This window comes from Canis lupus, chromosome 32 (genome assembly GCF_048164855.1).
Source record: "Canis lupus baileyi chromosome 32, mCanLup2.hap1, whole genome shotgun sequence".
NCBI lineage: Eukaryota > Metazoa > Chordata > Mammalia > Carnivora > Canidae > Canis > Canis lupus.
Genome location: NC_132869.1, coordinates 26624918 through 26697006, shown reverse-complemented (window position 1 = coordinate 26697006; position 72089 = coordinate 26624918). Strand labels below are relative to the sequence as shown.

Here is a 72089-nt window from a genome sequence, read left to right as displayed (position 1 = left end):
TGTCTTCCTGCTACCATTGGTTCCAAACCACACTCTAAGGCTGGCTCTTCTGCTTCTGGTCATTTCTGTGAGCTTCCCGGCATCTTGTCTATAGATTGCCTTTCTCTTTAAGTAAATCATACGGAATTTCTATTGCTTGCAATCAAGGACTCTGATGCTTCTATTCAGCAAATTAATTAGTTCAGTGATTCACTTACTCAATCAGCATTCCTTTAGCAAAACACTCGTGGGAGGTAGGCATTATTTTTCTTCATCTTATGGATGCAGAAATGGAAGCTCATGGAATTTGTTTTGAAAGTTAATATTATAATCTAGTGTTTGGTGTTTGAAGTGGTGTTTACCATTTCTTTATGATCTTCCTGCAGACGGTAGCCAATCTCAAATCCTGGAGAATTTTGAGGTCTCATCACTGGGACAATGCCCATGCTCAAGCCCCAGCAGTGATTCACCCAGTTAGAGTTATGCTCCTTATCTAAGAAGAGCCAGGGTATGATGGCCAGAAGACCCTGCATCTGTAAGAACTACAAAGGCCCCAGGATGTGGAGGCTTTTGGTAGGATCTTTTTTGAACACACTGCTGGGTAACTAAATGGAGGGGGAGGGGGATTTTTCAAATGAATTCCATTGATACCACAAAACAAAGCAAATATAGTAATATTATTAGGAATAAAAACTCTAACATAAAATAAATGAAAATAGAAAATAAAATAATTTTTTAAAAACCTTCTATATTAAATTTGAATATATGAATTCTTGAACTTATATAATATATATATTATCTATATATGTCCTAGCTTGCCCACTTTGAAAAGACTTAAAAGTGATGACACTTACCTGCAATGAGCATACTTACTGCCCGGCTCTTGATGTGAATACCATTCTCCATGAAAGCAAACAGAACTCCTTGGAGAATGGTTGAATGAACCAGGGAAGGCAAATATGAAGTGAATCAGAAATATTTTATATTGCTAGATAGCAAGGAGGAGCTCAAAAACCATGTGTTCTTATGAAAAGGATACAAGATCCATCTTAAAGCCACCACCACCACACCCTGCACCCTGCACCCCCGGCCAAATTTCGGACCATTTGGACATCCAAAAGAATAAAGAGAGTAAACTGATTACAAATTCTACATAAAGGAAATTTGTAAGACGATAGTGATATGAAGGAGAGGAAGAAGGAAAGACGGGGGAGCCAGAAGGAGACACACACATGCAGAGTGGGAGAGAGAGAGAGGGAGAGAGACAGAGAGAGAGAAAAAAAAAAGGAAAATTCATCTTTATAGAAGAATGTTAGCTAATAAATATAGAAGGGAGGATAAAATGAAGCAATCCCCACAAACCCACCATAATGATGGATTCAGGTAAGGATCTCGATGGTGCTAAAACAGTCAAGTGAGAGGCTTATTCACATGACACCAAAATGTTATCCCACAGATTACTAATGACAAAGGAGGAAAAAATGCACCTTGACTTTGGAGAGAGCTGGTTATCACCATCTTAGCCAAGGGATCAAACGTAAAATTACAAATATGAGACAGCCTGACATGAAGTAGCTCCTGATGGGATGCGACATGGCGAACACAAAGTTGCCCATGAAGCATTCTTGCTGGAGGTGTTTAACCTGAGTCTGACAAGTCACCAGACCTAACTCAGAGCATGCAGAAAACAGAGGGATAGAGGAACATGCAAAATTTCACAGCAAGAAAACAGTCATGTCCAGAATGTGTGACACATTCTTCAAAATGATTGGACTGCCCAGAAAATGAGGTAAATAAATTTCAAAAAAGAAAAAAAAAAAAAAGAGAGAAGCACTGTTCAATATCTTAAAATGTCAAAGGCTAAAGACCTAATCGAGTGCAAGAATTTGGTACAATTAGAGATATGAATTCAAGTTGGATAGTAAAGTATATGGAATTACTGTCATTTTTCTTAGACGTGATTATGATATTGTGGCTCTATGGATGGACAGATGATTGATAGATGGTAGGAGATAGATAGGCAGGCAGAAACACTAAGTTAAAGCAAACGCAGCAAAATGTTCACAATTGGTGAAACTAGATGCAGACTATATGGATGTTAGCTCTTTTTTTTTTTTCTATAGACTTCAAATTTTTCCCAATAAAATGCTGCGGGAACATGGCTGACTGTATAATATAAGATTTGGAAGAGTCTTTCGATTTTTATCTTCTAAATCTTTCATTTCAGGAATTGTAAAATTAAAACCCAAGGAGGTAAAGCAGCTTGCCCGAGGACCCAGAGTCAGCAAGCCAGAGAGCTCGGCCCCCAGTGTTATTTCCACTACTCTCTGCTGGCTCATGAAAATTAGACTCACGTTTTAATGTAAAATTCTTTTTAATCTCTTCTAGCATCGCACTGGCTTTTCCATATTAAAATGAGTGGGGGAGGGAAGGGCACATTGTCTCTCTCCCTAGGGCCCTGGTTTCCCCTGCTCACTTGACCTGCACCTCTGGACCACAGTCTCACTCAGCCCCCATCTCAGCCACTGGGGCTTCACTGTCTCCTCCTTTCATTAACTTGGTGTCATTCCCATTGACCCGGCACTGTTTCTTAATATTCTTGGGCTGGTTTTTGAACAGCTTCTTTACAGTATTGAAGCAAATTCTGATATAACCAAGTCAACCTAATCACATTTGGCATGCTCATCGGAAACCTCTGCTTTACACAAAAGATTACACTCAGGGCAGTATCTTGCCACAATCTCCAGAAAGGTAGCTTGAAAGGCACCAACCCTATAAATAAAACTATCAGGCTGAGTACATTTTGCAATTCAGTGAAATGATGGAAACTTAACTTTTCCCAATCAGCCTTTCTTCTCCCAAAGGAAGGGAGAGAGTGGTGGAGACATTCTCCGGAAATCGGGCATAAACCATAGGGCTGAAGAGTAGGAGAGTGGGAACTACTCAAGGATCTTTAATCAGTGCGGGATTGAACTTCTCTACTAGTTGACACCTCCCCCCTTTTTTTTCATTTTTATTTACTGTTACATTCTCTCTTTCCTATTCTGATGTGCCTACAATTTATTTTGTTGTTGTTGACTGGAACAAAATGATCATTATTCTGCAGGTGTACCAGAAGTTTGGTATACCATATTCCTCAGGTGCACTGGCAACATGGTATTCAAAATTCTGGATACTCAACCCCTTTCCCCTCATCTAGTTGCTGCTCACAATGAGCCTCTTTCCAATGAATATCTAATGAAGGTATCTGTTAAATAAAAATGAACGTTATGTATAAAATTGTGAGATGTTATTTTCTACCTTGTAAAGAAAAAATATGTCAGTGTGGAATGTATAATTTATAGTCAGGCTGGAAGACTCTGGCAACTCAAATGGCATCAGCCATGGAGTGGGCAGAGAATATGAAGTCCCCAAGAAAAGCTGGAGGATATTCTAGAGACTGCAAAATAATCCTCGGGGGTTCAGTGTGTTTGCTGAGTAAGGTCCTTAGAAAAACATTCCTGTGGGTTCATATTATTGGCACTCCAAATGAGAGACATAATATCTTCCTCTGCATTTATTGGGCTGAGTTTCTCAATTCTAGTGTGTTGTGTGTCTGCTGCATATGGCGCTCTAAAATTAACTTTAAATTAACAAGCTGCTGGCCTGGATTTTATTTGGCCTGTGCAATATTTTTGAAAATCAGAAATTTGCACATAAAAATCCAGGTTTTCAGTTTCTCTCAACATGTCAGAAGATCTGACAACAGTGGGCTTGAATTTCCTCCTGGTGAAGGTTGTCTCCCATGGCCATGAACTCTGTGGTTTGTCTAGGACAACAGTCCCTAGAAGTCCCTGTTGTTGTATACCCAGACAGATTTATTTAAATGGCTAGCTCCTGGAAGCATCTGAATCTGGGACCTACATTATCCATTTTCAATTCATGTAGATAAAATTCTTTTGACAAAAATGGTGTTCATATCCATTAAGGCACCTCACACGTTCAAGGCATGAAATGCCTTACAAGACATTTTATTACATTATTTTATTTGCTCCTCCCCCAAACCTTTTGCAATACGTAACCATTTAAAATATATATATATATATAATTCTGAATCCTGGAGAGGCTGTGTAACTTGCTCATGGTCACACAGTTAGTATGGAGCAGAGCCAGGATTTGAACCCAGAGGCTATGCTGTCAGATAAGTCAGGCAAATGAGAACACTGAAGCTGTAGTTAGTAGCTGATTTCCTTGAAGAGCAAGAAAGCAATATGGTAGCCTGAGGAGGACTGCGAATCAAAGACCCAGGAACCAGGACTTGCTTCTCTTAGAACCTTACTTGGTAACCTTGGGAAGTCCCCTCTCCTTCACTGGCCTGTTTCACAATCTATAAAATGAGGGTGGGGAGGGTGAATAAAGCCCCTTCTCTTAAAGTCCCTGATCTGTCTTGTTGTTGGCACCTCATCTAAGAAAGGGTTTGTTCCTTTTCTTTGGCTCCCTCTGCTGACATGGAGCAAGAGAACACATTTGTTGCCCAAACCATTTCAGATTGAATTCTATTATTAACCAAGGGTTTGCCCTTTACAAGCGTGTGGTGGGCACCCGGTTACCTGGTGAGAACACTTAGACCAGTAATTATGAGTCACTTCCCGATCGCTGCTCAGCAGAGCAAAAGGAGTGAAGGTCTAATGTAATTCAAGATTTTATTGTATATGTGGAAATCATAGAATCATCACCCCCGTCATCACCATCATCATGATGGAGCTAACAAGAGCTAATATTTATTAAGCACTATTAAGACAATAGGCCACTCACTATCTCAAGTACTTTATCTACTTTCATTCCTACTGCATTCTCAAAGTAACTCAATCCATGTTGCTGTTTATCATCCTCACTTTGCCCTAGGAGGGAAGTTACAACCCAAACCCCTCCTTTTCTAGTTGGAGAAATTGAGGCCCAGAGACATTAACCGATTTACCCAAAGTCATACAGCAGCTGACTGCTGGTAGAGTTAATGCTAGAAGCTAGTCCAGAAATATTTTTATTTATTTAATTCTTGTCCAGCTTCTTCAATTTAAAATCTGTCCAAGGAGCTAGAACTAATATACCAAGAAATAATGAACAGGAGGAAGCCTGTAATTAGCAGCTTAGCGTTTGAGGCTGAAGCGGGCCTTGGAGGCTCTCTAGTGTGACTTCCTGCTTCAACAGAAGCTTCTCTCCATTCCCCTGATGACTGGATACTTAGCAGTTGAGTTGAAACCTACCTGCAGTTCTAATCCCGTTCCCTGGAGCTATACAGGATATCTAAGCCATCTTCTGTACGCAGTCCTCCCAAAATTTGGAAACAACTCTTGTGCACTTATAAAACATCATGTCTGTGCTAAAATCTCCAAACGCATTTGTCTCTCACATTATATATAAATTTTAAAATAAAATTCCTTGCAAACCTCATTGTCCTCCTCCAGTGGACTCCAATGATGGCCTCCAGTAAATGACGCCTCCTGGTGTTTAAGTTCTTGTGTGGTCCCTGTCATCTTGAATTTTGGGCTGTCCTTTGACCTACATTGGATGCGCAGAAGTGACTGTGCCACAGTTTTGGTCCTAAGCCTTGAGAAAGCCTGACACCTAGCGTCTTTGTGCTCTCGGAAGCTAGACAATGTGTTAAGAAGTCTGGCTGCCCTGCTGGGGAGGAAAGGCCCAGGAGGATAAGATGCCGCATGGAAAACAGAGGAGTCAGCTCTGGAAGTGATGAGGCCATCTTGAATGTTCCTGCCCAACGGCCTCCAGAGTACTTCAGCCCCAGCTGCCAACTGACTGCAACTGCAAGAGTTACTGAGCAAAATCAAGAGAAGAACCACAGGACTGAGACCAATCAACACACAGAATCCTGAGAGATAAGGATAACATTTATTAAGCTACTACGTTCGAATGGTTTCTTTTATGCCAACAGATAACTGAAACAACCCATTCAAAAAATATTTCTAGAACCCAAATTGCTTGTCCAATGCCAAGGGTAGAAGGAATAGTGCCTGTTTAACCTGACACTATTAACACTGTCCTGGACTTATTTTACATTTAACAATCGTATCATCAGATTGAATATGTAGCTAACTATACATCTCTAGCATTTGTCACAGGAAGGCTGTTTGGCTGCTTCTCTCTAAGGTAGTCCTAAAAGGTGTTAGTGACCTAAATAAAAGATTTTATATCTTTTTCCTTGATAATTTTCATCTTGTCTATTGTGACTCATCATTCCAGCTCGATGTGATTTTTGGGAAAGAATTTTTGCACTGTTATCTAAGATAATAATTGTGTCCTCTGCAATTTGACAAACATACCATACATATCTTATTCAAATAATTGTGATAAGATTGTTAAATGGGACCAGGCAAATTCGGAGTCCTTCAGCAGGGCACTGTAACCTCCTCGGGAGTAGGTTTGTTTTACTGACTAAGCAGCACTTTTAGGAAACGATCATTCCAGCTACAAGTCTGTTTGGTCTGTTGTTCACCACGCTGCTTTTCTTCTTCTTCATAATGACAAAGCAGAGCATTTGCCTCCCTTGAACTTTGTGGGTATAATTTTCCAATAAAATGGTTCAAATTTAGTCTGCCATGATTGGCCGTTAATCAAGTCATGTAGGCTCCTAACAAACACCGCTTTATTTTCTACACAGTCAGAAACAATTTGTTTTAGAATTTGGACAGCACAGGTTTAGTGTTAAACACACCTGGGCTGAAAGCCTGGCTATTTTTAATGGTGAACTAAGCCAAGTTATTCAGCTTCTCCGAGCCTCAGTCTCATCTGTAAAATGAGGATAATAACATGTTCTTTAGGGGGTTGATGTGATGATTAAAATGAGATACTCTATGGAAAACTGTTAGTACCATGCTCCTCTTGTAATGCCTCAATGCATGTTGGGTTTCATTATTGTTACCGTTTTATTATTGTAACAGTAAGTTGTTACTCAATCTGTAGTTTCTAAAATTGACCTCTTTTATTTTTCACTTTTCTGAAAATTTGAATAATATATGCCTATCCCTAGTTTTATGGTACCGTGTTGAAGAATATAGCAAAAGTAAAAATAGTGCTTCTATCTGCCATGTGTTAACATTAACCATCTGCCCGAAGCTGTGGGCCTATCCCTTTTCTCTTCCTGCTCAAAACACTAATTAAAGTGTGTCCCTTACCCCTATGCCCAACTCATACCTTTTGTGTTCCTAGCATGTTTCACATGGCTCAACTCACTTGGGGCTCCAACCTCCATCAGACAGAGACCCATTGGGGCCACACTTGCTCCTTCCATCTTTTGTATAGGTCTGTCATCCTGTTATAGGTCTGTGAACCCAGGAGTGGGTTGAACCAGACCTGAAAGTTATTCAGCTCTGCGAGGGTGGGGTAGAAAGCCAGTCAGCACTAAGAAGTCATGAGACCTAGGGTTAGGGAGCAGGACTTGCAGAAGCAAGGGGAACTGGAGTACCAGAGGGAGAAATGAAATAGAATTGTAGTAGCAAGAACCTGGGTACCAAGTCATAGAACTGGGCACGAAGCTGACATAATGAGATACTAGAAAGCACAAAATCCAGGGTTCCTTATCTGGAGCCCCCTAAAACTGATGGTATCGGATCTTCGATCTGAGTTGAATCTGTGAGTAGTGATCGGTGGACCCCAGCAGAGAGCTAAGCGAGCTACTAAGATGTGCTCCAAGAGAATTTCTGCCATTCCTGACACTTGTTTATCCCATCCAGTTCTGCCAGCAGGTTTTGAATTAGGTCCTGGAGAGCCCCCTCTCAGCGACTTCTGAGACGTTTGAAACATGGCCTTATTGTAAGACTAGACATAAACCTATCGAATGCCTTTCTTTCCACAGGATGACAATGTTTGACTACCGCTGAGTACGATCCAGGTCACTGGTGACTCTCTGAGTGCTCAAAATGTCAATTTTATGTTAGAACAGAGCTGATAAGAGTGGAGAGAGGCAGTGATGGGTTACACTTCACAGGGCAGTCATTTTTAATACATTTTAACGACGTAAGGGAATGGTACTGGTTATAATCCTTTGGCTGTTTGTAGCATCAAGGTGCCCTTCAATGTCACTCAAAAGCCATCTAAGACTTTTACCATTTCTTAACCTTATAAAAGAAAAAAAAATACCCCCTTCCTTTTTTTTTTAAGAGTAGAGAAATGATGTCACCTCCCAGAGATAACATGTCTTAATATTTGGAGTGTATTTGAGCTAGCTTCTCTCTGCCCTCCTCTACCCACTTCATCCTTCCTTCTTGTCCTCCTCTTCTCTTTCTCTCCTTAGACCTCAAGGGCAGAGAGTTGTTATTTATGCTTCTCATTCATGGCACATCATCAACATTTGCATGTCCTTGGCTCTGCTTCTATTTTATTTTATTATTTTCCTCCTTCATCTTGAGTCTTTATTCCCAGTTCTCACTCTTGCCACTGGCAGCCATTCTAAGATGCTGTATTTTTGCATTTGCATGCATCATTGAAGAATATATTGTATTTATGTATTTTTATTTGACATAAATGGCACTTGCTATGGGTCTTGTTCTGTTTTTTACTTTTTATTTTTGAACTCAACACTATTTCTATGATTTATTTAGAGTGTGAGATGTCCATCTGGCTCATTGCTGCAAACTGCTGCATGGTGGTTGATAACATACATCCACCACATTTCATTTATCTATTTCCCTAGTCGTACACTTTTAGATTATTTCAAGTAATTATTTAGATTATTTGACATCCTGCTGTCAAAAACACAGTGAACATCCCCATGCATATGTCCCTATGAATCTGATTATCAGAGGTATATGCACAGGAATGAGGCTGTGGGTCATAGGCATACAAATATCTATTTAAAAACTAAATGCTCCCAAGTTGTTCTTAAATGGTCGTGGCAGGGGTGTCTGGCTGGCTCAGTCCATAGAATATGTGACTCTTGATCTTGGGGTTGTGATTTCAAGTCTCATGTTGGGTGTAGAGCTTACTAAAAAAATTTAAAAAATAAATAAAAATAAAATAATCTAAATGGTCTTAACATTCTTTTTATTTGAGAAATGACTTGCATGCTATAAAGTTCACTATTAAGGTGTATGATTCAGTGGTTTTAGACTATTCACAGAGTTGTGCATCAAATCCCAGAAGATTTTCAGCGCCTTCCAAAAGGAGTCTGGTAACTACCAGCAGTCACTCCCTAATTCCTCTTCCTATGTATGGACCATTGCAACCAGGGACTGAAAATCTACTGCCTGACTCTGTAGATTTGCCTGTTCTGAACATTTTGTATACAAAGAACCATACTATATGTGGCCTTTTGTGTCTGGTTTCTCTCACTTAGCAAACTGTCTTCAAGATTTATCCACGTTGTAGCATGTATCAGTACTTCATTCCTTTTAAATTTTTTAACTTAAATTTATGTTAGTTAACATAAGGTATAGTATTGGTTTCAGGAGCAGACTTTAGGGATTCATCACTTACATATAAAACCCAATGCTCATCCCAACAGGTGCCCTCCTTAATGCCTGTCACTCATTTAGCCCAGACCCCCACCCACCCCACTCCAGTAACCTCGTTTGTTCTGTTAACTATAGAATCTCTTATGGTTTGCCCCTCTCTGTTTTTATCTTATTTGATTTTTCCTTCCCTTCTGCTATACTTATCTGTTTTATTTGTTAAGTTCCACATATGGGTGAAATCATATGATATTTGTCTTTCTCTGACTGACTTATTTTGTTAATTTTCTCTAGTATTTTTCTATTTCCTATTTCATTAATTTTTACTCTAATCCTTATTATTTCATTCCTTTTGCTTACTCTTAGGATTTTTTTTTATTCCGATGTAGTTAACATTGCTCTGAGTTCAGCTTTTCTTTTTCGGTGTCTTAAGGTAGAAGATTAGGTTGTTGATTGGAGATATTTCTCTTTTTTTTTTAAGATTTTATTTATTTATTCATGAGAGACTCAGAGAGAGAGAGAGAGAGAGAGTCAGAGACACAGGCATGGGGAGAAGCAGGCTCTATGCAGGGAGCCCGATATGGAACTCGATCCCAGGACTCCAGGATCACACCCTGAGCCGAAGGAAGGCGCTTTAACGGCTGAGCCACCCAGGCATTCCAGATCTTTCTCTTTTAATGTACACATTTATAGCTATAAATCTTCCTCTGAGCACTGCTTTCACTGCATCCCGTAAATTTCCAAATGTTGTGTTTTCATTTTCATTCATCTCAACGTATTTTCTAATTTCCTTTATGATTTCTTCTTTGACCTGTTGATTATTTAATAGTGTGCTGTTTAATTTACATGTATTAGTGAGTTTCTCAAATTTCCTAGTTATTGATTTTTAATTTCATTTTATTATGATCAGAGAACATATTTTGTGTGACTTCAATCCCTTAAATTTATTGCAACTTACTGGCTTACCTATGGTCTGTCCTGAAGAATGTTTCATGTGCACTTGAGGAGAATGCATATTCTGTTGTTTGAAGGAGTGTCTATAGACAGATATCTGTTAGGTCTATCTGGTTTATAGTGTTGTTCCAGATTTTTATTTCGGTGTTGATCTGTCTAGTTGTTCCTCCCATTATTAAATGTGAGGTATTGGTATATGCAACAATTATTGTTGAATTGTCTATTTCTCTCTTCAATTCCCTAAGTTTTTGCTTCATGTATTTTGGAGCTCTATATTTAAGACCATGTATGTTTATACTTCTTATGTCTTCTTGATAGATGGAAACTTTTATCATTTTTAAACGTTCTGTCTCTAGTAACGCTTTTTAATTAAAACCTATTTTCTGATATTAGTATAGACATTCTCTTGATTACTGTTGGCATGGTGTGTATCTTTTTCCATTGTTTTACTTTCAACCTATCTTTGGCTTTCAATCTAAAGTGTGCCTTTGGTAGACAGTATATGACTGGATGATGTTTTCTAATTCATTCTGCCAATCTTCATCTTCTCACATCTCACTCACTCACTCCATTTACATTTAGTGTACTCACTCTATTCACACTAGTGTAATTACTAATAAGGTAGAATTTACATCTGCTATTTTGTTATTTGTTTTCTATATGTCTAATGTCATTTATGTTCTTTTATTCCTCCATTGCTGCCTTCTTATGTGTTAAACATATTTTCTAGTTCACCATTTTAATTATCTCGTTTCTTTTACTATTTTTTGAGTTATTTTCTTAGTGTTTGCCTTCGAAATTACAATAAATTTATTAATTTGTAACAACCTACTTCTGATAAATACCCACTTGACTTCAATATTGTAAAAAACTTAGCTCCTATATAGCTTCGTTCCCTTCCCATTTCATACTACTATCATCATACAAATTACATACTTATACATTATAAAGCTGTCAACAGAGCCTTATAACTATTGTGTTACATAGTTATGTTTTAAAATAGACAATGGGAGGGGCATCTGGGTGGCTCAGTCGGTTAAGTGGCCAACTCTTGATTTTGGCTCAGGTCATGGTCTCAGGATTGTAAGATCGAGCCCCACATTGGGCTCCCTGATCAGTGAAGAGTCTACTGGAGATTCTTTCTCTCCTTCTGCCCTCCCCCTGCCTGTGCTCGCTCTCTCTCTCTCTCTCTAAAAAAATGGATTAATATTTAAAAGAATAAAATAAAATAGATCACAGGGAAAAAATTTACAAACAATAACACATGTATACTGCCTTTTATATTTACCTACATTGTCACCTTTACCAGTCTATTTCTTCATGTCGATTTGGTTACTGTCTAATGTTCTTTAATTTCACCCTGAAAGATTTCCTTTAGCATTTCAAGTAGTGCAGATCTTCTAGTGGCAAACTCTCTCAGTTTTTGTTTATCTGGGTAAGCCTTTACTTTTCCTTCATTCTAAAAATAGTTGCTGGACATAGAATTCTTGGTTGACTGTCTTTTTCTTTTATTACTTTGAATTTACTATCCCACTGATTTATGGCCTCTATAGTTTCTAATGATAAATCAGTTGTTAATATTTTTGAAGATTTCTTGTATTATTTACACACAGTTAACTACACAGATTTTTAAGTGTAAGGTTTGATGAGTTTTGACCTCTCACCCAATCAAAAAATTTAAAGCTTCCATATTTTCAGGAAACTTCCTCTGGCACTTTTATAACCAATATTGCTGTCCACCTCTGAGCCGCTACTACTCTGATTTCTTTTTCCTGTCCTTAAGCTCTATAAAAATGGAAGCAAATGTATTTTTTATGTCTGATTTTTTTTACTTTGCATGTTTTAATGATTTATCCAAGATGTAGCATGTATTAATAGCCTGTAATTTTTTTATTGCTGATTAATGTTTGATTGTAAGAATATAGCACAAATTATATATCCATTTTCCTGTTGATGGACATTAGGATTTTTCCCAGATTAGGGCTATAATGAACAAAGATGCTATGAACATTCTTAACATTCTTATATAAGGTATTTTGGTGAACATATTTTCTGTTTCACTTGGGTAAGTATTAGAGTGAAATGCAGTTATGGGATATATATATGTTTAACTTAATAAAAAACACTTTTATAAAGTAGTACCACTTAGCACTTCCCCTGATAATATATGAGTTCAGCTACTGTTATTTACTGTTGTCCAGTGCATTTTGGAATTAACCATTCTAGTGCCTGTAACTTTATATAATGGTTTTAATTTGAACTTCACTGATATTCTTATTGGCCATTCATATATATTCCTTAATAAAGTGTCTACTTAAGTCCTTGGCTCATTTAAAAAATTGATCTGTTTGTCTTCTTTATTGGGTTGAAGATATTTAGATATTCTGTTAGTTAATAGGTGTTACAAGTATATTTTCCCCAGTCTGTGGCATGCACATTCATTTCCTTTTTTTTTTTTAAGACTTTTATTTATTTGACAGAGAGAAAGAGAGAGAGAGAAAGAACAAGCAAGAGGAGAAGGGAGCTCAGCAGGGAGCCCGATGCAGGGTTCAATCCCAGGACTCTGGCATTATGACCTGAGCCAAAGGCAGACATTTAACTGACTGAGCCACCCAGGTGCCCTGCACATTCATTTTCCTAACGGTGTCTTTTAATGGGTGGAAGTTTTAAATTTTGTAGAAGTCCAATTAATCTATTTTTATTGTTTTATATTCTTTTACTAGATCTTTCCCAATCCTAGTTGTGAATATATCTTCCCATGTTTTTCTCCAGAAGCTTTATAGTTTTAGCTTTTATGCTGAAGCCAATGATCCATCTTGAATTAATTTTTGTGTATTATGTTACTATGAAGTAGGAGTCAAGGTTTCCTCTTTTCTAGTTATTCATTACTATTTTTTGAAACCTGTGTCCTTTCTCTGTAGGATTACACGGGTTCCTTTATTGAAAATCAATTTTCTGCATGAATGTGGATCAAAGTCTGTATTTTCTATTTTGTTTCATTAATCTATTTGCCCCTCCTTATGTTAATGGCATACCATCCATGGCTTTTATAGAAAGGGCTGAAATTAGATAGTGTAAGTCCTCCCACTTTGTTCCTTTTTTCATTTGTTTTGGCTCTTCAAGTTTCTTTTCATTCATGTATACATTTTAGGCTATAAACATTCCTTTTAGAATTGCTTTTGTTGCATCCCACAACTTTTGGTCTATTTCCATTTTCATTTACCTCAGGTATTTTTTGATTTCTGTTTTGATTTCTTCTTTGTCCCACTGGTTGTTAATATGTTGTTTAATCTTCACATAATTTACATTTTCCAGTTTTCTTCATGTAATTAATTTCTAGTTTCATACCATTGGGATCAGAAGATGCTTGACATGATTTCAAACCTCCTAAATTTAAGACTTATTTTGTGGCCTACTATATGATCTATCCTGGAAAATCTTCCATATGCCCTTGAGAAGAATGTATATTCATTGCTTTTGGTTGGAATGGTCTGTGTCTATCTTTTAACTACATCTGGTAGAATGTGTTGTTTAAGGCCAAAGTTTCATTATTGATTTTCTGTCTAGATGATATATCCATTGGTGAAAGTGGGGTATTAAAATTGCCTGTTATTGTATTGGTGTCTATTTCTCCCTTAAAGTCTGTTAATATTTGCTTTAAAAAATATTTGCTTTATATATTTAGGTGCTCCAAAATTGGGTGCATAAATATTTATAAATATTATATCATTTTGTTGGGTTGACATTTTTATTATTATGTAACATCCATCCTTGTCTAATATCAAAGTTTTTGTTTTACTGTCTATTTTGTCTGACATGAGTATGTTTACTCTAGCTTTCTCTTGGTTTCCACTTGCATGCAATATCTTTTTCCATCCTTCACTTTCTGTCTCTGTGTGTTCCTACATCTAAAGTGAGTCACTTATAGGCAGCATATGGATGGGTCCTGTTTTCCTTTTTTGTTTTTAATCCATTCAGCCACTCTATATCATTTAGTGGAGAATTTAGTCCTTTTATACTTAAAGTAATTATTGATAGGTATGTACTTGTTGCCATATTGTTAATTGTTTATTAGCTGTTTTATAGTTCCTTTCTTCTTCTCTTCTTCCTTTGTGGTTTGATGGGTTTTTTTCTTTCCTTCTTATATTCTTTTTATCATTTGTTTTTTTACTATAGGTTTTTTTTTCTTTGTGGTTACCATGAGGCTTACACATAACAGATTATCTGGAACAATATATTTTAAGTTGATAACAACTTATATTTGATTCCATTCTAAAGCTCCAGAAGATACACGTGACCAAGAATTATTACATTATAGAATGTAAGAGAAGAGTTTCTAACCAAATTCTGATTTCCTTACTCCATATTTTCAAACTACAATATATTGTAATAACATTCCTAAAAATGGCTGCTGCTATAGCAGCACCAGTTCATATTTATTGAATACATACCACGGCATGGAATTGTTCTATAAGCTTTACATTGGTTATCTCACTATTATTATACCTACTTAATAGATAAGTAAACTAAGTAACCCGGCTACTGTACTAGAAACTAAAATTCTGAGGAGCCAGGATTTGAACCTAGGGAGTTTGATTCCATAATCCATTCTTTCATTCATCCAATTAATATTTCTCGAGCAGCTACCATGTTCCAGGCACTAGGACAGTAGTGGTGAATAAAACAGCAGTGGTCACTCTACTGAGGCATGGGATTTGCATTCCACTTCTGCCACTCTTTCACTCTGGAACTTGGTGCAAATCATTTAGGCTTCTGAGCCTCAGTTTCCTCACCTTTAAATGAGTATAATAATCTACTCATCCAGCTGTTCTGAGAATTTTATCAGGATACTGAATGTGAACATGCTTTGCAAGACTATACACTAGAATTACATGTTAATAACATATTATAGCATCTCTGGAGCTTATGGTGTCTAGGCCTTCACTGCTTCCTTCTTGGGTCGAGAAGCCCCTTTTTTACTTAGTGTTTGTGATGGAGAAGGAAGGATCAAGATGTGTCTGATTCCCATGGCTGTAGGACTGGCCTCTGGAGTATCCCTCACAACCTCTAGCACTCTCAAGGCTCTCTCAGTCTCCATCCCTTTATTCTTGGGTTCAGTCTGCCCTTCTACCTATTATCTGAGAACCTATGAGCAGGCAGCTGAGAGCCACAGGAAGAGGCTGCATTGTAACTGGGTGCTTGGACACCAGAGGAGGGTGCTAGAGGGAGAAAGTAGGAGGCAGGGCCTATTTATTCATTGAGCATGATGCCTAGAACCCATGAAAATGTTTTAATGTTCTCTAGCATCATATGAGAAAAACAACATATGAACCACTGGTGTCTCAGTGATGTCTCAGTCAGTTAAGCATCTGCCTTTGGCTTAGGTCATGATCTCAGGGTCCTGGGATTGAGTCCTGCACTGGGCTCCCTGCTCAGTGGGGAGCCTGCTTCTCCCTCTATCCCTACCCCCTGCTCTCTTTCAAATAAGTAAATTTTAAAAACAAAACCAAAACAAAACAGAAAAATATGTATGTAATCTATAACCAGCCTGATAACATTAAATAATGTTTAATCATAAAACATTATTTATTTTTAAAGATTCTGCAAAGGAAGGGGCCCACAAAGGCATACATGTCTAAAGTCCACAAATAACACATCTGGAGGGAGACAGAGTCAAACTGTACTTGGGCAGCATCTCTATCCACACACACTTCCCTGGCTTTTCTCTCAGCTCATTCAGCTCATTTATTCATGTTCAGTTCATGTGGAGGCCGTTCTTTCCTCAATACAGAGAGGCTTCTCTAGGTAAGAGCTAGTCCGTTTCTAGCAGCAAGTAAGAGGTTGGAGCTTGGTGGATCAGTCCATCCACCTACCTACCTATCTACCTATTTATCATCTATCTATCTATCTATCTATCTATCTATCTATCTATCTATTTTTATAGAGACTTAGTTAACCCAGTAACTAACCCAGGACTAACATTGTTTCTCTCCATTTGCTGCGATTAGTTAAACATGTCATCTTAGAGAACTTAAATTCGCAGTTTGCAAGTTGATATACAACATCTCTTTGTGGATGATGTTTGGTGGGTTAAGTAGTTCTGCTTCAACCTATCTAATTAATTTATTAAGAAGTCTTTGGAAAATTACCTGAGATTGGAGTACTATGACCTTAGGTAGGTTTTGCCTTTGTATCTCATGCTTTTACAAAAATGTTCATCAACAACTTGTCCCAAGTCCTTTATCAACGATTTTCAAATTGTGTTCTGAAGATCTCCCTCCCAACACATACACACATACAGTTTCTTTGCAGAGACCCCTTAGCATTGGGCTGGGGGCAGATGAGGGTATCACAGGCAGGGTGACTCCTACCCCCTTCCCCACTCTCTTTCTATTAATAGCAGCTTTGGTTTACTAGTGGTTACCACATAAGATCTTATTTGAACAATAGGTTCCATGGCTAAATAAAACTTGTAAACCATTCTTTTTAACTGGAAGTTGTAAATCCTTTTCCATGATGATATTTTTGAGCACTGATGTGTTTTTATATAAGACGTGTGTGTGTATGTTTGTGTGTATGTGTGTAAACAATTTAAAGGAAACAATAATTTATATTTCAAGGATCAGACTTTTAAATGTGACATTTCTACTTCACTTAACCTCTTCAATAGCTGAGTATTAACTCTGGTTTCTACTGGTTAGAAAAGTTCTACAACATTTGACAGGCTTTGAGATCTTTTTTTTTTTTTTTTTTTTTTTTTTTTTTAGGCTTTGAGATCTTAACAGAGTGCAGGAATCATAGGGAAATTCTGTTTTGGGCATTAAAATAAATGCTTCTATTAAGTTTTCTGATTGACAAGGAAGAGAGGAGGGGAGGATGTTACAATTCCAGCTTCTAAAGGATCTATTTTAAAAAATAGGTTATTTGACTCTAATTGACTTCCAATACAGATCATTCAACCACAAAGACATTCTCTGGCAAAAGAACCAGCCACAGGTAAGACCCACTTATAAACTGGGTGAGAGGAAGAATTTGAATGTGAGCACCTCAAACAAGAGTACCTTTTTTTCCATTTAAAAAAAGCCTTCCTGTGGTTGATTTCCATAAGTGTGCATTTCCTCTTCATGATCCCAGTCATTAATCACCAGTTAGTGTTTAATGCACACCTGCATGGATCATGGATTCCACAATCCAACCTGAAAACTCAAATTTTAGGTTGCCTCTTCCTCTAATAATTATAATTGTCTGGCATTTCTGTTTTTGCAGAACTTGATTCAAGACACGGGGTTTCGGTGTCTTCTCTTATTCCTCCCCCTACCTGTTCTCAAATTCAGAATCTTTCAACTTCTGCCTAATTGCCATTTTGGGCTGAATAATTCTTTATTGTGAGGCTGGCATCGAAGGCTGTCCTGTTCTTTGTAGGATGTTCAGCAGCGTCCTGACTTCTCCCTGGATGCTAACAACTGTTCTGTCCCAATTGTGACAACCAGAAATCTCTCCAGACACTGCCAAATATCCCTTTGCGGGAGCAGCAGAATGGAGTGAAAAGGGGGTAAAGTTGCCCCCTATTGGGAATCCTCCCAGAAATCACTTGGGCACCACCAGATGTGGTTCTCAAAGAAATCTTAGATATATTATAATTTAACCAAGTCAATGTTCTCAACCCCAGTCGCACATTTGAATCACTGCAGTATTTACAAATGATTAACGGGGCATGAGTATTTTTTAAAAGCTCCCCAGGAAATCTCAATTTGTAGACAGGGTAAACATGCATATTTAGCGGTCATAATACTCATAAAAACTTAAAAAAAAACTTTAAAAAAGAGCCACCGATTTTATTTCAAATAGGAAATATCCAGGTAGTTTCAGAGCAAGAAAAAAAAATTCCAAGTTGTTAGCTTATAGAACATAGGCCACTGGAGACATTTCACATTTACTTTCTGTTCTGTTATGATCACAAAGCAATTGGGAACCTCGATACCTCTGGGAATGCTGGGCTTTTAAATGCTTTGACTGAAGGTGCATCGCTTGATGTAGAGCAATTTCTCTGGTGCTTGTAACTCTCAGAGACTTGTCACCAAAGTGACATCAATTAGGGAACTTCACAGGGAAGAGCCTGACCAGGGGGAAATCCCCCAAACGTAATGTTTGTGATTCGCAGGGAAGGAGGGGTGAGTGAGACTTAGAAAGAGCAAGGGTGGACTAGGAAGAGAGGCCTTCTGATAATGTTTTCCAACACATGAAAAATATGACCAAATTGCTACCTCTTCCTTTTGTTAGTGTTTCAGTAACAGAGGGAATAAAACCATATGATGAAGGTCTTTATATTTTAGGATCCCAGGACCATTACATCCAGAAGGAGTACACATTCTGGCAGCTGCCAATCCCATGTCTTCTGGACAGCCAAAGAGGGCTAGGTGATATTCTTGGCCAGTTATTGATCTTCTGAAAGGTGTGGGATGCATTAGATGAAGTTCAACTTTCCATGTGACCTTAAGCAACTCACTTAACTTCCTTGAGATTTTGTTTCCATATCTGAAAAAATGGGCAGCATGGCATTTACTTCAGAAAGTCACTACGAGGATTAAATTAGATAATAACCTTGAAAGCGTTTTGTGAATTGTAAGCCCGAAAGGTAACATTATCTTTCCGAGGACCATCTATCCTGAAGATTCCACTAGACCAGGATCCAATGGCTTCCAGTTTTGGTTTCGGGGCATGTGTAGAATAATGGATGAGTGCAGCCATTGGCTCAACTTGTCAAATGTCTCTCCTCAAGTGGACAATTAGGAAAATACATTGGAGTTAAAAATATAGGGTGATGTAATTTTCATGACTGAGGTTACAGTTGTATTTTAGGTTATTATATGCTAAAGACAAGAAAATTAATTGGTGCCCTCTAAAATGCAAAGAGCAAGAGATTTATCTGATAAATGGTTTCCATTAAAAAATTCCATTTGGTTTCCCAAATTTATCTTGTCTCCTGAGGCTTCTGAATGGCACAATGTCCTTCCCCTGTGCTTTCCAGATGTATTCTACTGTTTCCTATATCCCTAGGTTTGAAGAATATCGGTATTTATACAAATATAGTGGCACAACATAACTACAGAGTAAACTCATTAGCTCCCTAATTCATGGACATATTAACTGAAATCACTGTGTTGCCTTCCAATTTAGTCTTGGTTGATACTCAAAACATAATCTTTGTGGAAAAACAAAGCTTTTGTAATGCTATTCTGTACAGGTAATGCAGCTAAGATCATGCAAATAAGTCCATGGTCAAGGTTCTAAGTTACCAGTGCTTGCTTAGTAACAAGGATTCCCATCAAAGGATGAAACAAACAGAGCAGGAGATAAGGCCATTTCAGGGGACAGTCAGTGGTGTCCTGTGGGAAACTGGTGAAGAGGTCAGCATTTGCAAACTTTCACTTGAATGCTTTTACAATTAGGTGCCTCACAACGGCTAGCAGAGAAGATTGGGTGGATTCCATTCTAGTCTTATGAAAACACAGACCCCTGGATGCCATCTTTTCTGAAGAGAACACTAGTTCAGCCGATTGTAAACCCAAACTAAGCACACTACTACATTATCACACTAAGCTCATATTTATCTGGTTTGTCCTCAGATTGTTCCGTCTCGAAGTCTGGATCAGGATTTGGGTGGTGGATTTCAATGACAAGAACATAGATGAGGCCTCCAATGACAGCGCCAACCAAAGGGCCCACTACAGGAATCCACCAGAAGTTATTTCCAGCTCTGAAATCAAACAAGAAATTAGTGATACACCATTTGGATCTTCCTCCTGGCCTTACTAGTTATTCACTAACAAGCCAGTCTTTCTCCTGCTCATGGTTTCCATTTAACTCAGCAAGAGCTAAGTATAAGGACACTCACTGCAGTTTGGCAATCATCATCCTAGATTTTCCATATACCTGATTTCAAATGATTGATTCCATTGTCCTATTAGTACCCGTGAGACAATATGTCCCATTTATTTTTCTTTCAGGAAAGACAGTCCCTGAACCCACTGTCAGAATTGGAGGCATCTAGGGACAGTGCTGGTTGATTATTCAGGAACCGTCTTTCCTCCATTCTTAAATGATGAATCCTGGGGATTACTAATGGAAGGATGTGGAGAGGTTCCTGGGCAGGGCTGGTCTATGAGGGCAATCACACACACAAAACACAAAAAACAGAACAAACCAATCAGGAAATGTTTGTCAATGAATGAATTTAAAAAATGGAAGGTTGATATATGAATTACCTACTAAATATAATTTAATTTCATGCTGATTTTCTAAGGTCACAGCTTAAAGCTACTTTCTGATAAAGGGCTTCCTGCCATGATTCTCTGTCCTTTGCAGAAGTCCTCAATGACAATACATTATACTAAAAGTATAGCTCTGAGAGAAAGCAGGCACCTTCATAAATTGTCACCATCTTCTTTGAAGATAGGAAATCCATTAAAATAACTCCATAGGAAGGAACACAAGGTTCAGAAACAAGCCAAACTATACAATAATCCTATAACATTATTCATGGATTTATACATTTCAGATAAAACTGTTTTAAAGCAGAGGAATGAGAAACACCAATGTTGAGGATAATGGGGAGGAGGCGGTGGGGAAAGGGCAGGAGCTCTCACATACACTTGAGGACTTCACAGTTGGGGATAGGCTCATGGTTGTTCCTTTTTTCATTCTGCTTAATAACACACATATGTTCCAGGTGGCCTTTTGTTTGTATTACAGTATTACGTTTGGATTAGAAAGGATATTAAAGGAAATAAGCCCTGCCCTTGACCTCCATTCTTCCTTCTGCTTGGTGATCCCTTCTACCTGGATCGTCCCTAGGACCCAGAAATCTTGGATCAGGAATGCAGGCTGGAGGGAAGAGCCCTGAGGTTGAGCACAGTAGCCACCAGATGTCGCTCTTACTGCACAGGAGAGAGGACTTGTGCACTTCTCTGCTCTCCCAGGGCCCTTTCCCAAGCCCCCAGGAATCCAGGAGGACTTTCCTATGAGAGGTACATGGACTTTAAAGAGCTAGGAGCCTTCTCTTTGGTAAACACATGAAGCAAGTATAAGCTGTCTCACTTGTCATTTCCTTTCTTTCATCATGATTTCCTGGCGAATCCCACTGTCCTTTAACAGATTAGGGTCCCAGGTATCTGCCAAGACACATGTCCTCCATTAACTGGCCGGACTTTCTTCTGTCTGGGCTGAGCATGTTGTACCAGGGTCACAAGTCATAAGTGGAGGCCCTCACACATGATTTCCTGCCTGGTCAGTCTTCCATGTCCACAGTGTCATATGCATGTGGTGATGTGGGGTGCGCCAGGGAAATGTCCGTGTTACTCACTTATGTACCACCATCATTTATTCCTTTGGGTAAACTATTTAAAATATTAACGATACCCCTGAGATCTTTCATCCATGAAGTCATTAAAACCTTAATGTGAATTACTGGGGAGAGAGTAGATGGAAAACATCCTAATATTTATGGGAAAAGCAAGGGTTAGCCATGGTCTGTTGACTTGTCCTTGTCAGACAGACCCTCTGGTGCCCCCTGCCCCAGTCCCCAGTCATCCTCATTGCCTGCCAGACAGAAGCAAGTGAGGACCAGAGAATTAGGCAGTCTTGGTTTTATCAGAGGCCTTGGGTATAGATCCAAGCTAGGATATCTCCTGAGATGCTTACCAGGGATAGGAGACCTTGAAAGGGAGGGAGATTGGAACTCTCTGGAGATCGCTATCCCTCAAAGGTTTTCTTGGGAATTTTTGAAGATTACCAGCCAGCTAGCTCTTTTCTAACTGGCTTTTGCTCCTCTACTCTCTCCTTTTTTTTTTTTTTTTAAAGATTTTATTTATTTATTCTTAGGGACACAGCTAGAGAGAGAGGCAGAGACACAGGCAGAGGGAGAAGCAGGCACCATGCAAAGAACCCGACGTGGGACTCTATCCCAGGTCTCCAGGATCACGCCCTGGGCTGCAGGCGGCGCTAAACAGCTGCGCCACCGGGGCTGCCCTACTCTCTCCTTTTTAATCTATTGTATGTAGTGATGTAGTTTTAATTTAACTAAATTGGAGTTCTAAGTATGTCAAACTTCTGCTCTACATCCTTTGCTGCTTCCCATAATCTCCAGAATAAGGAGTGGCCCAAATCCAAATTTTTCATTCTGGGAGTCTAGATCCTCCGTGACCTGACAAGATTTGTCCTTTCCAGCCTTCCTCACGTACCCTTCCAGCTAGATTAGATCACTTAGTTATTTTAACATTCTGTCTTTGTATACAGTATCCTCTCTACCTGAAATATCCTCACTGTCCCCCATTCAAGATGTCCAAATACTATAAAATGCCTCTATTTCTACCTCCATAATTCCTAAATTTGGAGCTGTAAACCTCTCAAGTCCTAGAGTCAACAAGTCAAATCTCTTTAATGGCACTTGACAGCTTCAACTTGTGTAAGCGCTTATGCTGACCCCTCTGAAACAGAACGCAAAGGAAGCAGAAGGGCAGCAGGGTTTCATCTCTAGCACAGGGCCTTGAATAGGAGATCAGGTTGCTGCAGGGATGAATAAACCAATGCATGAAAAGAAAAGACCCTGACATGGAGGGACATGGAGCTCATTTGGCAGTGGATGATTCTAGCATTTTTGCCACAGACATGATCTCCTACCATATACTTGACAAAGCCAAGAGAGAATAGGCAAGACTTCTACCTATTTTAGAACATCCCCACTCTTAGAGCTTTGGGTGAGTCATGAAACAGGGCTCAAAGGGTGGCCTTCAAGGCCTCTTTGTTCCAGGGGTCTGTGTGAAGCCAACAGAGGTGACTTGGTCATGGGGGCAGTGGTCTTCTAAAGTGAGGCTCAGGAAGGTGGGATTAATGAAACTCAGATTAATTCTGGGCTCTGGGTTCTGGGAATCTTTCTGACATATGTTTTTCATTTTCCATTGGAAGAATATAAAAGAACCTTCCTAGTTAGGGACATTTTGTTCAACCTTTTCATGTTCTAGTGGCAATCATTCTTGAACTAGAGCTCCTCACCTGTGGCACTCTTAATATTTTTTGGCTGAATAATTCTTTGTTGTGGGGATCTGTACGGGTACTGTAGGACGGTTGGCACTATCCCAGGCCTGTAACTCACTAGATGCCGGTGACAACTTTCATCTCCACCTTCCCCAGTTGTGATAGCCAAAAATGTCTCTAGGCGTTGCCCAATATTTTGAGTGGAAAAAAATCACCTCTGGTTGAGAACCACTGCTCTAGAAAATTCATTGCATTATTAGCTTCTTAAAGACAGGGGATGTTGCTTGGTTTTCTTTGTATCCCTCATCTCTTAGGACATGTTTAACATGTAGTATTTGCCCATCCTTCCATTCTTTTTACTGACTTCTCTTGAGACTCTGTATATGCCAGGCCCTAATCTTGTCACTATGAGTGCAGAGGTGAGGAAGCTGCTAGGTCTCTGACCTCAGGATGCTTACATTGTGGTAGCTCTCAGACCTATCTGTGTTGGTGACCTGACTGGTGTCAGTTATTTCAACAGTTAATTTTTTACACTGGTGAAGGCAACCCAAACTTTCACTGAAATGAGCCATCACATGTGTATGATTACATGTACAGGTAAGCATTTAGGGACACTCAAGTCTTTCCTCACAGCAAATATCAAACTAAAATTTCCTCACACATGTCTTTCCTACTTCTCTTTCTCCATGTTAGCGCCCTGTTCCTTGATGAACCAAAGTGAGTTCCTTTCCCATCGAGAGATGTGATAAGTAGATGAGGACAGACCACTGTGGTTGTATGGGGCAAAAGTGGGAAGGAATTAAATGGGCACAGTTTGTTTTGGAACAGTTGCCAACAGTTGACGTATTTCCTCAACTTGCCTCAACCCCAAGGAGTTGGGCTCCTTACTGACCCAGCACATTCTGAGGTAGAAAGCATGAGGTCTTGCCATTTCCTGTGCAAGAGCTCTCTTTTATGTCTTTTCTGCCGGGGATTTCCTACTCATGACCCAACTCAGCTCTCATTTCTTTGGTGGTGCCTTTCCCAATTTCCCAGGCATAGTTAGTCATCCTCTGATCTATGTTCACTCAGCACTTTGTTTTTGGGGTTGCCAAGGCACTTATTATTGCTCAAGGCTAGTGTTTTAGCTGATTTTGAAATCTCCTTACATAGCACAGTGACCACAGCACAGACAGTGTTTGGTAAAGACTTGCTGAATGAGGGAAGCATAGCATAGTTCACTATCAAGAGCCTTGTAGTAGTATCACAAGATGTAAATTCTAGGCCCAATTTTATCACAAAGTGAATCTGCAGATGAGTTATATGACCAAAATACTCACATAAAACCATCTACCACCTGAGGACTTAGTATTATTATTATACAGGGTAAGCCTGTTGCATTTGAATTTACCCAGAGACTCTCTCTGTCTCTCTCCCTGTGTCCATGTGTGTCTTCCCTACTCCCCTCCCCCACCACACCCCATATCACAAACTGCCAGTGAAACAATCCACACTGATGACCAGAGCATGCACCTGATCTCCAAGCTCCCAAGAGAACTCTCCTGGACCTCTCTAGTTTAATCCCAGCCCTTTCCCATGAGGCGCAGCAGGGATCTTTCTTCCCCCAACACCACTGTTACTTACGTGAAGACCTCAAACCCCCATCCTGCCAAAGCAGTGAAAAGTCTAGGGCTCAGGTCTCGAGCTGGGTTCATGGCACAGCCACTGTTCAGTCCCAAGGAAGAAGAAATGACAATAATCAGGAGACCGATGGCAATGGGCTCTAGGCCTCTGGGGACTCCCAAGTTTCTGGAGTCAAAAATGGCAAAGACAATCATGAGGAGGAACATGGTGGCCACTACCTGGGGAGGGAGAAAATGCATAAGGGGTTTAACCTGTATCCTGCTCCTTTGCCCACCTCAGAATTCACTGCCTCTCGTTAAGAACAAACCTAGTGATAACTAACAGTCACTGGTGAGCACACCGTGCCAGGCTCTCTTCTCATCATGGCAATCCTAGATGTGGGTGCTAGCATTACTCTCATTTACACATTAGCCACTTGTGAGCCACTTGTACTCGCTCAAGGATGTGGACCCAGAGACTTCAGCTCCGGAGACTGTTATCTTCTCTACAACTATCCCAACAAGCTACTATCCTGCTAAATAGAAAGGCAAGCTGCTGGCTGGAAACCTGGTTGAAGACAGTCAGACTGGTGAGAAAAACAAGGTGAGACATCCATGGATAAACGGGCAAAGGAAATGAACAGAAAATTTGTAAGAGGAAAGTAAAATGAAGAAACAAATAAGTGGGGAACATGGATTTGTAATGAAAAAAATGCAAATAGTACTAAAGATTAGGGAAATGATACCTGTTCACTCAAGCTCTTCTAGTAGAATGAAACATGCCACTTTCAAAAGGAATGAAGACACTGTCCTTTTCTTTCTTTCTTTTCTTTCTTTCTTTCTTTCTTTCTTTCTTTCTTTCTTTCTTTCTTTCTTTCTTTCTTTCTTTCTTTCGACTAATTATTTATTTATTCATGAGAGAGGCAGAGACACAGGCAGAGGGAGAAGCAGGCTTCTTGAGAAGAGCCTGATGTGGGACTCGATCCCAGGACCCCAGGATCATGACCTAAGCCAAAGGCAGATGCTTAACCACTGAGCCACCCAGGTGCCCCAACACTGTCCTTTTTGATGCAAGCCAAGGTTTGAGAGAGAAAGCATTCTTTCTCTCTTACCTCTAATGGAAAGGACCTGAACTCACATGAGAAACCTCTAAATGTCCTCCAACAGCTCCTGACTCTGATGCCTCCTTCTTCATTATAAGATAAACTGTGCCTGAATTTATTTTTTTAATAATAAATTTATTTTTTATTGGTGTTCAATTTACCAACATACAGAATAACACCCAGTGCTCATCCCATCAAGTGCCCCCCTCAGTGCCCGTCACCCATTCACCGCCACCCCTGGCCCTCCTCCCCTTCCACCACCCCTAGTTCGTTTCCCAGAGTTGGGGTCTTTATGTTCTATCTCCCTTTCTGATATTTCCCACTCATTTCTTCTCCCTTCCCTTCACAATTAAAAGACCATGAGGATAGATTAAGGGAAATAAATGACAATCTGAGGGAAAAACCTACGTTTAATTGGGGTTCCTGAGGGCGCCGAAAGGGACAGAGGACCGGAATATGTATTTGAACAAATCATAGCTGAAAACTTTCCCAATCAGGGAAGGGAAACAGGCATTCAGATCCAGGAAATAGAGAGATTCCCCCCCCCCCCAAATCAATAAAAACCGTTCAACACCTTGACATTTAATAGTTAAGCTTGCAAATTCCAAAGATAAAGAGAAGATCCTTAAAGCAGCTAGAGACAAGAAATCCCTGACTTTTATGGGGAGGAGTATTAGGGTAACAGCAGACCTCTCCACAGAGACCTGGCAGGCCAGAAAGGGCTGGCAGGATATATTCAGGGTCCTAAATGAGAAGAACATGCAACCAAGAATACTTTATCCAGCAACGCTCTCATTCAAAATGGAAGGAGAGATAAAGAGCTTCCAAGACAGGCAGCAACTGAAAGAATATGTGACCTCCAAACCAGCTCTGCAAGAAATTTTAAGGGGGACTCTTAAAATTCCCCTTTAAGAAGAAGTCCAGTGGAACAATCCACAAAAACAAGGACTGAATAGATATCATGATGACACTAAACTCATATCTTTCAATAGTAACTCTGAACGTGAACGGGCTTAATGACCCCATCAAAAGGCGCGGGGTTTCAGACTGTGCCTGAATTTAATGGAAAGTAGGATCCCTGAGAAATCCCACCCTTCCACATCCCGAAAGTCCATTCTGAGGCGGCTCTGGGATCCTTACTGACCCAGCAAATGCAGAGCTCACCACTGCAGCCCATGTGCATGCAAAGCACCAACAGGTCCCACCCTCTTTATCCTCCTGGCACTTTGAAGCTTTTGTCACCTGGCCAATCTCTCTCACAGAATAGAGACTGATGCCCAGAGAGATAAAGGACCCCTACCATCCTCCTTTCAGCAATCTCCTCCCCTACCCTCCATCTTTTCCCTCTCACACTTTTTTCTGTGTTGCTCTCCAAAGTTTATGCGACAACTACCCCCAGCCCCCTTCCTTCAGATGGCACCAGTTTTCCCTAGTTTCCAACTGGCTAATTTAGTCTCCAAGTCAGAAAGGATCTTAAAGGTGACACACTCCACAATGCCCATCATCTGATGTTTGAGTTTTCTTGAGAAATGCCCCACCCCCACTTTCCAGCCCTGGAGGTCACCCAGACAAGCCTCTAACACCTCTAGTGACTGTTGTCCTGTGGGAAATGGTCTATATTTAGCCCAGCCCCAATTGCTAGGAAAGTCTAACTTTTGTTGAATGTAACTTTATCTCACCATAATTTCATGAACTAAATATTTTATAATTAGCATATAAATACTAGTGTGTAAATATTACATAATTAATATGTAAGTACATTAATAAATATTTATTGAGCATCTGTTAGGTACTAACTTCTACCAAATCTCCTCGGAGGGTATACATACCAAGTCTAAGTTCTTTTGCATTTGACATTCCTTCAGCTCTTTGAAAGCTACTAGTAAATCCCATCCATCCCCCCAGCTCCTGCACACGCACCTTCCCTAGAGTAAACATCCCCATTCTCTACTCATTTCTGTGCAATATCATTAGCTTTTTGCTTCTTCTCTTTCAGCGATATACCCTCTTGAAGTGGACATTTGGAAATGAGTCTACTACTCCAGTATGGAATGGAGTATAAGACCCTAAACTACTTTATTTGAATACTATCCTTCTATTTTTTTCAGCTCATTTAGGAGAACATTCCTTTTTCTGGCAGTTACAGTTCTCTGTTATCTTTTCTACTGACACTTTTCTCACCACCCCAGCTCATTTAGACTCTGTATTCCAAATTACTAATGTGACTCCTACAGTCCAGTTTCCCGTCTAATTGTCTTCACTTTTGTATTGTTCCTTTTGTCCTTAGGTGATCATTTAGTTCTTCACTAGATTCTAAATTCCTGGGCAGACACGGTTTACAATGCATTTTCCTGATATTATTCACTTTATCTTGGCAAGGAATCTGGTAAGTGCTAATATTATCCCCACTTACAAATCTGAGACCCTCAAAGTTCAATAATTTAGCTAAAGTTGCTCAGGGAGTGGGAACAGAACTGCTATGTTAATTCGGGCATGCAAGTTCCAAATCTCAGACCTTTACAACTCATGTGTACCTGTCAGTCCCTCAAGCTCTGGACACAGGGCCGAGCACACAGAGAGTGCTCAAGAAGGGCTTTTTGCCTGTCTGGTTTATTGAGCAAAGTGGAAAGGAAAAAGACTAAGGACATGAGGGCATAGTTTTTTTCATCTATCCATTAAATGGAAGTGGACAGAGTTAGCAAACTGGTAGATCCATTTTATACACATGCCCACTCTACTCTGCCCCATCGTGCAATCCTAATCACAAGAAAACAACTTAGATGTCCTTTCATCCTCCCTTGTTTCCTTCCTTCTTCCCTCCCTTCTCCTTCCTTCCTTCCTTCCTTCCTTCCTTCCTCCCCTCCTTCCCTCCTTTCTTCTTTCCTTCCAGGCTGACCAGCGGTCTTTCTGGGATACATTAAGGGAGGAAGAAGCTATCAGGCTGACAACGTTGATCAGCCACAAACTGACCAGAATAGCTGTGCTATTGGCTAGCTACATCACAGATGTTTAGGTGCAGCTTGTTTATATAACAATAAGGCAGAGATACTTCTAGCTATCTTAAGAGGTTAGATAAACCTATGCATATGAGGAGACACAGAGGATCAATGATACTCTAGGTTCAACTGCCACATTTCACAGTCCTTGATTTGAGATGGAAATGTCTTTTCTTGTTCATGTTCAGATCACAGAAGAGAAGGTAATCATAAAGCAAACCCTATTTGCCCCTTTAGGGGTTGAAATGTCCAGTTGTCCACTCTTTTCTGGACCTCAACCAATGCGAAACAAGTGCATGTATTTAATCAAGATAAGAAGTTTTTGCACAGCAAAAGATACCGTCAACAAAACTCAAAGACAACCTACAGAATGGAAGAAGATATTTGCAAATGACCAATCAGATAAAGGGCTAGTTTCCAAGATCTATAAAGAACTTATTAAACTCAACAGCAAAGAAACAAACAATCCAATCATGAAATGGGCAAAAGACATGAACAGAAATCTCACAGAGGAAGACATAGACATGGCCAACAAGCACATGAGAAAATGCTCCGCATCACTTGCCCTCAGGGAAATACAAATCAAAACCACAATGAGATACCACCTCACACCAGTGAGAATGGGGGAAATTAACAAAGCAGGAAACCACAAATGTTGGAGAGGATGTGGAGAAAGGGGAACCCTCTTGCACTGTTGGTGGGGATGTGAACTGGTGCAGCCACTCTGGAAAACTGTGTGGAGGTTCCTCAAAGAGTTAAAAATAGACCTGCCCTACGACCCAGCAATTGCACTGCTGGGGATTTACCCCAGAGATACAGATGCAGTGAAACGCCGGGACACCTGCATCCCGATGTTTATAGCAGCAATGTCCACAATAGCCAAACTGTGGAAGGAGCCTCGGTGTCCATCAAAAGATGAGTGGATAAAGAAGATGTGGTTTATGTATACAATGGGATATTCCTCAGCCATTAGAAACGACAAATACCCACCATTTGCTTCGACATGGATGGAACTGGAGGGTATTATGCTGAGTGAAATAAGTCAATCAGAGAAGGACAAACATTATATGGTCTCATTCATTTGGGGAATATAAAAAATAGTGAAAGGGAATAAAGGGGAAAGGAGAAAAACTGAGTGGGAAATATCAGAAAAGGAGACAGAACATGAAAGACTCCTAACTCTGGGAAACGAACTAGGGGTGGTGGAGGGAGAGGTGGGGGTGGGGATGGGGGTGACTGGGTGACGAGCACTGAGGTGGGCACTTGATGGGATGAACACTAGGTGTTGTGCTATATGTTGGCAAATTGAACACCAATAAAAAATAAATTTATAAAAAAAAGAAAAAACTTAAATATTTTATTTATTTTGAGAGAGAGTGAGTAAAGGGGCAGAGGGAGAGGGAGAGAGAGAATTTCAAGCAGATTCCCCACCATGTGGGGAGCCTATTGTTGGGCTCAGTCCTATGACTCTGAGGTCATGACCTGAGCCAAAATTGAGAGTTGGCTGCTCAACCGACTGAGCCACCCAGGTACCCTCCAATCTACCTATTAAAAAGAAAGCAGAAAACTTTTTTAGTGGTATCAACTTTGGTAAAGGAAAAACTTGTCAAAAAGGCTTGGGTTATGCCTAGTGACCTCTGATTTTGCATGCTCCTGTGTGTCCCTCTTATTAGCTCATATCTTTTCACCAAAGTTCGATCTTTGTTAAGTATACACTTACTTGGTCTGCGAATGCATTCGTCAGAGACAGATATGGAGCTGGGTATGTCGCAAAAATGTGTGCTGTTGCATTTTCTCCCACGATGAGCAATTTTCCACCAGCAAAGGACATAAGTCCATCTATGGAAGACAGAACTCTGGCACATAAGTGTTCTCTGGGCAAAACCTAGGGAGACCTATGCCTGGTCTTGTGCTAAACAACTACAAACACTCAGGTTCAGCTAGACAGATCCATACCATTTGCCTCTCCTCACTTCATATCATGGTAGTTTTAGAGATACCCAGAGAAATTCTAGGATGTCAAGTCAAAAATAGAAAGTCCTGACTGCCCTCCAGAGTTCACTCCACACTTCATCCAAATCCTTAGCTGGTGGGTCCAGGGAACTAATATTCTTTGGGGGGAATTCTTGGAATTTTTGAGATCAACCGAATGCCAAAATGGAGCTGTGATCTACTGTGGGCAGAATTCATAATTCCCAGGAGGTTCTCAAGTAACACATACTACCAGGCCAGAAGTTGAGGGTGTTATGGTCCAGTGAAGATGCCCTTGAAGCAAGAGAGACAACAGTCCTTGACACAGCCAGGGCCGACCCCAGGTCTCTCCTGCCACAGCAGCTGGCTCTCTGAGTTTCTCTCTTCTGATCTGGTATCAAATTCTCCACCAGTCCTCTTAAGCTCTTTTTCTCAGAAAGACACTCTGTGGGATGAAGTCTCCTTCCACAATGTATTTTTCTAAGGCATGGTTCATAAATTCTAGTTCTGAAGGACTTCATTTTGAGAATCATAATGTACTGAGACTTACACTGGGAACTACTTTGACAGTTAATTTCATGCAATCCCAAGATCTTTTACTTTGAATGGTCTTAGAAGTCAAGTCTCTTACATTCCAGAGGAGGAAACAGATGGATAAAGTCAGAAGATTTACTTAAGTCACACAGCTACTTACTGACATAGCATAGAATTAAAGTCTGTGTCTTCAATCGCCAGGACTGTTTCTGCCCCCAGGACTGTTGCAGAACAGAATGGGGAGGAGATCCCCACCTAGCCTATTCTCAACTGCACCCCTTCCTTCAAAGGAAGGAATCCAGATTCCTTCTCTGAATACTTAATCATCATACCCTCTGCTACCAGTGAACACGCTTTCTCCCAGCCAAGCCAGAGGAAGCTTGTGGAGAAGCCACTGGCCTGTTGCTTATCTCGTGCATGTTCATGCTGTAGTACTGATTGGACCTAAAGATAGACTTCCAGTTCTGCCCTCCATTTAAATTGTGACCATTTTCTTAAAAAGACTTCATGAATTTGTCCTAATGATAATGTTGGCCTCACTCTTCAGAACTTAGAATTCTTAGAACTGCCTGTTGATTGTGGAACACTTCCCTCTTCTTGCCTAATCTCATCTCTTCCTAGCAAGTAATTATGACTCTCAAATCTTGGCCAACTCTCCCTAAGGTCTGGGCTCAGGGGCTTTACTCACCATAGTAAATGCCAAAGAGGGTCGCAGCTCCTGCAAAGGCTCCCAAAAACTGGGCTCCCACGTAAAAAGGAAATTTGAACCATTTCATCCGTCCAAAGAGACACATTGCAAGAGACACAGCTGGGTTGATGTGGCCACCTGCAAGAAAGATAAGATGATTAGGGATGTCAGCAGCAGGCCAGGGAGGATTATTACACAGAAGACCTTATGTAGAGACCTCAGGAAGACTCAGTCTTCTAGGTAGAGAGCTGTATATGGAGAGACAGAGGCTTAGATGTGTGTTTGTACTGTATGGGGGCAGGGAGAAAAGGGGGACTAATAACCACACTCGACACTGTCTAAGAAGGTTAGCTTTCTGAAAAGGGAGTCAGATATGGAAAAAAAGTTGTGCTCAAGAGGTTCATCTTCTATCTCTATGACATCGATCTATCATCTACTTAGCTATCATCTATCCAATGGTCTTTATGAAACAATAACCTCAAAGAGATTGATATAAACTATTAACTTCAATATATTTTTAAAGTCAATATATTGACACCATATATTGTTTAAGGATTACATCTGCATCTAGAAATTCCTTGGTCTATGTCCAGAAGATATAAAACTACCTTAAGATGGAAAAGAGATGTCTAAGGGCAAAGAACCTAGGTCGGTGGGCTGTGCCTCTCACTGGGGTGAGGGGCTCAATTTACTCTGAGGTGACCACAGTGTCTGGTTTCACTGTTCACAGAGGAACAGCTCAGTTTCTCCCTCACACACAAATGTAGCACCACTTCTATTACCCTGACCTAAACTCTCCTAGAGAAATCAGCTTCCTAGTTCCTCGTCTAGCTGCCAGATCCAAGAGAAGGTTTGCTCAGCGGTTGGTCACCGACACCCCAATCAGCTTTGCTACTAACAACAGCATTTACTAAACATTTGCCATACGTTATTATTGGGGTATTACCCACATTTGACCCTTTTTAGAACCCAGTGAGCTGGGTATTACTCTAATTAACTGGTGAGGAAACTGAGGCACAGAAATGAAGCAACTTTTTAAAGCCTACATGATTAGTTAAGTGGTAGAAATGGGATTCAAATGCAGGTTCATACAAACTCTAGAATCTATGTTCTATGTTATACCACTTCCAGACCTCCTTCACCATGTTTATAAGTCTTCCCTGCCTTAGCGGGCAGAAAAAAAAATTTCAAATATCATCTTTGAGCATTTAGGCTTAGTTCCTAGAAATGAAACATGTTCATTTGAAGAGTACACTTTGTGTGCAGGGGGAAGTAGAGTCACTGTCAATGTGTCCACATTTCAATGGACATAGTTGTGGCCATAGTTGTGAACAAAAGGTAATAAAGAAGAGGGAGAAGAGGAGGAGAAGGAAGAAAAGAAGAAATTTCATCCTTTGACTCCTTATAGAACCTACAGGTGAGCTTGTTTCTGGAAGGCCTCCCCCTGTGAAGAAAGCAATGCTCTTCCTGAGTCTGTAAGCCAAAGTGGGCTTGTGGAAAGTTGTTCTCCCTGCTGCCTAAACCACATGGGCTCTTTCTTCACCTGCCCCTGTCACTTAGGGGCTAATCTGAGCAAGAAAATGCCAATATGGCAAAGCATGAGTGACTTCCTGAAGCCTTACGAACATATCCAAAGTTTTGTTTTACTTTTAAGTCTAAGAGAGCCACAATTCTGGAGACCAGCAGGATCACCACTTAGTAAGCTTGCCACTAGGCAAGCTGGGAACAGGGGTTAGGACAGAGGAACACATAGGCAGTGGAAAGTTCCCGAAGCCAGGCCTGTTTCCCTTTTCCCAGTGGCTGTTTGGAGAGGAGCCACCACCCAGCCAGCCCAGAGGGATCCATTGTGAAAGCACAAGAGCCCTTAAGAAATCACCTCCAATCAGCAACACCTTCCCTCAGAATCCACCGATGCTCTAGAGAGCTCTGTGTTTGGCACGCTCCCCTTCCAAAAGAAAACTTCCCACAGGTAGGTTTCTGCTTTTTAGCCCCTCGCAGACATTCTGAGACAGGGTGCTCATTCTTCATCTCCGACTTTACACAATGCAAGGCACACAGTAGGTGTTCAAAATATGAACGTTGAGCAAATAAATAGTCAGAAACCTTTATTCGGGCAGTTCAGACTACAAAGGCCCAGTGAGAGGGAATGTTGTTTGGGAATCAGAGAGGGGGTGTGTCCCGGAGGGTGCCTTGCCAAGCAATGGAAAGATTTCTCCTCGCAGAGGCCAGTGCTCAGCTCCTGGCTCACTGCTGGACAAAGCAGAGCAGTGTAGTGGAGTGAACACGAATGCTAGACCCAGGGAGCGCCACCCTCCAGTCTTGGCTCTGCCAAGGTTGTTGTGACGATCAGATGACTCATATGAAGAGCCCAGGGTGGAGCTGGAGCCCACCAGGCCCATGAGATGAAAGTCTTATGTGAGCAGAATGAACTCTTTCAAGGTGCTGCTCTAGGCACGTCGCTTCCTTTCCCACACGCACAGGCCATTCTGTGATAGAGACAACCTTAATATTTTATCTATCATTATGCAAAGCTCTTTTGCTTTTTGAAGAATTTTTATTGCTCATAAAACTCTACATCAGGCAGCCCGGGTGGCTCAGTGGTTTAATTTTTTTTTTTTTTTTTTTTTTTTTTTTTGTGGCTCAGTGGTTTAGCGCTGCCTTCAGCCCAGGGCGTGATCCTGGAGACCTGGGATCGAGTCCCACGTTGGGCTTCCTGTGTGGAGCCTGCTTCTCCCTCTGCCTGTCTCTCTCTCTCTCTCTCTCTCTCTGTCTCTCATGAATACATAAATGAAATCTTAAAAAAAAAAAAACCCTCTACATCAAAAACAACCACCATACAAGCAGGCGGCATAAACACTTAATGGGGGGGGTGCATTGCATAATTAATGGGGGAGTTGTTAGTTCTGATGATTGGCCAGATTGGAGTGGCGGACCACTGGCTTGTTCATGTGGGAACAGAGGGCATGGTAACTTCCTTCCAGTAAGGTAGTGTTTTCTATTGCAAAACCAGATGTCAGTTGACTTCACCAGTCAGTGACCACAAAATAGAATCTTGTTCATGTTTATGTCCACTCTCCACTGGTTATTTTTATAATCCTCAAAGAGAGTCTTGCATGTGCTCGCAAACCAGTATGTTAGCTGCAGCCACAGGAGAAAGTCACCTTCCACACACAGTCTTCCTGTCCTATTCTTGTGCCTGCTAAAAGGCAATACTGATGCCTGTGGGGATGTCAACGGTGGGCTGGTATGTTGTCTCTGCATGTCTCCAAAGCCACCAGGCCTCAAGGAACCTGAAGAGCGCTAGGTCCCAGAGATGGGGAGATAAGCTTCCTTCCCAACCCAATGCTACCTGTATCAGCCAGGCTCAGAAACTGCTCTACTTGTATTTTGGGTCTCCTGGACTCTCGTGAACAATTTGGTAGCCAGTTACCCCTCACCTGGAAAGAGCCCCACAGGCTCTAGCTCTCACTCTTCTGAGCACAGGAGCTTAACCCCAGTCCAGGGACCTGATGGGAAGACCTCACACCATCCCTCACTCTCTCTTCCTCCTGTTGGTCTCTGCCTTTTTTTCTCTATGGTGACTGTCCAAATCCCCGAGTATATCAGTAGATGCAAATAGACATGGGCCACATTGGTGATGAAAGCTATTACCTACATTGGTAAAGTTTGGGACTAATTTCCTCTAAGTAAATATGTGATGATGTTCAATTCGGGGTGTTGTGCAGGTGAAATATTCCAAATCTGTGTCTCTACCAAAAAAAATACACCTGCATTTATATTCCACAGTGTGGAAACCAGCCTTGTGTGAATGTAATGGGAACACAGAGAGGGCAGCAGCAGAGCATCTTGCCTACTCCTTTTAGGCCGCAACTATGATCTGTGTCAGCTGCCAAGGCCTTGGCACAGTCAGGACTGTCCCCTGTCTACCCCTGTGTTTAGGGAGGCACTACAGCGCTGGGATCACAGCAAAGACTTGACAAGAGTGTGAACATAAACATCACTCATGCCAAACAATCACTCACAGGAATCTCTAACCCAGACGGCCCCAGGAGCTGAGTCTATGTGCTATGGAAAGGGTGGCAGCCTGCAGATGACGGTTCTAGATGCCCAGCTCCACGAGGCTCCCAGGGGGTCTGGGCAACCAATTCTTCAGCATTCCTGTGGCAGCATCTGTCACCAGGCCGGCCGGCTTGACCACAGGACCCTCTGCCAGGACTGTTCTGCCCAAAGGCCCTGCTTGTAATGTCATGCCCTTCCCATAATAGGCCATCATGCAAACTGTATAACGGTGGGGACAGGAGGCTTTTCTGTCACAGAGACCTGGGTCAGATCTTTTCTCTGCATCTTTATCAGCTGTAGGACTCCAGCAATTTTCTTGTTATCTTGGAGCTCCAGTTTTTTGTTTTGTTTTGTTTTGGTTTTTTTTGTTTTTGTTTTTGTTTTTTTTTTTTTTGGTGGAATGGAGACTGGAAAGCCTGCTGCAGAGTGCTGCTGGAGAGAAAGGGGATGGGGTATGTACAGCAGCCAGCACAGTGCCCACTACGCTTTGCTGTCCTTTCTGCCCTTATCCTTAGCAGACTTGCCTTGGTGTTCGGACCAGGCTGCTGAAAGATTTTGAGTGTCTCTGTGGACTGCATCACTTCCACAGGCTTCTCTTGGGTTCCCAGACTGCATTAAGTATTATTATTTCATTTTGTTTCTCAGAACTTTGTGAATGGCTTCGAACCAGTCCACCTCTCAGAGCAGAAATCAACCAACAGCTGCTCAGTGAGACCACGTCCATGAAAGCACCAGCCATTTTGCAAGTGGCCTAGACTTTTCCGATTGCTGTAGGGAAAGGTCCAGGGACTTGTCTCAGTTGGAACGATCTTTGGGTCTCTGGGAATGGCTTCCAAGCATGGGGTAGAAACCAGAAAAAGATCATACTGACAGATGAAGAATAGAATGTAATGGCTCAGTATAGGAATCAGCCAGTTCTTAGTCCTAAGCCCCATCTCTTGTGTCTTACTAAATTGCTGCTCTTGCATAAGTCACTTACCATTTGCTGGCCATTTTGATTCTGACATCTATAAAAACAGGATCAAATACATATTCTTGCAGGGCTGTTGGGATCCAAATAAACTGTAAAACCTCCAACACTGTGCTAGCACACTGGAATGGCTCAATTAATGGCAGCTATTATTTCTATTACTTACCAGAGACACCCCCAGTCACATAAATGGCCATTACAACTGCCATTGCAAATCCAACATTGATAGTGATAATTCCTCCAAAGTGTCCTCGACTGAGGATAGCTTGGGCAACGGAGCCACATCCAAGGACCTGGAATGAGAGGAAGCTCAATAACTAAGTGGAAAAGGCCACTGTTGAAGACAATGGAAAGTCCCAGGAACAAGAAATATGTTTTAAGCAAATGCGTGGATTGGGCTGCCTCAGGCTTCAGGCAACTCAAATTATAATGATCCAGCTATGCACAGATAGCAAAATGGTGGTCTTGAAGCTGTATCTGGCTTACAGATGAGTTTTGCTGGGCCTGTAGTGTTAACATTCCTCCCCTGCTTGTAAATCGGGTAATTTCACACACTGATCCAGGGTGCTGGCTATGAGTTTAAATCGAACTTTTTATTCTGAGGCAGTTGTAGTTTCCCTTGAGGTTGTAAGAAATAACACAGAAAGATCCCATGTATTTTTTACCAGCTGCTTCCTTTTAATCAATCAGAAGATCTAGCAGCCTCTGGGAAATGATTTCCTGGAGCAGAGCAGCAGCCCACAGCTCCCTTTAAACAGAGCTCTTGCACTCCCAATTGGGTTACTCATTTCACTGCACTCACGTAAATCTCCTTGCTGGCCCCTGTAGGGGAGCTGGCAATCCCTGCTCTAGAAGGTCCCAGTGTAAGCTGTCTCAGGTTCACAGTCAGATGCCCATCCCACAAATGGAAAGGCCACATGTACCATGTACAAGGCCATGGGAAAGAGCATCTGATGTGCAAGAAAACAAAGGTGGATGGGGGCGGAGGGGGGTCGGGAGAACTGGCAAACAGGCTCTCATCTGCATGTCTTTTCTCCCTGCAGAGGGCTGTGATTTCCTAGGGAGCAGAGGCTGCCCAACTCGCTGCTGCTTGCATTCCCTTAGGCACCAAGCACAGAGCTGTGCTCATAGGAAGCACTGTGCAAATCGGTGAACAGTGAAAATGAAGTTCAACAGTGAACTTTCACAGTCTTCAGCTGTAGAGGATACTTTGGAGAATGGGATCAATATCCAGAAATGTCTGGAATAAATATATTATGGTACATCCTCTCAGCAGAGTGCTATGCCACTGTTATCATCGAATGAGGGAGATCTGTGTGTACCAAAGGGAAAGATCCCCAATATGTATCTATTATTTTTTAAGGAAAGATGCAGAACACTGTTAAGGCACACTGCCAACTGTATTCAAAACACACAAAAGAGCAGGAGGTGCGATTGGACTCCTTGGTTTGGAGCTAGATGGCTGCGGCAGATACTGGAAAAAAACTTTTCATTACGTATGGGTTTTTTTTTTCTTTTTTATCATATGTTTTAGTCTGTACTGCTAGAAAATGCTACAGACTGGGTGGCTTATACACAACAGACATTTATTTCTCACAGTTCTGGGGGCTGGAGGTCCAAGACCAGGGTACCAGCATGGTCAGGTGAGGGCCCTCAACTAGGCTGCAGACTTCCTTGTTGCATCCTCACATAGCAGAAAGGGTGAGCTCTCTTGAAAGCCTTTTAAAAAGGTACTAATCCCATTCATGAGGGCTCCATCTTTATGACCTAATCACCCCCAAAGGCCTCACCTCTAATACAATTGCTGGGGGCATTAGGTTTTCAGCAAATGAAGTTGGGGGGTGAGGTGGGACACAAGCATTCTGGCTGTAGCACCATGTATTTCCTAATGTTTAAAAAATGGGTCCTACATACTCACTGAACAATGAATCAAAACCATTTAATCATGGCCCGTTAAGGAAACATTTGGTGAGGGAGTGTTATTGGGAAAGAGAAGAATCACATGCAAGTCTGGTAGGAAAGTAACAAGACAATAAATGGCCATCGGCCATCCTCATACTGTGGTTTAAAGAGCTAGTGTGGTCCTGGAAGAATAAGCTCTGGACTGTAGGATCATTAAATCATAGCTCTTTCTACGTTGAATTGACCAAAGTTTTTCTAGAATACACAGCCCAGCTTGGGTTTCATAACGAAAGAGCAACCGACTTCAAGGGGTGCATCAAGCCATGAATATTTAAGGGCATATGAAGAAAGATTTCAGAAGCAAATATATGTAAGGAGAAAGAGATTAAGAATGTGGATGCTTCTTATCAGGAAGGTAATAACCAGCTACTGCCTGTCTCTTTGCAAAAGGGTGAGAAGGGAAGTCTGAGCTCACAGTATGAGAGATCGCACGTGGGCAATTTGCTGACAGTGATGAATTAATTCTAAATAGCTTCCCCCGGGGTGCATCTATGAGGTCTTTCATAGGAATATAACTTACAAACAATAATTTAATACACGTAGAATGATTTTGGTTTACTCTTCCCTGAAGGCAGAGAAATTCTCTTGATCAACAGCTTCTGTAATCCCTAAGTCTAAGACATATCAGGTCATCTTAGCTCTAACTGCTAGACAGTAGGGTTAAGTAGGTGGGCCTGACATCTTGAGAGAAGCCCTTGGGCTACACATCACACATGCACAGGCTGGGCTCCAGACCCTACAATGAATCTTTTTTTTTTTTTTTTCCTACAATGAATCTTAAATAAGGTTGTAGTAGGAACGCATTTCCTTTTTCCTATTCAAAAACACCCCTGAGTCCATCTCATAGCTTATCAATTAGCCTATCAATTCCACTTAGACTTGACCTATTTTTTTCTAGAATTCCTATCTATTATAATAACTCTCCAAACTAAAACCACCACCGCATTGGCATATTTCTTTTTAACTTAAAGCCAATTAACTGCCCTGTGCACAACTTCCAAACTAACTGGCATTTTGACAGCATCTTCTGAAAAGAGGAATGAAATGTTACTGACAGCTGACATGACCTGATTTAGACAACGGGGGGTAAGACGAGACACGTCCAGACACAGGCCAGTCTGAACATACTACTGCTTTCCGCATAAGCATCTTCCCCCTCCTGCGGTCTGATGCGCCTATGCTTGTGTTAGTCAGTCCAGAGGGGGCAGAAAGGCTTTAAATGGTCCGAGCAGATTCAGGGAGGTCTCTGTCCTGTCAAATTTCACTATGATTAATACCCTCCTCTTCCACTTTAGATTCTGAAATTGCTTTTTTGTTCTTTCTTCAGGAGGGTAATCGATGCTGTGTGCTGCAGGAAAGGAAGGAGGAGAAGTGAACGGTGTGGGGACTTCAGTGACCTTCAGAAATCACACTCGAAGATTTCAGTCCATATTTACATCATTGCTTTTTAATTTTAAAATATGTTGATTATAGCCTGAAAGGCAATGAGGAAGTCAGGTAACTACCTTCTAGTGGCGTCCCATGCCTGCCTCCTCCCGCCTGCATCCACAGCACCAGGAAAGCTGACTTTGGATACCCTAAAGTACCACGGCCTGACTGCTGGGGGAACTGGTCACCCACTCTGGTTCCCTTCTTCGTGTGCCCAGCGTAACTTTTTCGCTTCCAAAATGAGAGAACTGTCCTCCATGAGAGAATTTCCGACATGGTTCCCTGCCCTAACTTTTAGAGGAACTGTCATACCATTCCCCTTCTTAGATACAGAGCCTTTTATTTTTATTTTTTTAAAAAGATTTTATTTATTCATTTATGAGAGACACAGAAAGAGAGAGAGAGAGGCAGACACAGGCAGAGGGAGAAGCAGGCTCCATGCAGGGAGCCCGATGTGGGACTCGATCCTGGGTCTCCAGGATCACGCCCTGGGCTGAAGGTGGTGCTAAACTGCTGAGCCACCGGGCTGCCCAATACAGAGTCTTTTATCATATCCACCTTGTCTCAGTTTTCTGGTCCCCCCTCATCTGGAAAGCTGTTTTGAACCCATCACCCATCCATACCCTCACCACACCTAACCTTTGTTCTCTGAAATTCAATTGTACTGTCTGTACTATACAATTAGTGTTTAGTCGTTTCCTACGTGCCAGATCTCGGTCTCCTTATCTAGAACACAATCTCTACGATTCCTTTCCGTACCAACAGCAAACAATATGTTGGCCTATTTTGTTTCATTCTGTTTCCTCAGGTGTTGAGTTTCTAAGTCCACCACTCCCTTCTCCATCTACACACCTCAAAATTCTCTTCCACCTTCTTGTCAGGATCTGCAGGATCTCGTCTTTGCAGATCTGCTCAATATAGCTTCTTTCTCAAGGAGAGTTAGAAAACTCATAAAACCCGGTCGAGAAGGGAGGGTGTGATGAATCATGGGTCAAGTCCTCGTTCATCTCTCATTCATATCCACCCAATAGCTTCACCAAGCTTTCTCTTCTCTCATGAGCCCAAGCACACAGCCCCCTTTCTGCAAATAACACCACCTTCTACTTGACCCAACACCTGTAAGTTGCCTTGAAGATGGGTGGCAATTTAGAATATGACATAACCATTGTGTCCCTGTTATCCAGCACTATGTAACTACCCCTAAACTTAATGGCTCAAAATGATAACATTTATTTTGCTTGTGAATCTGGAATTTGGGCCATGTTGGGCAGGGCATCTCATCTCTGCTCCATTTGATATTAAGTGTGATGGTTCAAAGTGGGAAGGTTAGAATTACCTGAAGGCTAACACATTCACGTGTTTAGTGAATACTGGCGGTCAGCTAATGCCTTAGCTGGAGTGGTGGCCAAATCACCTACACATGGCCTCTCCATGTGGCCTGGCTTCTTCACAACATAGTGAACACCATGTAGTCTCCAAAGCCTGGGGTCCCAACCTGGCATGATGCTCTCTCCTCAGCCTTAACACTACGCTGGTTCTGATCTCAATGGCACACATACTGGATCTGATAGAGGCATTTTCCCCTACAACATCCTAAATAGGTGTTCATCTGTCCTGTATAGGATTACTGTGAGATATGGCGGGGGGGGGGGGGCTCATTACCACATCAGGCAGCTTGTTCTATATATTTATTATTGTTCCAGTGGCTAGGGAGTCCTTCCTTATACAAAGTTGGAATCCTCTCTTTTGTAATTTCTGTCCGTTAGCTCTAGGCCCATTCTCAGGACTATGAAAAATAAGCACGTTCCACATATCAAGCTTTCCAATAAATGCAGGGAGCATAAGGTCCTCTCTGAGTTCTCTTTCCTGGATGCCTGCCCCTTCATCTTTGATTGCTGGTGAGTCTCACCTGGTTGAGCTTTGGGTTTTCAGGGTCCCTCTTAAAACACAGAGCCCAGAAATGGGCACAATTCTCCCTTACTTGTGCATTCTATTAGGACAGGGTAATTCATCCTCTACCTTCTGCTTATTGGTTCTATTGCCATCTAGTGGGGCACTCAGGCACAGGATGTACTCTAACCATTGACGTATCTATGCTTGTTTTCCCCAAATTTATAAGGTACTCAAGATCACATATTAAATGTCTTTGTCTCTGTAAGAGCATCTAGTATATGGCAGGTAACGAAATAACTGGATTCTAGGTGCTATTTCCAGGTATGACACTTGGTGTCTGTGTAAGTGGTCATGTCACTTTTCAGTCTCCACGTGATCATCTATTAAAGGATGGTGATGACCGGCTTGTCTCATAAGATAGTTCAGGAAGGTTCAAATGGGATAACAATAATGAAAGCACTATTTAAATAACAAGGAGCGATGGCAAGTGCAGGATACTGTTGCTTTTAGTATAAACTCAAAAGGAAAACCCCAATTTAGGCTGAATAAGTTAAGACAAAGGGACTCATGAACTTAACCACTGACTCACTGACTGGCAATGAAAATAGGGAGAAAAACACATCTCTGACAGATATTAGAAATAGTTGCTGTTTCATTCCTAGTCATAGGATCAAAATTTGCAAAAGGTGGAAGTGTGAAGCTGACAAGAGCTTCACGTTGTTGTGCCTATTTGTGTTTCCTCTCCTTTCATAGCTGGCGAGGTTTTAGCATCTTTGGTGGGAAAGCAACACTAGAAAAGAGGAGAGGCTCAATACCGTTGTTATTCAATGTATTGAATATTGAACATATTGTTATTCAACAGGTGCCACACGTGGCAGGAGCTAGAGAAAGAATTTCAGTGGAAAGGCAAGGAGGACTTTTGAAAGGCAGAAATACTTTTTTAAAGATTTTATTTATTTATTCATGATAGACATAGAGAGAGGGGCAGAGACACAGGCAGAGGGAGAAGCAGGCTCCATACAGGGAACCTGACGTGGGACTCGACCTCGGGTCTCCAGGATCACACCCCCGGCCAAAGGCAGGCACTAAACCGCTGAGCCACCCAGGGATCCCATCAGAAATCCTTTGAAGGATTGATTAGTGACTAGTCTTTCTCAATCACCCAGGCCAAACATTCTGGAATCATTTGGTATTCCTTCCTCTTCTCTCCCTTTGCCACCCATAGCCAATCATTCCTACGTCTTCTGAGATTTTTTCTGCAGCCTCCAACCAGTGTCCTGATCCCCAGTGGATCCCCACTCAGTAACCATGACAAGATGAAGCAGGACTCAACGCGCCACTACCCCCGACCATGACTCAGGAAATGGCAGCACAAACCCCTTCTCCTGGTACCCAGGGCCTTGCCTCATGACCCCACCCAGTTTCTGCCCAGTATTCCTCAGCATAAACCTACATCAGCCAGGCTGGCATCCCAGTCACTTGATTTCATGACACTCATTCCCACTCTGCACACCTGCTCACACTATACCTTCCCGCAGAATGTCCCTTTTCCATCTGTCCCTTTCCCCAACCAATCTCTGTGTGCTCTTGACACTGAGCTAAAATCCTACCTTTTCTGTGGGGCTTTCCTTTGACAGCTTAAGCCCTTAGAGGCCTCTTCTGCTTCTCCTACTGTGTCTTTAGTGTCATTTCATTGTCATTTCCACCTTGCCTTGTGTCACCCCACTAAGACTGTGATATCCCCCACAGCAGCTCATGCTTCTTCACATTCCATGCTCAGATATTGATCTCATGGGGTATAATAAAATATCTAAACATAAGCAGGGGTAAAAACTCTGTGTAAATCTCTTCAATAGAAACAGGGGGTAGGATGTGAGAAGTGGGAGGTGTAATTTCTAAGAAATCTCAGCTGAGTTGCTGGGAAGTTCCCAGTTGAGCCATGACCCCTATGACAAGCTGATTACTGGACATAATACAAAGCCCAAAGTGATAAAGTAATTATCACAAACAAATGCTGGGATGGGGAGAATAATAAGCCCTCAGATTTTATTTCATTTGGCCACTCTCAAACCTCTTGGGTATCTATTACCTCTCCTCAAAGGGCAAACCAAAATGTTCCTAACATGGTACACAGTATATAATAGACACTCCACAAATATTTGTCTAGTCACAATGTAAAAACTGAGCCCTTTCATAAAAACAATAGTTAATAAAGGCCAAGGATTCTTTAGAAAACGTTTGCAAATACATGCGATGTGATGCCAGGGATCATTGGGGGACCCTGTGATTATTGCAAGGGATCTCAGATTCTCTGTGTGCATCAAGCATCATCCAAAGAAGGAAAAGATAACAGGTCTTGTATCTACCTTTTGTAGTTCAGTGTTTTCGGAACTCATGGATACTGAAAGAATAGTTGGAAAGGCTTCCTAAAAAGCAAGTATTGTCACAGGTTTTGGAGCAAAGGCTGCATGAAACGTTTGCTGTCTCTACCCATCTGTTTAGCATAGTATGGATAAGGAAATACAAACACCAGCTACCGGCTACTTGGTTTGCTCTCTGTGCTCTGTTCCATATTAAGTGCCTTACCTGTATTACGTCATCACTACCAATATATGCTCACTCTGGGAGAAGAGGACAGTATTACTACCTCCATTTTATGGATAAACAAATGGAGGCTGAGAGAGGCCAAGCAAGTGTTCCAATATTACATAATAAAAACAAAGGAGACAGAACCTGGATTTGATCCCAGGTCTGTCTTATTCAGAGGCCTGTGCTTTTAACCATTACACATTGGAGGGAGTGAGAGGACATCAGAGGCAACCAACACCCCCTAGGACTCATGGAAAGATTCCGAAAGACCACTAAGGTCCCACAGAATGTGGAATCGGGGCACCAGCTTCCCTACATGCACACTGCAGTGAAGGGCTGTCCAGGAGGGCTGAAGGACTTGGGGACACAAGCAGCCATCGATTATCCATCTACCCATCTACCCAGTGTAAAAAGCCACACTGTAAACCACATGCACCAGTCCCGAGAGAAAGGACTGAGGATGAAGCTTATTGGGAATCTTCTTGTAGTTCTGGGTTTTTGTGCCAGGACAAGTGGCTATCCTGATGAGAACAAATGTGGTCGCTCTGGTTCAGAAAAATACCCAACACTTGTGCTTTTTCACCAAAGCTTTCAATGACCTAGGGAAAAATCCTTTTCAGCCCCATTTCCCCACCTTTCTCAGAGATCGGTGAGATAGGCTGGTGATTAAGTGCAGCTTTTTGGTTTATGCAAAACTGGTTTCACTGATTATTATTTGCTTGTTTTCTAGCTCCCCCTGCACAGGCATCTTCCAGTAGATGACTGAGCACTCAGCAGAACACTAGACCAGAAAGCCCATCAAACCCTTTCCTCTTGTTCTTTTTGGCTAGTTCCTTTTCCCATAGCATCTCACAACTTTGTGACCATCAGCAGAAGGCACACTCATGTCCCTAATGCTGACCAAACCTGCCTGGCACCGGAAGTGAGTGGGCTGAGAAATGGGAGGGCAGTCCTTTTCTGCACTGATGAATCACACCCACGAGCCACACAGATTTCTTGCGGCGCTAGCCAGTATCTGGGGACTTACTAGCACTCACATCTATTCTTTTTTTTATGATAGTCACAGAGAGAGAGAGAGAGAGAGAGAGAGAGAGAGAGGCAGAGACACAGGCAGAGGGAGAAGCAGGCTCCATGCACCGGGAGCCCGACGTGGGATTCGATCCCGGGTCTCCAGGATCGTGCCCTGGGCCAAAGGCAGGTGCCAAACCGCTGCGCCACCCAGGGATCCCCACATCTATTCTTAATACCAAGGCCTGAGAAGCCAAGCAATTCCCCCACTCCCACCTGCCCCTTTAGCCAGAGCCAAAGAAGTAAGTAACCCAGGTGGCCATCAATAATAAAATGCCCTAGGAGCTTCCAAGCTCACCTGGCTAGTATTTACTCATTAGCATTCTCTTGAAAACTTTTCTAGGAAGTTAGTACCCTTTGATCCAGTGGTGCCAGTCTGGGGGATGTTTGCTATGTGTCACGTGGGCAGCAACAATGGGACCCAAGAATGTGAGTCATGTATGGCTGTTTACCTGGTGTGTTGCTGCAGGTCTTCTTGGAACTAGGTAAGGTATATTTTTTATTTTTTTAAAAGATTTTATTTATTTATTCATAGATACACACAGAGAGAGAGAGAGAGAGAGGCAGAGACACAGGCAGAGGGAGAAGCAAGCTCCATGCAGGGAGCCCGACGCTGGACTCGATCCTGGGTCCCCAGGATCACGCCCCGGGCTGAAGGCGGCGCTAAACCGCTGCGCCACCGGGGCTGCCCAAGGCATATATTTTAAATGAAAAATAACCTTCGGTAGAAAATTTATCATGTAATGTAAATGTTCATAAGACAGAAGTCATCATTAAAAGAGTATATCTGTGGCAACATTTGTATTTTATTTATTTTTTTAAATGATTTTATTTATTTGAGAGAGACAGAAAGAGCACAAGCAGGGGGAGGGGCGGAGGGAGAGGGAGAAGCAGACTCCACTGAGCAGGGATCCCTACATGGGGCTCGATCCCAGGACCCTGAGATCATGACATGAGCTGAAGGCAGACCCTTAACCGACTGAGCCACCCAGGTGCCCCAACATTTGTATTTTAAAGAAACTGATTTGCTTACACACACACACACACACACACACACAGTTACAAATATTCTCTTTTAGTTCCCATAATAACTTAAGAGGGAGGAAAATCTGCTGTTTTCATCTAAAGAAACATTGGGACAAAGAAATTAAGTAATTTGCCTCAGGACATACCGCTAGTGAAAAGATCTTTTGGAACCTAAAATTAACATTTGTGTCCAAAGGTTGTGTTTCTTCACTTAAATTAAACTGCCCTCAACTGTACCTGAGCCAAGTAAGTAGTTTGTCCAGTCTGTCTTTCAAAAAGCACAATAGCAATAACGTGATGCCTGGGTGGATCAGTGGTTGAGCATTTGCCTTTTCAGGGCGTGATCCCGGAGTTCTGGGATCGAGTCCCACATCCGGCTCCCTGCATGGAGCCTGCTTCTCCCTCTGCCTGTGTCTCTGCCTCTGTGTGTGTGTGTCTCTCATGAATAAATAAATAAAAATCTTTTTTTAAAAAAGCACAATTGTAGGAAACTAAGATCCTCAAAACTACAAGTAGCCCTAATTGGAATTTGACATTCACTCAAGCTGTTCCTTCCTCTCTTCCTTTAATTCTCTGTATATAGGTACATTCGAAAATTCTAAGTGCCATGCATAATGCCTGTTGGTACCGGGGATGCAACCCCCCCCCCCCCAAACAGACACAGTTCCTCTGTGAGCTCACAGACTGGTGGGAAAGGTAACAGCTAAGAACTGGCAAGAAAAGTATGGATGAAGTGTGGTTCTGTTATTTAATATTGTAGGCTTGTTATTAAAAAATACCTTCAGCATTTATGCCTAGGGAAAGTGTCCATGGAGACACAGCTTCATAATTTTCTCTTACTAACTAGGTGATAGCCATTTCAACATTTAGGTCTCCCCAAATTCTTGAATCGTTGATTAATACCCCAAATTATTGAATCATCTGACATAAAACTATTAAATCTGAGATATATTAATATATGCACATGACAGATTGGCCTCATGATACATTTGATTAAAATTATATGAGATCGAGATTTCTCTTTTGATACTGCCTGAAATAAAAATGTTTTTCACATGGGACGCCTGGGTGGCTCAGTCGGTTAAGTGTCTGCCTTCAGCTCAGGTCATGATCCCAGGGTCCTGGGACTGAGCTCTGTGCAGGGGTCCCTGTTCAGTGGGGAGTCTGCCTCTCTCTCTGCCTCTCCCTTTGTACCCCACCTCTTGCTCTCTCTCAAAAAATAAATTAAAAAAATCTTTAAAAAAATGGTTTTCACGCTAATGCTTCAGTCAGTTTTGCCAGGTGTGAGGATGGGAAAAGAAAAGGACAACAATCTCACATGTAGGAATTAGATTTCCCATAGAGAGGCCCCTTATAAACAGATGATATTTAACAGAAGGCTTTTAGACTCTCACAATCTCTCCATTTGCTCTTTACTGGTGACAGTATTTTGTCTGTAGAACGCGGTTAAGGACACCTTTAGAGCAGAGTCATAAACTGGTGGCCATGGCTAAAGACAGCCATGAATGGATTGGCTCAGAGAAATGTTTGTTTGGCCTACATGGTGCCTTTTTTTTTTTTTTAATTTTAAAAATTGCTGCCAGTATCTAAAAAGAGAAAAATTGCACCTAGAACTTTTGATTTCTGACCATTCTTGAAAAACTTGAAAATCGGATAAAAACCTACCTCTTTCCTACTTGGCCACAGTGGAGAGAGTCTGGGTGGCAGATGCCTCCTAAGACAGAAAATGCACATCTTCCTTAATCCCACCAGGTCCACTTCACTCATATATGTGACCTGCCTCATCTCAAATAAGCATGACTCCCATCTGAAGCCCTGGAAGGAGAAACCCATTCAGCTTTGGTTCCAGGGACTTCTTGGTCCCACAGATAAGCATGGTGATAACATCCCTGAGATGTAGCACAACTTCTCAGTTCTTGGAGGGAGAATCTGTGGCTACCTTCAAACAAAGGATCGACTATAGGCATGACTTATCTATGGTGGTGGTAAGAAGAAGACCAAAAACACCATCCCCATTCTTGAGACAGGAGTCGCTTTGGGGCTTTGCCTGAGATTTCCCTCCTCCTATAAACATTTTGCTTTTTGTGACTGGGGAGGAGAGAGAACAAATGCCAATTTGCCAGTATATTCTCTGCAAACCTTGTCCCTCCAGCCTGTGCTGTAGGTATATGTTACCAGAAGTCCCACATCCTGCCTATCATATATCTATTTAATTTATGTGACTATATCCATTGGAACACATAATGATAACAGGAACAACAAAAAACTAATATTTATTGAGTGCTTTGATGAGCTAAGCACTTTCCATACATTAGCCCATTGGTCCTCACTTGACCCTATGAGTCAAGTCCTCTCATCTCCTCCCTTTCACAAATAAGGGAATGAAGTTTTTAGAGAGGTTAGGAGAATTTCTCACATTCGTATGGGTAGTAAACGATGGTGCCCAGGTTTGACTACACATGATTTTTGACCACTGGCTAGGTGAACAAACATTTATAGCGTGAACACCACACTGTCACATACATTACCTGCCAACATTTAATCTGCAATTTTAAAAGTGGAAGACTGGAGAGAGACAATGAATAAACAGATTCTTAACTCTAGAGAGCAGACTGATGGTTACCAGAGGAGGGGGGGATGGAGGGAAACACGTGATGGGGTTGAAGGAGGGCACTTGCTGTGATCAACACCTGATGTTGTATGGAAGTGTTCGATCATCATATTGTATACCTGAAACCAACGTTGCACTGTATGTTAACTCTACTGGAATTAAAATAAAGACTTAGAAAGTGGAAGACTGGACAATTCGGCAATATTTGCACAGCTAATAAATGGCAGAATCTGAACTTGGAGCCAAGTTTTCTGACCCCTAGTGGTGTGCTCCTCTTCGGACAACTGCTGTTTTGGTGGGTCTGCTTGTCCCCTTCATTTGGGCAGAATGCATATTTATGTATGGTTTTCCAGTCAGTTAGTTTTAGTGAGTTAGTTTCAATTGAAAAATAAAATTTTCTCAGTCATAACAAAATAGTCACAAAAAACCAAGACTGCAACCTGGACATTCTGGTTAAAAATATTTGGTGGCACGTAGCCTGAGAGAATGTCAGGATAAGATCAATCACCACTCAAGAACCAGCTGTACTTGAAAAGAGATGATATTAGGGCAGGCTCATAAAAACAGAGGAATCTGAGATTTGAGAACCAGGTGAATGGGCAGATGGCCAACCTCAGAGCTCTCTGAGTACCAATAATAAAATTGGGCCTCAGAAATATAAGGTGATTAAACACCATTATTTCTCACAAGCTTTAAAGAACAGTGCTCTCCTTTTCTGACCTACATCAGGCATTCACATCCCTCAACTCACCCAAATAATGCTAGGTTGGACAAGAACTTGATCGTGATCCCAGGGCCAGAATAAGGAACTAATTAAGCATTTATTTATTAAGGTGTGAGTGTTCATATTAGGATAACCGTGGTCTGATTTTGTGCATGCGGATGGAGAGTTGCTGAGAAAGCTTTCCCTTTATTCAGAGTGGCCTAACAACATTAAGTACATCCTGGGTCATTTTTGGTCTGAAAGATTGCTAAAGAGAGAGGAATTCTGGGGCTGATTTGTTTTTTAAATTCATTCCAGGCCCTGCAATTCCTAAAGTACATTCCACAGATCATCAGTTCCATGAGATGCTCCTCAAAAAAAGAGATTTGTGCAGAGGCCATGCCAATCTTCTCTGTCATTCCAATTTTTCTCCAAAGAAGACATACAGATGGCCAACAGATGCATGAAAAGATGCTCAGCATCACTCATCATCATGGAAATAAAAATCAAAACTACAATGAGATATCACTTCACATCTTTCAGAATGGCTAAAATAAAAAACACAAGAAGCAACAAGTGTTGGTGAGGATGTAGAGAAGTAGGAACCCTTGTGCCCTGTTGGTAGGAATGCAAGCTAGTGCAGCCACTGTGGAAAATAGTATGGGTATCCCTCAACAAACTAATTATAGAATTACTATATAAGCTAGCAATTGCACTACTGGGTATTTACTCAAAGAATATGAAAATACTAATTCGAAAGGATACATGCACCCCTCTGTGCATAAATTACACAGCATAATTGCAGCATAATTTATAATAGTCAAATTATGGAAGCATCCCAGTGTCCAATGATAGATAAATGAATAAAGAAGATATGACATACAATGGAATATTATTCAGCCATAAAAAAGAATGAATCTTGCCATTTGCAACAATGTGGGTGGATCTAAAGAGTATAATGTTAAGCAAAATAAATCAGAGAAAGACAAATGCCGTATGATTTCACTCATATGTAGAATTTAAGAAACAAAGAACAAATAAACAAAGGAAAAATAGAGACAAACCAAGAAACAGACTCTTAACTCTAGAGCACAGACTGGTGGTTACCAGAGGGGAGATGGATGGGGAGGTGAGAGAAATAGGTGAGGGGGATTAAGAGTACACTCATCTTGATGAGCACTGAGTAATATATAGAATTGTTGAATCACTATCTTGTACCCCTGCAATCAATATAACACTGTATGTTAACTATACTGGAATTAAAATTTTAAAAAGGGATTGTGGCGAAGTGAGTCTGGGAAGATCTATATATTCTATTCCCCACTTAGAGTTTATAGTGAACATTAAAAGCTCTGATAAGTCCTATTTGGACATATTTGGGAAAGTCAGTATATTTTCTTTCATACACCTTTATTTGTAATTCATGGAACTAGTGTTCTTTAGAACACATTTTGGGCAGCTCCCTAAAACACTTGGAAGGGAGAAATTCTGCTGAGTGAGCTCTTTTAGGGGGAGCAGGGGAGTGAAGAAAATATACATAAATTTGTAAGATTTTTTCAATTACAAAAAGGTATGCAATAAGATCTAAGAAATTTGTCTCTTTTGTATCCCATGTTTTGTATTTTTTTCTTCATGATAACGAGTATCAATACTTTCTGGTATATTCTGTCAAAGATTGTGTGTGTATATTTATATAAGTAGGAGTATTTTATACATACCATTTTCCTCCTGCTTTTTTAATTTAATAGATTAGTGAATTTTTTTCACTATATAGAAAATATAAAATATAAAAAATTGGCCTCATCATCTTTCATGGCTACATAGGTGTCCACTGTAAAGAAGCACCTCAGTATCTTTAACTACTTACCTGTTGATAGAGGCATAGGTGTTTTGGGAGATTTCCTCCAAAGAAAATCAAAACTTCTAAATAGAGACTAAGGCACATGGGCTGATTCTAGGCTGAGCAGGACTAGGCCCTCAGGTCTTTTGTGATGTTGGCTGGCCATGCCAGGACTGTGTATCTTAGCATGATCAGTTAATCTATCAAGAAGGGGGCATATTTTGCTGGTGTGTTTTCTTTTAAAGCATTTGCTTTGCTTTGTGGATTCTGTGGGCTTAGCAGTCCTACCACAGACATGAAATAAGGTGCCCACTAGATGTACGGGGTAGCCTTCATTGTTGGGCTGTTTTAGCATTTTGATCCGTTCTATCAGTTACCTCACTTTTGTGAGGCTTCTCTTTCTTATGATCCCTCACTTTATGTTGTATCTTTATCATAAGGCTGATGAGTAAAGAGGAACCAACTTCTGCTCTCATTTCTATGTTCTCCTTTCTTGTCAAGTAATGGGAACATGTTGCAATGGGCTTTGTGACTAAAGGAAAACCAACCAAGCCCACTCTGCAAAGTAGAAAACAAAAATACTTCCTCTTTGAAAGTCAATGAAAGTGGCAAGTTTTCTTAGTCAAAATTTAAATGCAGGGATCAAAAGCAGCGTTCTGTTTGGCAGAACTGTTTGGCTTTAGGAATCTGTAGCCTTTAGATCAGTGACCCAGAATTGACTTTTCTCCCCAAGTCCTTTGGAACTCTGAAATTTTCCGGGCTAGTCTGGCCCTTCATGTTCACTGCTGATAAGGGGAAGTCTACAGGAAAGTCCTCCTTCAGCTGATCCTGACTCAGGCTCTAAGGACTTGAAGAGAACCAGCTTCATTTTGAAGAAAGTATGGGATTTCCTAATCATTCGTGGTCACACATCCCACACTTTTGGGAGAGTGCTCTTCAACAGGGCATGCACATTCATCAATCTTCCCTTTCCAATTTTCCACTTCACAATAATCATTTCTGGTTGGTGATATACCTGGGCAACCTAGCAGAAGCAAATGCAAACCTACTGTGGAAGAATAACCCTACAGTTCAGGCCATATAGAATTCCCACAGAGAGAAACAAACCTTCTTGAAGAGTTTATAATACAAATTTATGAAACACTAAAGGAAAGGATACTTTGTCAATGAGAGTTAATAGATAAAATAAGCAGGATCATTAGTTCCCTCCAAACTTGAGATGATACAATAATCGTAAAATGCCATAAATATATTAGGCTTTAGTGAGTTAAACAGATGAAAGAAATGAACATATAAGACAGGCAATTTTTGAAAAGAATCGAATAGAACTTCTAGAAATAAAAATATATGAATGAAACTAAAGACTTAAAACAGGAGTGTGTTAAACAAAAGTTTAGATACAACTGAGTAAGGAATTAGTGAACTGGAAGATAGGTTTGAGACAACTACATAAAATGCATCGTGGAGAGATTAAGAGATACAGATAGAATGATGAAGAAAAAAGTGAGTCAGGCATATATGCACACATAATAGAAGTTCTAAAAGGAGAAAAGAGGGGGATCCCTGGGTGGCTCAGCAGTTTAGCGCCTGCCTTTGGCCCAGGGTGCGATCCTGGAGTCCCTGGATCGAGTCCCACATCGGGCTCGCGGTGTGGAGCTTCCTTCTCCCTCCTCCTGTGTCTCTGCCTCTCTCTCTCTCTCTCTGTCTAAGTCTATCATGAATAAATAAATACATATTTTAAAAAATAAAATAAAAGGAGAAAATAGAGAGACTAGGGGAAAGGCAAAGTAATAAAGTTGAGAATTTTCCAGAATGGTAAAAAATCGTGACTCTTTAAATTCTGATAAACCATGAATCCTGAGTACTACAAATAAAATAAAATAACCCTTAGTCATATTGTAGTGAAATTTCAGGGGAAAAAAAAGAGAGACTCTTTTTGTTGTTGTTATTTTTATAATTGTAAAAGTTTCAGTATAGTTGACATGCAATTAGTTTCAGGTGTATGACATAGTGATTCAACTTCTCTATAGGTTGTGCTATGCTCACTGCAAGTGTGGCTACCATGTGTCACCATACAACACTATTGCAGTACCACTGACTATATTCCCTGTGCTGTACTTTCAGCCTCGTGACTTATTCATTCCCTAACTGGAAGCCTGTATCTCCCACTCCCCTTCACTCATTTTGTCCATCCCCTTCCCTCCCCTTTGGCAACCATCAGTTTGTCCTCTGTATCTATAGGTCTGATTCTGCTTTCTATTTATTCATTCGTTATGTTTTTTTAGATTCCACATTTGAGTGAAATTATATGGTATTTGTCTTTCTCAGTCTGATTTATTTCATTTAGCATAACTTCTAAGTCTGTTCCATGTTGTTAAAAAAGGCAAAATATCATTCTTTTTTAAGGCTGAGTATTTCTCTGTGTGTGTACTACATAAAAAAGAGAGCCTCTTAATAGTAACCTGAGAAATTTAGATTAAGAACAAAAGTTAGATGAACAACAGACTTGTCAACAGCAACAAGAGACGTGGAAATGAGATTTATGAAATGTCAAGCAAAACCAATCATCAACCTAAAATTTATCAGCTAATCATTGAAACATGAGAGTGTAATAAAAACAAACTTAGGCAAACAAAGACAAAGTTTATCTGTCACACACCCTTCCTGAAAAATTTCTAAAAAAAGTTTTTTTAGGGTTGCCTGGATGGCTCAGCAGTTGAGCATCTGCCTTTGACCCAGGGCATGATTCCAGAGTTCTGGGATCGAGTCCCACATCGGGGTCCCTGAAAGGAGCCTGCCTATGTCTCTACCTTCTCTCTGTGTCTCTCATGAATAAATAAATAAAATCTTTTTTAAAAAAAGTGTTTTTACTGCACAAAGAAGGAAATTGCAACTAAAACAGATGCATGTATGTAGGAATAGTTAGCAAATAAGCTGATAAATGATACTAAATTTAAATAAGTGATCCCTATTAAAAACACCAATAATAAAAATTATGAGGATAAGATTTAAATATCAGACAAAAATGATGTGTAAGATGGAGTGGTTGATTACAATCAGGATTTTAAAAAAATTTCCTGTTGTTCAGAAGTAAAGAAATATTGACTCACTTTAAACTTTGTTAATTCAAAAGCGTATTCAAGAATACATTTTTTAAAATGTAAAGGTAAATACTTATAAATGGAAAGAACATAGGAAAAAAGGGAGAAATAAAGCTGATCAACTCAATGAAACAATGTAAGAAAGGTCAAAGCAGAAACTACTGGGTGAAAACAAAGAGACCATATTAAATTTAGAAATAAAACAACACCACAGTTACAGTAGAGATATTAAAAGCCATATGCAAATACCATAAAAAATTTCAGAATTATTGAAATTGAAATTATAAATAATTTCATTATTATTATTATGGTGAAACCATATTGATTTTGAAAATATTAGCAAGTTTGAAAAACTACATTTGAAAATACAAATGAAGTACAGTTTCCTAGGAAAAAATATAAATTGCTAAAATGTAAGAATAGAGAATCTAAATTAGACATAACTTTTAGAGAAATCTTGCATACACTTCTCTCTCTCTCTTACTCTCTTCCTTTTTTCTCTCCCTCCCTTTTTTCCAGTGCATATGGTAAGTAATCTTCAAAAAATAGCTAATACTTATTTTATGCAAAGTGTTTTAGAAAATATAAAAAGAGAAAGAACATTTCATTGATGTTAATATAATCTCAGTGATAAAACTAGACAAAAGACAACATAATAAAACGAAATTATAGGGATCCCTGGGTGGCGCAGCGGTTTGGCGCCTGCCTTTGGCCCAGGGCGCGATCCTGGAGACCCGGGATCGAATCCCACGTCGGGCTCCCGGTGCATGGAGCCTGATTCTCCCTCTGCCTGTGTCTCTGCCTCTCTCTCTCTGTGACTATCATAAATAAATAAAAATTAAAAAAAAATTATAGTTTAAATCCTTAATAAAACATTGCAAACTAAATGCTGCATGTTTAGTGGGAATTCATCTCTGGAATGTAAGGATGATTAAATGCTAAAAATATTTGTCAGTGTAATTTTCTTTGTCAGCAGATAAAAGAAAAACCCATATGCTTATCTCAATAAATATAGAAGAGATATTTTTAAAAAATTCAATAATCATCTGTGGTGAAAGTTTTAGTAAATGAAGAATAGACAGGAATTTCCTTACTCCAATCAAGAATGTCTCCAAAAGCCTACAGGAGCTATCACACTTAATAGTAAAATATGAGAAGCAGGTTCTTTAGAGTTGGGAATAAACCAAGAATGCTACAATTATAGCTTCTAATAACCTCGTGCTAGAGAGGTTTGTAATAAGAAATTAAATATTTAAGGTTAAGGAAGAAAGAAAATAAAAGTTCTCATACTCTCAGGGAAAAAATTGTCTATACTAGGTACAGTCCAGTAGAATATTTTGCAGTGAGAGGAAAGTTCCATATCCACACTGTCCGATGTAGCCAGAAGCCATATATGGATCTTAAGCACTCAGACTGGGACTAGTAAAACTGAAGAAAAAAATGTCATTTTATTTAAGTTTAATTTTCATTTAAGTGTCCATGTATGGTTCGTGGCTATCATATTTGACAGTCCTGATCTATATAGACTATCCAAAATAATCTATCAATTTGCTTGCATAATTAGAGAGTTACCAAGTTTGCTGAATACAAGATCAACACACACAAATCTATGCTGCTCCTAAACCCTGGCAATCACCAAAATGTAATTTGTTTTAGAAAATATAATTTCAAAATGTACTGTTCACAATAGTAATAACAATCACAAAGTACCTAGAAATATATCAAACAAATGATACATATTACTTATATCAAGTAAATTATAAAACCTAAAAATAAGTTTGAAAAGCAGACCTATTAAGAAAGAGCTACATCATGTTCATGGATGGAAGATTCAATATTTTAAAGGTATCAGTTCTATCTAGAATAATATAGCAATTTAGTGCAATTCCAGTCAAAATGTCTACAGGGTATTTATGGAACTTGATAAACTGATCCCAAAATTCATGTGAAAGAATAGAGGGCTAAAAATAGCTATGACAATACTGAAAACATAAGGAAGAAAAATATCAGATAACAAAAATAATTTTAAAGTAATTATAACAAAAATATATGGCATTGGTGCTGGTTTGGACAGAGAAATCAATAGAACTCAATCAAGTCTAGGCATACAACCACATTTATATATGAACTGATGTATGATCTCTATCTAACTGTAAATGATGTCATCACAATTAATAGAAGTAGAACAGACTGTCAAAAATGTTACTGGAACAACTGGCTCTCCTACCAGATGAAGAGCACCTACTCTACATCATACACCACAATAAATTCTAACGACTTAAAGACTTAAATATCAAAAGTAGGACATTAAACTATACAATAAGGAAACACGAAATATCTCTACTGTCTGGATTTTGAAAAATACCAGTAATCCTATTACAACTAATATGAAAAAATTTTAAATGCAGAGGATATGAACAGGCCATTTTCAGAAGAGGAAATCTAAAGGTTCAGTAAACATGAAAAGATGGTCAACTGCATGAAGAATTCATTAAAATTACTAGTGAAATTCTATTTGTTACATGTCAAGTGGGCAAACTCTGAAAGCCGGATAATATCAAGAGTCGGAGAGTACATGGAAAATGGGAACTCACAGGTTGCTGATGGTACTGGGTATAGTGTATGCTCAATAAATGTTAACCCCTTTTGTTGTGTAAATTTAAAACCACTTCAGAGAGCAATTTTGCAATATACATGAGATTGAAAATGCCCATGCCCTTGGGCCACCAAACTCACTCCTAAGTGTATATTCAGAAGAAACTGGAAAACACATGTGCAAGAAGACATGTACTAAGACGTTCATTGCAGCAGTGTTGGTCAGAGTGACAAACTGCAAACCACCTAACAGTTGACAAGGGGAATGGATCCATAAACTCGCGGCACTATGGAACTAAAATGAATTATCCACATTTACATGTCTCCAAACAGATAAATCTCAGGAGTGTATTTGGAGAAAAATTTCCAGATGTAGAAGGTATACAAACTAGGAACCCGTGTATGTACATTTTTAAAGCATACAAAACAGTAATATATATATTGTTTCAGGCAACAGTAGTAAAAGCTCAAAAGCATACGTGAGAATGATAATTCCAGCATGGTGAAGGAGAAGCAGGGATCTATTTGGCTCTAATCCCAGCTCTGCCACACACTTAACTGTTGGCAAGTTGCTTGATTGTACTAAGCCTTCATTTCATCATTGTAAAACGAGAACAATTGCCTTACCTCCTGAGATTTTTCCAGAATTAAAGAGTATCTGGGTATAGTGTATGCTCAGTATAACCCCTTTTGTTGTCTTTTGCCCTCATCACATCACCACACTGGAAGGGAAAGAACCTCCTGCTTCGGGCCCTCCCACCCCCGAGGAAGGCACAGGGCAAGAGCGCACACAGAACCCTCTGTGTTTAGCTCTTCCACATGTTCCTATTTAGAAGCTGGGACTTTCTTAAAGTAATGAAACACCCCAGGACAGAAGCACAAATCCACCAGAAGCTGAGAAGTAAACATAAATCATAAGTAAATAATAAGAATCAGGTGGGATTGACTGTGCAAGTTCTCTCTGATGTCCTACTGCGGTGGAAAAAGCATGTGACAAAATTCTGTGAGCTTGTGGATCTGTTTCCTCATCTGAAAGACACAGGGCTGAGACTACAGAGACCACTTCATTCAAAGCCAGTGCATGAGAGCCTGAGGACACAGATTCCTCCACTGCTCCCGTAGATGTGCCATTTGTGGCCAGAATCTATCAGGCACTGCTGCCAGCAGAGGCTTCGTCCAATCACCTGTTGGCAGACAGACAGCTCTCGCTCAGTGGGACCCTCATCCTGGACATCCTGTGGTGGAGTGAGGCAGTGAGCCAGACCAAGCAGAGAGGAATCAGAGAAAGGGCAAGTGACTGCTGAGTCAGAAAGCAAGAGAAGTTACAGTGTCTTCTTATGACCACTTGCTTGTGGGTCCTTTGCTCTGAGCCACAGGGTGGTCTCAAGGAGAATCCAGAAAATAGAAGCCCTAAAAGAAACACAATGCAATGCATGGTCCGTGTATTCATTAGGAACCTGAAGATATGACTGAACCATCTCAGAACCCTAGCGTCACAACAGGTTTGAGTGTGTTTGTTGGTACTGAAGTGGTCCCTAAACTCTATGCTGATAGACCTTCTATAAAATTTCCCTGCCATGATCATGTCCCTTCTATATAATCATCTTTTGACACTTTTAGTGTCTAACACATTTTATTTTAGACTATAAAATTAGTAAGTTTCTCTTGGGCTTTCCCATGAAAGGAGCTAATTTTCATCAAACAGTGGTGCATTAGGAATAAATGAAATCAAATATCAAGCCCATCTCTTGCATCTTGCATTCATAGTCTGGGTGACCTTGGGTAAACCCCTTAGTTATGTTATACCTGTTTCTCCATCTGGCAAAATGGAGTTGATCTCTCTCTCTCTCTCTCTCTCTCTCTCTCTCTCTCTCCCTCTCTCTCCCAGGAAAGATATAAATATAAAAATAAACAAGAACCTATATGAGACTTGCAACAACACAGAGGGATCTACAGAGTATAATGCTAAGCAAAATAAGTCCATTACAGAAGGACAAACACCTCATTATTTCACTCATATGTGGAATTTAAGAAACAAAACAAACAAAGAAAAAAAGAGACGAACTAAAAAACAGACTCCTAACCCTAATTCTAGAGAACAGACTGGTGGTTACCAGAGGAGAAGTGGGTGGGGGCATGGGGGAAATAGGTGAAGTTGAAGATTAAGATCACATTTATCATGATGAGGTCTGAGTAATGTATAGAACAGTTGAATCACTATATGGTACACCTGAAACAAATATAACTGTATATTAACTATACTGGAATCTAGAAAAAAGAATCAATATGAGAAAGCACTCTATGCCTTTTGGAGGAAAAGGACAGTGGAGACCAAGGACAAGTGCATGCTTAAGGCAGGACACCTGGGTTCCACACAGATTCAAAGGACACACAATTGCATCAACCTATGCCTCAGCTTCCCCACCAATAAGAAGGGCCAGCAGCATCTCAGAGCCCTCCCACTAGTACCTGGAAATTCTAAATATGTAGCAATACAAAACATACTGAATTATGCCCTGCAAAGCACTTTTTTTTTCTAAAAAGAGAGAGAGAGAGAGAGAGAGAACTAGCTTATTTTAAGATTTTTCCTATTTTAATCTAAATGCTAATGATATATTCTTTTGTTTCAAAAGCTATCCAGTCTGGAATAGACCCACTCCAAGATCTGAGCAGACTTTGTAGTAATAATTTTAAAGCCCCAGAATTTCTATAGTCAGCGTATCTGAGACCGCTCCAAGAACAGAATGACAAACTCGGTACCTTGGCAAGGTGGGAAGTTTGGTCATGAAGTCATGGAGGAAGGCAAGAGCAAATATGGAAAACACTGTAGGGGCTGACATTTCTCATGTACCACCCATCCCACTTCCTCCTTCCCTCCTGCACTGCCCACTGCCCTGTGCCCTCCATATCCTGTGTCCAGGTCTCTGCTCATTTTATCTCCCTTCAGGGCAAAGATCTAAGCTTTTATAGCAAAGGTGAAAAGGCCTACCCATCCCATATCTACAAGCTCAAATTGGAACTAGTTCATAGGCTTATAACTCAATTATTACTGTTTTTAGTTGTAGTTTACAGAGAATTTTTCATGAACTTTAATGCGACCAATGGGCCTTATCAGTCATTTACATCATGGTGTAAATGAGGTGAAGATGCTTCTCCAGGGGGGCCTCGGTGGCTCAGCTGGTTAACTGTCTGCTGCCTTCAGCTCAAGTCATGATCCCTGGGTCTTGGGATTGAGCCCTGTGTGGGGCTTCCTGCTTAGCAGGGAGCTTGCTTCTCCCTCTCCCTCTGCTGCTTCCCCTGCTTGTGCACTCTCGCTTTCTCTGTCAAGTAAATAAATACAATCTTAAAAAAAAAAAAAAAAAAAGATGCTTCTCCTAAGAGCAAGTTTTGAGAGAAGGGAAAATGGCTCCAGACTCCCAACATCTGGGGGAGAAGCCAATTTTGAAGGACTGATGAGTCCTATTATATCCTGTGTCATCTTCTTTATGTTCCTTTTTGCCTGTGCCTTATCAACATGCAAAGCTTTTTACAACACAAAGCAATGCAAAATGCACATTTTCTAATAAAGCAGAAACAATTGCTTTGGCTAATAGTTGAGCAAAACCATGAAGATTAATTGGTTAAAAAATATTATGTTTGTGCAAAAACGTCCTTTCTATATCCCCCAAGCCTCAATAAAAAGATTATAGCCACAATTATGGAGTCTATCAGAGTTGGCTTTAAAAAAATAAATGTACAGTGTAGATGGGAATGAAACACTTAGGCAATTATTGGCTTTCACCAGAAGATACAAAGTTTAATTTTCAACATACAGTATGAAGATATTTCTTTAGCTCTCATCTTAAATACTAGAGGAAATAGACATGCTACTGGTTGGATGAGTGGAATGGTGAATGGCTGAGAGCAACTTTTTTTTACTCAAGACAGAGGGGATGGCATTATGAAACAGCTTCACATTAAGAAATAAAGGAGGTTTTAACCTTTTCAATTGCAAAATGATGTTTAGTTCACTTCCTCCTCTGTGTTTTCTGCAGGACACTGTGGATTATAATTGAATTTGCTTTACTTCTCTGCACCATAGGTCACTGTATTGCTGAATTGAGTCTGTGAGGACATCCACTCTCCTCACTGGGACCGAATTGTCAAGTAACATGACCCCAGAGTTCTTGTCTCACTGAAGGTGATTTTTCAGTTAAGCACGGACTAAGATCAGAAAAATCATGGGCTTTTATTCTCTCTCTTTTCCTTCAAATTACCCATCTCATCTGCGTTTTTACTCAAGTGAGTGAGGATGGTCAAGAAAGGGTTGTCCATATGCCTTGAAAATACTGGAGTGAATCCAGTAAAAAGAGGCTCTCAGAGACCAGAAAACTTATGGCTCTCTCTCAATTTACACTAATTCAAATTTTTGAGTTTACATTTGTTTCTTGATCTTGGCTTATTCCCCTAAATTATTATGTATTTATAAAAAGCAGAGAATTTTTTTGAGATAGAGCTGACATAATAACATTACATTAGCTTCAGGTGTCCAACATAATGATTCAATATTTGTATATACTGCAAAATGATCATCACAATAAGTCTAATTAACATTTATCACCACATAGTTAACTTTTTTTCTCCTCATAACAATCTTTAAAGATCTACTCTCTTAGCAGCTTTTAAGCATGCAATACAGTGTTATTAACTATAGTCACTGTGCTGCACTTTACTAAAGAACTTTTAATGTTCAAAATTTATGTACAAGAAAAATAAAATTATTAATATCTGAAGCAGGAAATCTTTGAGCAGGTTTATTTATTTTTTTAAGGCAAGTTAAACTCAGTAATTGTTGCATATGAGAATACTTGAACATTTCATTTTCTGCTCACAAATGGTCTGGCTCCAGGTAAAAACTCAGCATCCAAAGAATGCTATAATGTGCAATAGGATGAAAGCCTAGAGCCCATGCCACCTAAGTAAACTGTCCAGTCTTTCATTAATAGCTGTGCAATTCCCTGGGCAAAATTCTTGAATAATTCTTAGAATCAGTCTTTCCTTTATATATAAGGTTCTTGTAACTGAACATAAACAGTGGGGGAAAATCATGAAAACCAAAGGTGGATGGTTAAAAAATACATATTTTTACTTCTACCTAGTGCAATTTCTAATTTACTAAAGGTCAAGCTATCTAAAAACACAATCCTTGCCAAGGATTTGTAATACTGAGTTGTTTCTTGACATTCATATTTATTGACTGCCAATCCTTATTTTAAGGGACTGAATCTTCTCAACGTTCATGGGAAACAAACAGGGTATAAATCAATTAATTAATGAGAAAAATTTCTCATTGATTTTGAAATCAAAGCCAGCTCAGAGTCTGAGTAAATCTCTGGAATGAAGAAAGTAGTTTACTCCCCTTCTCCCACCCCCATCAACTCTTGTGAATAAATGAAATGAAAAAATGAAAACCAAACCTGAGGCCAGTAAATAGCCAAAGAGCCTGGAAGTAACGTGCTCTTTCCTGGAAGAGATGAATCTAGTGACAAGCTTAAAGAAAACAAAACAAAACTATCCGCCACCAGCTACACAGAAAGAGAGGTACAATTGGGTCAGAATTCAGGAAATACTCACGATCATTATGAAGGTGCCCAAGAACTCAGAGATTGTTTCTTTAGCTAAGCTGCTCTTCAAGACCAGCCTCTGCTTGAGACTTTTCCCCTTTCGCCCCTTCCCAGGTTGCATCGTGGGGCTTCTCCAAGGACCACTCTCTCCACCACAATCTGCTTCTTCTGGTCTCTACTTCACTCGCACGTGAAAATGGAAGTTTTGACAACTGCTCACAGATTCCTGGAGATGTCCGGTGAGATTCTATGACTGTACAAACGCTGTCCCAATTAGAGCCCGTGACTTAATCCTCTTCTGGTGAAATTCATCCCCTGTTCACTGTTGTTTATCTGACTTAGCGAGTTAGAACCTGAAATCCCAAAAACGATTCTTTTTGTGCCTGATAGATTAATCATTACCTTTATTCTCAAGGTATTTTTTTTCTCTGTTGGTTTTTGGTTTTTGTTTTTTGTTTTTTTTTTTCTCCAAGAGATGAGAAAAGAGATGTTGTGCTGGTTGTATTGCCAAACCACAGCGATGGGCAATGGTCCAGAAGAGATTTGCATGTTACACAATTGCAGGCTTCTGATTTTTTTTTTCCCTATTCAGAAGTGGGTGGTTGGGGTGTAGTTTGGGATTATCAAATCAGGTATATATACATCCAGTGTAAACATTCTCTTCTGAAGAAACTTTTCATGCACACTGGAGAATATACAGATGTGTTGTTCTGCAAGATTAATTAAACACTCTTGTTTTCTTCCAATATCATTTCAGTAATTTAATGACACCTCCCTAAGGGTGGTTAAAAACAACTGCATCCATTCTAGAGATGGAGATACTAACATACAAAGAGACCATTGCAAGTTTCACTTTGCAAGACTTTAGGACAGGATGAATCTCCTCCTTGGTTACTGTAGCTGGGCTTCATCTACTGAGGACAGATTGGGATCCACGAATCAGAATGATGGAGAAAGCAACCTGTTGACTTTCTTCTGTAGAAGCGTTCCAGTTTGAAAACCAAGTTACCCCCCTTCACTTATCATGAAGTAAATATTTAAGCAAAATACAGAGAAAATAAACAATAGCGGCTTGGAACTCTATACTGCTTGAAGATCACTGAGCCAGAAAGAGAGACCCCAGTTAAGTGAGAAAGGGATTAAACACACTTCAAGAAGGCTTCTAGGTTATATCATTTAAGTTTGATTAATTAACATCCTTGCAGGCAACACACTGTTTAGGACTAGCATGTCATGTCAAGTATTCGAGTCTTGCTTCTCAAAACTAGTTCGTTTGAAGAAACAGAATCCAGCAGTTGTTTCTGAATACCAAAGCCCTTCCCTGGAATCAGTACCCACGCTTTGTGCTTCCTCCCAATCCTCCCACAGAGAAGCCAGTTCTGTTTCAGGCTTCTCCCCCCCTTTGCAGGAGGCCTAGTCATTTCCAGCTGAAGAGGCAGACAAGAGGGGAGGGAGAAAAGATCTGGAGAGAACAGCTGTTGATAGCCCAAGTATAGAAGGAGATACCTAATCTATAGATGAAATATAGAGTTTAGGCCTAAAGAAATTCTTACTTGCCAGAGGGAACACCATTGCAGAGCCAGGATAAGAACCCAACATTTTGGCTTTAACTATTGGTTAAGTTATCATGGATACCATTGTCTAGAAGGGTTACTTATGACTACGCTATTCCCAAGTCCCAGTGGATGGACCAGAGAAACAGGACTTGATTGCAGTGACTACAACTAACCCCACACAAGGGTGTTCTTTGGTCTTTTCATTCACTCATCTAACAAATATTTATGGCATACTCATTATGTGCCAAGGACTGCCCCTAGCAAAGCACACACAGTTCTTGCCCTTTACAGAGCTTAGAGTCTCATGAGGGAGATAGGCATAGTGAAATAATCATACACACAGAACTATGAAGTCACAACTAAGATTTAGGCTACACAGATGGAAGACATATTTCTATGAGCAAATAAAAGAGGGGGACTTCACCTCAACAGAGAGACCTCTGATGGCTTCTAAGGAAATCATGTCCGAGCTGAGATCAGAAGGAAGTGTAGGGTTTAACTGCATGAAGTGGGGAAGGAAGTGCATGTACAATGGCCTTGGGGAGTGGGGGTGGGAACAGTACGATGCCTGTCCAAGAACAAAAGAAATCTACTGCCTGGCTCCCAGGTACAGTGAAGGAACACAGTGCAAAATGAACCTAGAGCCATGGGTAGGAGTCAGACCATACATACTGAGCCTATAAATCATACTCAGGGCTAAAAGCAATGATAAATCACACAGGTAGTTTGAGCAAGAACACGACACCACCAAATTTGAGTTTTAAAAAAATCAGATTGGCTGTGAGGTGGAAAGGGGATTGGAGGGTGACTAAAGTATACCCACTGGAGGCTATTACAGAATTCCAGGACTGAGTGGCTTGGGTAATGGAAAGAAATGGAAGGATTCAAATGTTCTTTATATCTTAAAATTGGAAGAACTTGGCAGCTTGGCTATAGAAGGTGAGAAGAGGGACTCAGTTGATTGCTGGGTCCCTGGCTTGCTGGGGAAGGAGGTGCTAAGTACTGAGAGAGAAAACACTTGAAGAAGACCAGGACTGCTGGGGCAGATCATGATTTCTGCTTGTGCAGATTAAGCCACCGGGGCTCTCTGGTGCTTGGGGGGATGGGGGTAAATAGGAAGGGATATGGTTCTGGAGTCAGAAGAAAGGTCTGTGTGCTCATAGATGTGACAATTGAAGCCCAGAATAAAGGTGAGCTTGCCTAGGGGGAGATTTCAAGAAAGCAGAGGCTGAGTTTGTGGTACTGGACATTCCATGCTCAGGTAGAGAATGAAATTTTTGTTATGTCATTTATTTTGCCTTCAGATGACAGTCACACTTTCACCTTCATCACCATGAACAACTTCTCATCAAACGTAACTCACTCACACTCTCCTTTGTACCCTCACACCAAAGTTCCTATTGGAAATATGGGGCCGCTTAGTTTCATTCATTCATTCATTCACTCATTCATTCACTGACTCATTCAGAAAAAGATTTTACTGAGTATACCATATGTGAGGCACAGGGGATATTCAAAAATTAGGAAGACAGATGTCTAGTGGCTAAGGGATTATATAGTCTACGTGACAAAGACTTCCAAATGAATACATTGTATAGTAAAATGGAATCATATGCAAAGCACTGAACTAAAATTCCAGCTATGGGCATCTAAGAGATCACTGTACATTGTCAACATATTGACTCATCCTGCCACCAATAGTTCTAGAATCATACTTCCCTAGATGCAGTGTCATGCTGACTCTCTGGGGCCAGCCTAGCCAGCAATTACAGTTTCCCTGTGACTCTGTCACTCCCTGACCCCAACATTCTCTTCTTCTCCATCTAGTTGTAGCTTGAGTAACCAGCTCTGCCTCCATTCATGGGATTCAACAAGTCTGGTGTTCATAAGGAGAACTATCTCACACTCTGACTTCACTTCCCCAACCTCTTCTACTTGGACAAATTTATCTCCACTCTAGTTCAGAAATGCCTTTGAAGGCCATTGTTGGGATGTCACCATCTCCTCTTTCAGAACCTTTCACACCAACGTGCATCTCACTGACTACAGCTTCTGCTTCTCACATTTCCCCAACTCTCTGACTTTCACAAATGTGCTACACATCCTCCTCATAAATTTCAGTCCCTCAGTTCCTTCCTTTCCACCCAGTTCCTAGCCTCGTGATCTTCCAGGTTAATGATGCACTTACTGGTGTTTCAGACATCCTGACTTTCTTCTACATCCACATGGCCAAAGCCCAACTCTGAGTGTACCTAGCCACCTATTTCTCTCAACATCTCAGGGTGTTGAATGATGCTGGAGCAAATTAGATTAATATATTGATTGACCCTATTTCAGATCATTATGATCTAGCATCAGCAATGGGAGCACATTCTTAGTTAACCTTTTATTTCAAAGATTCCAGATTCTAGGGTGCATTAGGTTCACCCACCTTCAGAGACTATGATTTAGTAGGTCTAGGATGGAGTTCAGGAATCTCATAAGCATATACCTGATGATTCAGATAACATGCCTTATTTCATTTTATGTAACAGCAATACACTTCCTATTCCTCTCAAGATACCTGTCCCAAACCTCCTGCTCAGCTGATGAACTTTTCCCCTAACCAATCCATTGGGGAAAACCATGGGTTTGTTAGCTATAACACCTTTTGTGCCTCTTCTTCTCAAAAAACTGAATAAAATAAATAAATAAAATAAAACCTAATTTTATTAGAGTTGTCCTCCTTTTCTTTCCTTCTTTTTGAACTTAGCCCTGATGCTGCTGGACTGTCCTAGCCCCTCTAGGATCTCAGCTGGTAAATAATCTCCTCACACTTTCAATCTCTTTTCCCCATTGGTTTCTTTACCAGAGCCTAAAAACAACTTCAGGTCTCACCTATCCTGAAAAATATTCCTTCAGGGTTGTTCCACCTCAGATTCTTGTTTTAGTCAGTTTGAGCCACTACGAGACTGAAATTAGGATGACAGTGTGGTTGGGTTTGGGTGAGAGCACACTTCCTGGTTTGTAGATAGCAACCTTCTTGTTGTATCCTCACGTGGCTGAGAGAGACCTCCTCTTTATCCCCCATTAAGGACACCAATCCCATGATGGGGACTCCACTCTCAAGACTTCATTCAGAATCAGTTTCCTCCCAAGGCCCCACCTCTGAATATTAGCACACTAGAGATTAGGATTTAACATATGAATCTGGTGGGGGGGCGTGGAGGACATAAATGAGCAGTTCATAGCAATTATTTTATTGGTTTTCTCCACATTCTTTCTTTTCTATTTGGGGGATTTTTTTTTTTTTTTTTTTTTTGCTTAACCGATTTTAATAACATGACATAAAGCCCCTACACTTGATAGAATCGTTATGCAAAATACATAGATGAATACTGTCTTCTTTTAAAAATATAAAATAAATAAGCAAGACATGTGAAAATAGGCAAGTTTCCATTAAATAAATGAAAACTTTGAAAAAAGAAATTTTTGCTTTCCATATCATTTGAAGAAGGGAAATTATCATTTTAAACAATATTCAAGTTTATTAAACAAATTTTTAAAAAGTATTATAAAATGTTTAACTGTCATCAGCTTCGAGGTTTATGTTGCTCCCGAATTTTGCATATAACTGAACTTTCAGATCCACTAACACTCGCTGAATTGATTCCACTCTGGCTTCTAAGGCGTCAATTTCTTCTTGCAAATTTTTCTTTGCTTCTTCTAACATTTCCTGTGTCTCTTCTTGAGAATGGCTAATGAAAACATCACCAATTTGATAAGGTATCATTAAGCAATCATCATCTGCAAGCATGATGTCCTCACAAGCATCTTCCAAATTCTGGAGTTGTTTCTTTTTTATTTCTATTTCCTCCTTCAGCTCTGTGATTCTACTTGTATTCCGTGCAAATTTGTTTATCTTTTGTTGATCTTCAAAAGTAACGTTGACATCTTCTGCAGCCGCCTTCTTCATGGTGGCCGCCATCTTGGGACTTATTTGGGGAAAAATTAACCACTTCCCCCTTGAGCATAAAATCATTACATTGAAAAAATAAAACTAATTCAGAAGTATTAAATTAAAACATAAAAATATCCCATAATCTCATCTCTCAGAGATAAACACTGTTAATAGATTGGAATATATCTCTCCAGAATTCTTTTTCAGTAGATCTATATATATATATTTTTTCCTTGATATTAGGTGAGTGGTTTTTTTTTTTCATGTAAAACATTCTGTTCATCTTCCTATACCAATGTATAACTCCCATTGCAAGGCTTGAACTCAAGACCCTGAGATCACCATGACCTGAGCTGAGATCAAGAGTCGGATGCTTAACCGACTGAATCACCAGGCACCCCTATATAACTCATCTTTTTTTTTTATAACTCTTTTTAATCACTACATAGCATTGCATTGTACAAACATGCTATAATTTAACTAGCTCCTTTTGACAGTTGTTTCCAATTTCCACCATTAAATGAAAATTCTCGTATATATACTTACTGATCTCTTAACACAACTTCCTTGAAACTGAGTTATTTACTGATCAAAGAATATGCATATATCAAGTGCTTTAAAAGTACTTATTTATCGCTCCCATTCTTTTCAATATTGGTTAATGCAAACCATTTTCAATCATTCCCCAATATAACAGCTAAAAAATAATATTATTTTATTTTTTACTTTATAAAATATTTTATTTATTTATTCATGAGAGATGCACAGAGAGAGGCAGAGACATAGGCAGAAGGAGAAGTAGGCTCCTCACGATGCGGGACGCGATTCCAGGACCCAGGGATCATGCCCTGAGTCAGAGATAGACGCTCAACCACTGAGCCACCCAGACATCCCTTACTTTGTTATTTATTCTAAGAAAGACTCAACCTATACCAAAATTACAAAAATATTAAACTTTGTCTTATATTTTTCCCAATATTTTCATGATTTTACTTTTCATACTTATATTTTAAATTTTTCTAGATTATGATTTATAGCATAAGGTAGGATTCTAATACATTTCCCAACTATTTTGACAAGTTTTCCAACACCATTTGATTTGGAATTTCATCTATCCTATATAAAAAATTCCCCAACATAAAATTATGATTTTTAATTACTCTAGCCCTGCTATACCTTTTGATGCCTTTCTGCTTAGAATAGGTACCATCTTCATTATTATTTTCAAATATTTATTAGCTAGGTGAACTTTAGAATCATTTTTAAGTTCCATCTCTTCCCAACTATAATTAATGAGGAAGCCTTTACTTTATAAAGTCATAATATGAATTTTCCCATTCAGAAATATAATTCTCATCTCTCTATTCCATCTTTTTTTATCTTCTCAAGCAAAATTACATTGTACCCTTCTCCATTAGGTCTTGCAAATTCTTATTTATTTGATATTTAGTTGTATTTATTTTTGAAGTTAGGAGGAAATCCCTTATTTTATTCTATTTTCTAATTGACCATTACAAGCAAAACTCTATTTCTATGTATATATCTATTAACTGTCCATCCTAATGAACTTTTTAATAGTTTCACGTAGGTTTCTAGCTGACATTATAGTGAAACTTGTTAGTTGCCTATTTGGAATCTATTCAATTCTTTTTCTAATAGTATCAGATTTTCATTTGGATACCTACCTTTTTATTTTTCACCAATTATACGCTTTGGGTGAAAGATGGATTATACCCAGGTTTTAGGGTAAACACTGAGGAGTATAAGCCTATCAGAATCATTTTCCCACCTTTGAAAACATGCCTCATTCAGGAATAAAAATGTGGTTCAATTTGGGCCAATAAATTTGAGAAGCTTTCTGGAGCTTTTGAAAGGAATTCCTTAATTTCTTAATTCTTCTAGAAAGCTATAAAAATCCGGTTTTCTACTATCTCTTGGACATGTACAGGGAAACTTATAGCCTCAATTATAACATATACACATCCTATAAACTTGGGGGAAACCAGGCTTCTAATTAAGGTAGGAGAATATAGTATGAACTATAAATAATCATCATTTACTATTTTCCTTTTTAATATTCCTATTTATTTCTTTTTCTTGCCTTATTGTATGGGCAGAAACTATTACAAAAATATTGAATCACAATAATGAAAAACAGGCATCCTTATATTGTTTCTGAATTTTAAAATAATGCCTTTCTTATACCATTCATTAAGTTTCATGCTTCCTATTTATCATACTAAGACATTTTTAAAAATTTGCTAAGAAATGTTATTTTAAAAACATGAATGGATATTGGGTTTTATCAAATGTCTTGAATATTTAATGAAGATATTGCATTTAAAGATTATTCTGTTAATCATTATGTCATTAATTAATTATACTGTATTTTAAATGTTCTGTTAAAATACACGCATTTCTGAAAAAACCCTACTTCATCATGCATGATACACAAATACATATACTGTTAGATTTAATTTTCCAATATTTTTTTTTACTTGGATATTCACCATTAAAATTATAAATAGGTGATTTGTGCTTTATTTTTCAGATCTTGATAGAAGACTAATACTATCCATGAACAAATGAACTGGAAAGATTTCCATATTTCTCTATTTTATGGAATGATTTAAATAGGTCAAAGGGTGCCTGGGTGGCTCAGTTGGTTAAGTGTCTGCCTTCGGCTCAGGTCATGATCTCAGATTCCTGAGATCTAGCCCCACATCAGGCTCCTCTCCTTTTCCCTCTGCCTGCCACTCCCCCTGCTAGTGCTTTTTTTCTCTCTGTCAAATAAATAAATAAAAACTTAAAAAAAATAAATAATTCAAGAAATATCTGTTCCCT

General features: G+C 40.2%; 1 protein-coding gene, 1 long non-coding RNA gene and 1 pseudogene across 5 annotated transcripts; 1 reads left to right on the top strand and 2 right to left on the bottom strand.

Moving 5' to 3' along the window:
• Positions 1 to 18190: 18190 nt before the first annotated feature.
• On the bottom strand, positions 18191 to 65799 carry AQP9 (aquaporin 9). 4 transcript variants are annotated; one of them, XM_072808812.1, is made up of 6 exons: positions 65730 to 65799; positions 37497 to 37623; positions 32302 to 32439; positions 30829 to 30947; positions 25032 to 25249; positions 18191 to 20133 (listed from the first exon to the last, which is right to left on the bottom strand). In XM_072808812.1, the coding sequence occupies exons 1-6, from the start codon at positions 65766 to 65768 to the stop codon at positions 19959 to 19961; spliced, it is 816 nt and encodes a 271-aa protein (XP_072664913.1). In that variant the 5' UTR covers positions 65769 to 65799; the 3' UTR covers positions 18191 to 19958. The 4 variants fall into 4 exon arrangements, with proteins under 4 accessions (XP_072664913.1, XP_072664912.1, XP_072664914.1 ...); XM_072808811.1 differs by lacking the exon at positions 65730 to 65799 and adding an exon at positions 63760 to 64222; XM_072808813.1 differs by lacking the exon at positions 65730 to 65799 and adding an exon at positions 63603 to 63715.
• Positions 46273 to 51895, top strand: LOC140622977 (uncharacterized). The gene is made up of 3 exons (XR_012022643.1): positions 46273 to 46512; positions 46614 to 46755; positions 50929 to 51895. It is a non-coding gene; the product is annotated as an uncharacterized lncRNA (long non-coding RNA).
• A 3007-nt stretch (positions 65800 to 68806) lies between the features above and the next one.
• On the bottom strand, positions 68807 to 69276 carry LOC140622700 (prefoldin subunit 4 pseudogene; annotated as a pseudogene).
• Between the last annotated feature and the right edge of the window lie 2813 nt (positions 69277 to 72089).

What these genes read in the sequence shown, in the direction of transcription:
- AQP9 (XM_072808811.1), bottom strand. Translation starts at nt 63,870, where the DNA reads ATGCAACCTGGGAAGGGGCGAAAGGGGAAAAGTCTCAAGCAGAGGCTG. An exon ending in TGGGCACCTTCATAATGATC is followed by an intron (nt 37,624 to 63,759) that starts GTGAGTATTTCC and finishes CTCTCATTCCAG; the next exon opens with GTCCTTGGATGTGGCTCCGT. An exon ending in CCTCTTTGGCATTTACTATG is followed by an intron (nt 30,948 to 32,301) that starts GTGAGTAAAGCC and finishes TGTCTTCCATAG; the next exon opens with ATGGACTTATGTCCTTTGCT.